At 30.3% G+C, this 68,685-nt stretch overlaps 12 protein-coding genes across 22 annotated transcripts in view; 6 read left to right on the forward strand and 6 right to left on the reverse strand.

Moving 5' to 3' along the window:
• The window catches only part of LOC106763228 (DNA mismatch repair protein MSH5), a 14,096-nt gene extending 8,678 nt beyond the window's left edge, over window positions 1-5,418 (forward strand). The window contains exons 19-34 of the mRNA XM_014647436.2: window positions 1-70; window positions 149-248; window positions 533-629; window positions 705-794; window positions 872-936; window positions 1,047-1,105; window positions 1,641-1,717; window positions 1,817-1,903; window positions 2,350-2,411; window positions 2,511-2,572; window positions 3,946-3,999; window positions 4,087-4,172; window positions 4,608-4,639; window positions 4,867-4,890; window positions 5,050-5,165; window positions 5,256-5,418. The exon at window positions 1-70 is cut by the window's left edge and continues 4 nt beyond it. Coding sequence (XP_014502922.1) covers window positions 1-70; window positions 149-248; window positions 533-629; window positions 705-794; window positions 872-936; window positions 1,047-1,105; window positions 1,641-1,717; window positions 1,817-1,903; window positions 2,350-2,411; window positions 2,511-2,572; window positions 3,946-3,999; window positions 4,087-4,172; window positions 4,608-4,639; window positions 4,867-4,890; window positions 5,050-5,165; window positions 5,256-5,351 — 1,177 coding nt within the window. The 3' untranslated portion in view covers window positions 5,352-5,418. The remainder of the gene's footprint in view (window positions 71-148; window positions 249-532; window positions 630-704; window positions 795-871; window positions 937-1,046; window positions 1,106-1,640; window positions 1,718-1,816; window positions 1,904-2,349; window positions 2,412-2,510; window positions 2,573-3,945; window positions 4,000-4,086; window positions 4,173-4,607; window positions 4,640-4,866; window positions 4,891-5,049; window positions 5,166-5,255) is intronic.
• A 673-nt stretch (window positions 5,419-6,091) lies between these two features.
• LOC106763229 (GDSL esterase/lipase At5g55050) lies at window positions 6,092-9,638 on the reverse strand. The gene is made up of 5 exons (XM_014647437.2): window positions 9,300-9,638; window positions 8,659-8,792; window positions 7,338-7,571; window positions 6,935-7,181; window positions 6,092-6,793 (listed from the first exon to the last, which is right to left on the reverse strand). The coding sequence occupies exons 1-5, from the start codon at window positions 9,550-9,552 to the stop codon at window positions 6,573-6,575; spliced, it is 1,089 nt and encodes a 362-aa protein (XP_014502923.1). The 5' UTR covers window positions 9,553-9,638; the 3' UTR covers window positions 6,092-6,572.
• Window positions 9,639-20,009: 10,371 nt separating this feature from the next.
• Window positions 20,010-25,586, forward strand: LOC106764882. The gene is made up of 9 exons (XM_014649315.2): window positions 20,010-20,659; window positions 21,066-21,111; window positions 21,281-21,365; window positions 21,491-21,536; window positions 21,622-21,720; window positions 22,703-22,771; window positions 22,858-23,191; window positions 23,312-23,457; window positions 23,547-25,586. The coding sequence occupies exons 1-9, from the start codon at window positions 20,249-20,251 to the stop codon at window positions 24,954-24,956; spliced, it is 2,646 nt and encodes an 881-aa protein (XP_014504801.1). The 5' UTR covers window positions 20,010-20,248; the 3' UTR covers window positions 24,957-25,586.
• An 8,275-nt stretch (window positions 25,587-33,861) lies between these two features.
• Window positions 33,862-35,361, forward strand: LOC106763230 (LOB domain-containing protein 24-like). Its single transcript, XM_014647438.2, has 2 exons — window positions 33,862-34,027; window positions 34,999-35,361. Exons 1-2 carry the CDS (start codon window positions 33,872-33,874, stop codon window positions 35,296-35,298), a joined length of 456 nt encoding a protein of 151 aa, XP_014502924.2. The 5' UTR covers window positions 33,862-33,871; the 3' UTR covers window positions 35,299-35,361.
• A 1,766-nt stretch (window positions 35,362-37,127) lies between these two features.
• LOC106764171 (mitochondrial acidic protein MAM33) lies at window positions 37,128-39,089 on the reverse strand. Its single transcript, XM_014648405.2, has 3 exons — window positions 38,873-39,089; window positions 38,466-38,782; window positions 37,128-37,556 (listed from the first exon to the last, which is right to left on the reverse strand). The coding sequence occupies exons 1-3, from the start codon at window positions 39,020-39,022 to the stop codon at window positions 37,376-37,378; spliced, it is 648 nt and encodes a 215-aa protein (XP_014503891.1). The 5' UTR covers window positions 39,023-39,089; the 3' UTR covers window positions 37,128-37,375.
• Window positions 39,090-40,531: 1,442 nt separating this feature from the next.
• LOC106763927 (protein AMN1 homolog) lies at window positions 40,532-44,018 on the reverse strand. The gene is made up of 6 exons (XM_014648104.2): window positions 43,791-44,018; window positions 43,103-43,230; window positions 42,573-42,742; window positions 41,953-42,030; window positions 41,259-41,406; window positions 40,532-41,152 (listed from the first exon to the last, which is right to left on the reverse strand). Exons 1-6 carry the CDS (start codon window positions 43,900-43,902, stop codon window positions 40,730-40,732), a joined length of 1,059 nt encoding a protein of 352 aa, XP_014503590.1. The 5' UTR covers window positions 43,903-44,018; the 3' UTR covers window positions 40,532-40,729.
• A 4,834-nt stretch (window positions 44,019-48,852) lies between these two features.
• Window positions 48,853-49,916, forward strand: LOC106764268 (heterodimeric geranylgeranyl pyrophosphate synthase small subunit, chloroplastic). The gene has a single exon (XM_014648532.2). The coding sequence runs from the start codon at window positions 48,907-48,909 to the stop codon at window positions 49,723-49,725; it is 819 nt and encodes a 272-aa protein (XP_014504018.1). The 5' UTR covers window positions 48,853-48,906; the 3' UTR covers window positions 49,726-49,916.
• Window positions 49,917-54,086: 4,170 nt separating this feature from the next.
• Window positions 54,087-55,531, reverse strand: LOC106764242. 4 transcript variants are annotated; one of them, XM_014648498.2, is made up of 3 exons: window positions 55,419-55,528; window positions 55,221-55,282; window positions 54,087-55,019 (listed from the first exon to the last, which is right to left on the reverse strand). In XM_014648498.2, exon 3 carries the CDS (start codon window positions 55,000-55,002, stop codon window positions 54,403-54,405), a length of 600 nt encoding a protein of 199 aa, XP_014503984.1. In that variant the 5' UTR covers window positions 55,003-55,019; window positions 55,221-55,282; window positions 55,419-55,528; the 3' UTR covers window positions 54,087-54,402. The 4 variants fall into 4 exon arrangements, with proteins under 4 accessions (XP_014503984.1, XP_014503983.1, XP_014503982.1 ...); XM_014648497.2 differs by having other exon boundaries at window positions 54,087-55,034; XM_014648496.2 differs by lacking the exon at window positions 55,221-55,282 and having other exon boundaries at window positions 54,087-55,034; window positions 55,419-55,531.
• Window positions 55,532-60,318: 4,787 nt separating this feature from the next.
• On the forward strand, window positions 60,319-63,912 carry LOC106764043 (syntaxin-61). 3 transcript variants are annotated; one of them, XM_014648242.2, is made up of 7 exons: window positions 60,319-60,462; window positions 60,873-60,983; window positions 61,770-61,883; window positions 62,057-62,247; window positions 62,775-62,865; window positions 63,236-63,301; window positions 63,430-63,912. In XM_014648242.2, the coding sequence occupies exons 1-7, from the start codon at window positions 60,409-60,411 to the stop codon at window positions 63,538-63,540; spliced, it is 738 nt and encodes a 245-aa protein (XP_014503728.1). In that variant the 5' UTR covers window positions 60,319-60,408; the 3' UTR covers window positions 63,541-63,912. The 3 variants fall into 3 exon arrangements, with proteins under 3 accessions (XP_014503728.1, XP_014503729.1, XP_014503730.1); XM_014648243.2 differs by having other exon boundaries at window positions 60,347-60,462; window positions 61,766-61,883; XM_014648244.2 differs by lacking the exons at window positions 60,319-60,462; window positions 60,873-60,983 and adding an exon at window positions 61,596-61,639 and having other exon boundaries at window positions 61,766-61,883.
• Window positions 63,913-65,308: 1,396 nt separating this feature from the next.
• LOC106763830 (protein translation factor SUI1 homolog) lies at window positions 65,309-66,045 on the forward strand. Its single transcript, XM_014647985.2, has 2 exons — window positions 65,309-65,438; window positions 65,524-66,045. Exon 2 carries the CDS (start codon window positions 65,548-65,550, stop codon window positions 65,890-65,892), a length of 345 nt encoding a protein of 114 aa, XP_014503471.1. The 5' UTR covers window positions 65,309-65,438; window positions 65,524-65,547; the 3' UTR covers window positions 65,893-66,045.
• A 164-nt stretch (window positions 66,046-66,209) lies between these two features.
• On the reverse strand, window positions 66,210-67,725 carry LOC106763829 (TMV resistance protein N). Of its 3 annotated transcripts, XM_022781836.1 has the most exons (4): window positions 67,683-67,725; window positions 67,178-67,597; window positions 66,551-67,039; window positions 66,210-66,403 (listed from the first exon to the last, which is right to left on the reverse strand). In XM_022781836.1, the coding sequence occupies exons 2-4, from the start codon at window positions 67,522-67,524 to the stop codon at window positions 66,352-66,354; spliced, it is 888 nt and encodes a 295-aa protein (XP_022637557.1). In that variant the 5' UTR covers window positions 67,525-67,597; window positions 67,683-67,725; the 3' UTR covers window positions 66,210-66,351. The 3 variants fall into 3 exon arrangements, with proteins under 3 accessions (XP_022637557.1, XP_014503470.1, XP_022637556.1); XM_014647984.2 differs by having other exon boundaries at window positions 67,181-67,715; XM_022781835.1 differs by having other exon boundaries at window positions 67,178-67,715.
• LOC106764088 (TMV resistance protein N-like) overlaps window positions 67,695-68,685 on the reverse strand; it is a 3,049-nt gene continuing 2,058 nt past the window's right edge. Inside the window, exon 4 of one of the 4 annotated variants that reach the window (XM_022781834.1) lies at window positions 67,695-67,724. The gene's annotated coding sequence lies outside the window, so the exon portion shown is untranslated. Of the gene's footprint in view, window positions 67,725-68,436 lie in introns of those variants that run through there. The other 3 variants (XM_014648308.2, XM_014648309.2, XM_014648307.2) reach the window with 3 other exon arrangements.

The raw sequence follows: 68,685 nt of genomic DNA on the forward strand, positions 1-68,685 counted from the left end.
TTTAATGTGTATCTTTGAAGAAAAACCTNAAGAAACCTCTCTGGAGACACTTGTAGATTGGGAATACGCAGTATGTTGGTGATTACACTCAGTCAAATGATTTACATAATTAACATCTTATATTTCATGGTNGTCATTTCAAGTACAGTTTTGTGACACAGATGGAGAGACAAAAAGATACTTTTATCGAACGCCAAAGACACGAGAATTGGATAGTCTGCTTGGTGATATCCATCATAAAATTCTAGGTATTTTAAGCATGTATTTGATAGTTCCCTGATTTTTATTTATTTGCTTTGAAGTAATTTGCCGAGCCTTTGCCCAGACTAGTAAGATGCTCTAATCTTGAAATGAAAAAACTCTCAATGTAAGAAATTAAATTTTAATAAAATTATNGAATTCCTTGACACAGCTTATGTGGTAAGATTCTTACCGTAAGATCTGAGACGCAATAGATAATATCGAGTTTACCTTCAAAGTTAAACGCTTGGTCTCTGGTGAAATCTTACATATTTGAGTTCTTTTATTCAAGATATGGAGAGGGCAATCACCAGAGATTTGTTTTCGCGTATATTGCTGTTCCAGACCCTTTTGATAAAGGTGGCAACTTTTGCAGCTGAACTGGACTGGTAAGATAAATTGTCATTGTAATAACTGGTGGTTGCTCGGACATTTTTTTTTTATCATTAATAATTTTGTTTCAGTTTTTTGTCAATGGCATTGGTTGCACGGCAGAACAATTACGTCAGGCCTTCGTTGACTGAAGAAAATTTGCTTGATATAAAAAATGGAAGGTTCAGATAATCTGGTTATAAGAACCTAATGGAAAATCATTTATATGGTTAATGATAAAAACTGGCTTTGTTTGTAGGCATGTTTTGCAGGAAATGACGGTAGACACATTTATTCCTAATGACACTAAGATTCTTCATGATGGTAAACAGCTGTAGACATCCATAANTAATATTAGCTAACTTATATTATTGAAGTAAATTTTGATAAAATTATTTTGTTATTAATACCTCTTCCATTNCTCTTTACGTTAGGAAGAATAAATGTCATCACTGGTCCTAATTTTTCTGGAAAAAGTATCTATATAAAGCAGGTCAGCTATTAGTTCTTTATCTTTCTGGGACATGTATTCCACAGCATATTGATTTTACTGTTCTAAAATAGCAACTATGCCGAAAAAGGTCATTAACAAGTATTCATAGTAAATAGTAAATTATGGCATTACTAACATTATTATATAATGTGATGAATACAATAGCATATACATGACAACACAATTTAATAAAATTAATTTGCGCCATATTATATTATTACTAAAAAATATCATTTTTTAATATCTTAATTTTTGTAGGATTATCTCAAAGTAAAATGAGTGACCATAAATAAAAACAAAATCTTAACAGTTTTATTGTTCCATGTGATGAGCTTGTGCTTATCCACCTTTCCGGATTCAAGGATTTTAATTGAGGGACTATGTTGAAGACAAAAAAAAATATTGGCTTCGAATTTACTGTTCTTCAAGTAGTTGATTCCTTAACATACGGTCTAACGTCTGGCTACTACATGATGTTACTGACCTTGCTCGTAGTTGCTCTGCTATTTATAAACTAATGAGAAGCATTTTGCAGATTGCTATAATTGTTTTTCTCTCCCACATTGGTAGTTTTGTGCCCGCCGATGCAGCAACTGTTGGTCTAACAGATAGGTATAATTTTCTCACGAATCACGTCCCTTATGAAAAAAGAGTTACATTGTTGAATGCTAATCGTTTTTATTTACTATTTTTTTGGGGGAGGTATTTTAGAATATTTTGTGCAACGGGAAGCAGGCTTATGACAGCTGAACAATCAACATTTATGATTGATCTACATCAAGTAGGGATGATGCTCAGGTATTCCAAGAAAAGGGCTAATAAGGTCATCTCCATCACATTTAATATAGAACGGTTAACCCCCTTGTATTTGGATGGACTATGGTGCAGTATGCTCCTATCTTCCATCACTCGTTTGTTTTAGTTAATCATTTGGTTGCTATAGAAGAGTTAACTTTTCATTTTAACCCCCACCTAAAATATTTTAACATCTATACTAACAAATTTTTTATATTTTAGTTCTTATATCTCTATCATGTAGTGGTTTACACTGCCAAAAAACCTAACCAACAGGGACTAAAATATTGAAAAACTGAGGGACTAAAACGTAGAATATTTGGGTACAATGATCGAACATTTCATATCAACAATTAAATAAGCGGAGGGTTCCAAGATAATTTACATTTTAATAAAAGGGCAATGTTTGTGTATATGTATATTTTTTTTAATGCCTAGAAAATCTACAGGCATGCTACTTCGCAATCTCTGTGTTTGGTGGATGAATTTGGTAAAGGTACTCTTACAGAAGGTCTGTTTCTCCAATATTTAGTGTCTAAAAATCATAATGGAATGTGTGTGCATATTGCTGAGGCTACTTTTTAGCTTAAATTTTTAATCTTCCTTTCAGATGGCATTGGTCTACTTGCTGGAACCATAAATCATTTTGTCACGTGTCATGAACCTCCAAAGGTTTAACTTCTTTTCCTGAAATTATATAATGTGTGTATTAATTCAACTTTTCAGGAATTATAATATTATTTTCTGAGCAGCATTCTTGTGATGAACATCTTTATGCTTCCTGTCGTCTCATCTATAATCTTTTAAATGTTTATTTACAAGTCTGTTTCTGTTATTTGGCTCAATTATATTTTTTTTACCTTATCTGTAGTTTTTTTTTTTTAATTATATTACGCAAGTTTTTTTTTCAGTACATTTAATTATATATATTTTTTTATTTTTTGGCATATTTTGCCCATCATTATATACTTATATGCTGATTTGTCAAAACAAATGTTAAAAAATCAAAAAAAGTCGTTGCTTTGTTGCATTTTCTTCCCGCAAAAAGTAGCAATCCTTATGAACCTATTCTACCATCTTACAATCTTTTATAATAATTTTTTATTGAATAATTTAATTTAATATTTTTATTATTAAAAATGGTTGCCAAAAAGCGGAAGTCAAACTTTCTTGTTTTGGCAAAATGAAGTCGTTTTTGTGAAGATAAACTTAAATGAACTAAACTTTAGTAATTAATGAATTAGCCGCTGAAGTATTATAAGGTAGTTAACATATTAGTCGTTGTAGACTTATGGATAGTTAATGGATTAGTCTTTTGTAGTTGTTTATAGCCATTTTTTTTGTCTGTTTTGGATTCAACGGTCATTTGTATTGTTCATTGTATTAAAACAACAACAACAAGAAGTGAATCAAGTTTTTTTACAAAGGAAGTTTGTTGTCTACAAAGTGGTATCAAGAGTATGTTAGCTTGAGTGTCCAAGTGGAAAAAAAAGAGCAAAAGAGAGCTTGAGGGTTTGAATGTTTGAAAAAAAAAACAGAGATGACCAGTCTTACAAACGATATGCCCTTGTCCAAGTTGACAGACAGTCTGATGACTGGAGTCTTAAAATGAAGACTCTTCTTGGCTCCCAAGAAAATTGGGAGGTGGTTGAAGATGGTTTTGAAGAACCAACCAACACCACAAATTGGTCAAATGTCTAGTCGAAAATGTTGAAAGAAGTGTGTGTGAAGGACAGGGCAATTTTGTACATACTGTACCAATTTGTGGACGGGTGCAACTTTGAAAAGATTGTAAGTCGCAAATCTTCAAAAGAAGTATGGGATATATTGGAGAAGACATATAAAGGGGATGACCGAGTGAAGCAAGTCCAACTTCAAACACTTAAGGGAGAGTTGGAGAGCATGAAGATGAAAGAGGCTGAAGGAGTAGCCGAGTACATAACTTGGGTTGAAATTGTAATCCAGAAATATAATCACAATTGGCGAAATGACTATATGCAGTTTCTCAGAGATTGTAACTGTCATTTGTTCTGCAAATTTTGTAGGTTTTCGTGTGCACTCATCTCATGGATTTATTGCATGGACATTCCTTGACCAAGGTTACGATCTTATAGTAGTGCAAGAAGTTTGAAGTGTTTGAACTCCTCGGTTGAATGATCATAAACATTTCCTTTGGACTATTTCAGTCTGAGCAGATTAAGTTTTACACAATGAGTATACTGAGGCCTGACGACAATTCCACATATATTGACGACATTGTATTTTTATACAGGTATATTTTGTTGATTCTGCCATGCAGTATGCTAAGAACTATATTTACCATCGAAGGTTATTTGATGTCAAAAGAAGGATTTGATAGAAACTGTGGAGGTTGTTGTACTTCACTTGATCAGACAATATAACAAACATGTGTGTGTATTTAAAAAAAAGTTACTTTAATAGATGCATTTTTTTTAAGTCTAAGACTAGAGATGGAAAACTGATTGCCAAAAATTATATGTTTAAGCATGCATCTATTTCGGTGAGGTCATCCTGAACATTAAAATCTGCACATGAATGATAGTGTTTGGTTTATGTAATGCTCCAGGCAGAGGAGCTTTCATTGTACTTTGCCCTTGTACTTTGTCTAGACTATTGAGATAGTAGAGTTGTAGTGGGTCTGCTGTCTGAGGAGATTTCATCTTTGTTATTATCATTTTTCTCGCAGGCTTATCCCTGGACAAGCGCATCATAGCTACGGTATGCTTTTGCTTTATTCAGTATTTTATGTCTAGAATATTAGAGATATACTTTCTAACACAACAAAGAAAAATGTCAAACACGTTCTTTAATACATCATTTGGTGAATACCAGCACAGGAAAGGGTCTTTATTAAAAGTGTGTTGAAGAGTGTATTACTCACATATTTTGCAATATCAATTGAAATACCAATGAAAATGATGTGTGCGGTTTCTGGAATCCTGCAGGGCTGCATTGTGCGCTGCTTGCTGGTAATTAACAAAACTGCTGCTTAAACATGATAGTTCCTGATAAAAAAAATACGCAAAGCATATTGTTCATTCTTTCCCTGTGATAAAAAAAAAGTATAAAGCATATTTAATTTTCTGTTCTTGTTTCTTTCATTGAAACATGCTGCACCGTTCACACAGGTGTACCAGAGGAAATTGTAAAAAGAGCTGCTGCTGTGTTGGATGCCGTTTCAAATAATAATCATGTCGAGCGGTTATGCAATGAGAACATCTCTGCCCAAGATCGTCAATGCGAGGTGAAATTTCAATTTGAAGAATCAAATTAGAGCTTTGGATATTGTTTGCTCTCTCAGGTACGTTTATTTATATTTCTGAATGGAATGCAGGATGCCATGGAGAAATTGTTGGAATTCGATATTGAAAAAGGCGACTTAAAACTTTTCTTTGAGGATATATTTTCTCCAGTTCTTATTGCATCGTGACTGAAAGTCTTATCTGCTGGTCGTTTTCGTAGGAATTATAGAGATGCCAGGTATGATGGTATGACATTTATATCAAGATGAATTGCATACATTTTTATCGAGCATCCATTTTGGAGAATTATATCTTCCTATAGCAGAGTCTTTTTCATTGATTATCAACGACAAGCTAAAAAGTTAGTAGCATGTGGAAAGTTTAGAGAGTGAATAGCTTTAATCAATAAATAGGATTTTCATCAGAAGTCTGAGATTAAGACTTACGCTAATTTTATTAGATTACAATATAATAAGTAGGTTTAAAATAATCTATCCTTCAAAAAATTAATTCTCAAAATTTACAAAACCATATATTGCGATCTTTTATAGAAGATTGAAAGTGAATTATTTTTATTAAATATAATCTTTTAAAATTATAAAAACTAAATTAAAATATTATCGTGTTCATTAGGACGAAAGATATTCTCAAACCCAAATAATTAGGTGTTTGAAGTCTATTACAATTTAAAAACTTAGAACCCACTTTGGTAAATAGCATAATTAAGAATTTATTGAATATATTTATCTTGTAAGTAATTGTGTAATTTTTTTTTATAATTAGAGATAAAAGTAAGTAATTGTAGAAAATAATTTATAAGTATATATGATAAGTTATTTTTATTGGTTCCTTTAAATACTTTGAAGTAATCTAACAAACTATTTCACCCACGAATTTATTACTAGAGAATATCAAACATCTCTAGATTGATTGCAATATTAACCTATCATTCCCAAAGCTAAAATCCTAAGTTGGTTGTGGTCCATAACAATATTTAGAAATTCTAATAAGTTCGGACTGTTAATATGTTTATAAATGTTTCTCCTTCCTTTCCTCTTACGGTTGATTTTGTCCATAGCTAGGTTAACATTGAAGCAGTTGGATCTTGCCCACCCTGTCAACGTAAGCTACAACTACTTGCTTGATATGAAAACATTATATGGTTTGTCATATTTCATTAACATCTATTAAAAGTAGTATAAAAACCATCATTCTCATAAGAATGCATTTTGTGGGATTAACCTTCATCCCATGTACCAATTTAGACATGACATCCACTCCAAGTAACATGATGCATATTCTGCTAACCAGAAACAATTTTCCATGAACCCCAACATCACATTCGATGTTTAATATCGAATTATAAAGAAAATTAGAAATGTGATTGAAGAGTTAATGAATGCTAAAGTTCAGGCTGCTACTAGTTGTCTCATATTAATGGGAGATGCGTAACCTGAAGGGCCGTCGAAAAGTCTATTAACAAATATAAGAGAAGCTGCCTCCGTAGGATGGAATTGGTCAAAGAAGATGTGATCTTGTCTATTAGGACAAAGGTTTGACAATGGCAGGCAGGGAGCCCTGGCATTCAGCTCACCCAGTCCACAACAAGCACCTTTTACCTCACTAAATCCTGAAAAGGGATTTTTATTTTTTTTAATTACAATATAATCTGATCAAATAAATAATTAAAAGAGATAAAAAAAAAACTTCACTTTAAATAAACAATAACAGAAAATTTGTTTATTTAAAGTGTGGTAGTAAATGAGAATACCATAAGAAGCTGGAGTCTGAATGAGGTCGTTGATGGCAGCATAAGTGTCAAAGTAAGAGTAGATTATCCCTTTATTCTCTGATTGCCATTCCATCAACATCGATTGAAGGCCTTCATTATATTTTACAGACCAGTAATTCACTTCTACAACGCATTCCGTTTTGTTCTTCAGCCTGAATTCAGGACAGCATCCCAGTGTTCCAACTCCCGCGATCTCAAATTTACGTGCACCATCATCGTATAATCTCTACAAAATATTTTAAAATAAAATAATTACGGAGAAATATAACATTAATGAAACATATTTAATGATATACATCTTAATTTAAAACTTTAAAATAATAATAAATTTAAAACTTTTTTATTTCCCACTTATATTCACAATAGTATGGATGTGTGGTACCTGTAGTTGTAATTTTAGTGAGAGAAGCATAGAATCAACATACTGGTGCGGGGTGGTTTTCTTACGTAGATCTGATGATTCAAAGTATCCAAACAGGTCGTTGCTGCCAATCACCACAACAAAAATTGACTTTGAGAGATGTTTCTGAATAGCCGCTGCTCCTATTTCTCGTGTCATTTCCTCTTGCACAATAGAGTAGTAGTCCACTTGTTTTCTCAGCGGTATTGATTGTCTCTGAATTCATAATAAAATACAATATTATACCTCAACAGGGAATTTCCTCTTTTGTTTTTCTCAAATTATTTTTCTGTAAATAATGATAAATGCATCACCTAATTGGATGGATTGGACTGGAAAAAAGAGAGAGAAGGACAGTGTGAGAAATAAATAATAAGCAACCACCAATTTAATATGAGTTGGTCATATCTAGACTGGGAGTTCTATCATATTCAAAATAATATATATTAAATTCAGACTTCTCAAATAAAGTTCACGTTAAGATAATAAAAACATTTCAGTATATCCAGATAAAAATTATAACATATAGTTAATATATGTAAATATCTATTACCACCAAATAGTAGATAATGGATGTTTCTTATAAAAAAAATAAAAATAAAATTTAATTTATATTTTGTTAGGTCTAATTTAATTAAAATTTAATTTATATTATATTATATTATATTTTATATATATATATATATATATATATTAAAGTTTATAGAATACTTTTTTAAAATATTCACACTGAGTTTTTTAAATAAATATCTAATAAATGATAGGTTAAATTTTTTTATTACGGATCGAGTAATAAGTAAATATTATTCTTGTACTATCCTACTTTATCCCATCTCTATTTCACACCCACTAAAAACTTGATTTTTCAAAACCTTTTTAGTTTTTATGAATTAATTAAGCTAGTATTGGACAATAGTGTTGAGAAAGTTCTCAAAATTTAAATCCAACATTCTTTATTGACTGGTTTGTTCGGTGATTAGGTTAACTCAACCCACAATCGGTCAACATTACGCAAAACTAAGATAAAAGGGATATATATATGATTGTTATATTCTGCTTAATTCTAAAGAAAAGGAACTACGTCACTATCTAGATTTAAATGGTCCACGTCTTTAAAAAAAGATGGACCCAAAACTTCCACTCCTTTCAACGGAGGCCCACTTCAGGTCCATCTTGGGTCAGATTCCCAGAGCCTTATTTGGGTCGTATACCTTGCACATACACGATAAATCAATGAAAGTAAACAAAAACTATAAAGTAAAAAAAAAAAAAAAAAAAAAAAAAACTACTTTTGATGACTTACATATCGTAAGTCAGAACCATCAAATATTCCAGCACCTGCGGAGGCAAAGCTAACACCATCCATGAAAGATGCATTGTTGACCGTTGATGTTAGAGAGAGGTAAGGTGGCGAAGTTGCCAAACCCAATTTCTCAGCTGAAATTTCAACACACAAAACACAATCATTACATTAACTAAAAGATTTATCTATATATCCAATTCTTGTTTTTTTTTGCCATAACCTTATATTTAACTTTTTTATTAATTTGCACATTAACAAACATTAAAAGTTTTATGAAGTTTGTGCACCAAATTATATATCTATCCATGTTGTCTTTTTATGCTTTTCAGTTGTCACTCCACATGTCGGCGTTCTTTTTCCATGGGTCTCAGTTTATCAACCTTATGAGTATCTTACGGGTGAAGAAAATGGCAGAAAACAAATCTACTTTCCAAAAATATTTCTCAACAATATATATTAAATATTGAGATTGAATCAGTTCAAACAAATTATAAAACATATATAACTAAATGAGTTCAAGGTATATACAAAACCTGAGAAGATTGTTGAAATTCCATAACTTTAGAGTGATTTTGAGAAACATAATAAGTGAGGAACATTTGAAATGGTATAATAGTGAAGGTTTGTTTGGATTGAATTACCAAGAAAATCTGCAGCATTCTTGCCGTTGCTAAATCTGCCAGTGGGTTTGTGGGTGGGAAAATCAATGCCATAGTGACGATGATTTGCCTTTGCAATGGAAAGAGTCAAGTAATTGTTGTTGCCGACGTCCACGAGTGAGTCTCCAAACACGTACAGAGCTGGAACCATTTTAGCCTCTGAAGAACCAAACTTTAAGATGAAAAAGCCATAGATAGTAAAGAAGAAACAGCCCACATAACCTTTTTTACCCATCTTGGTTTGCTTTGTGTCTGCTTCAAATTGTTGCTGGTTTAGGGCTTTAGGGTTAGACAACTGTTTGATAAATATATAAAGATGCCCTAAAGCTAGCTGAAAGGTTCTTGTTTACGTGTGAAAACAGAAATCTGATTGAATGGTAGTGAGAGATAGTGGAGCAACAGTATTCTCCAGATACTCCATCCACTGAAATTCATGTTTTTTTTATTGTCAAATGATGTGTCATGTCTTAATGGAACAAACATTGTCAACGTCAAAAGGAAAAATTCTCTCTCTTCTTCCTTCGTTTTAACTCTTTACACTGCTGCATACATTGTAAGTCATATATCAACTTCGTACATTACCTTCAAAGTATCATTTTAACTAGAAAAAAAAATGTAATATCCTGTTTTGTAAGATAGTGAACAAATATTTTTCTACACTGATCTTCTTAGATTATTTTCAATTCTGAGTTTATTCATCTAACTAAGGGAAATGTATATCTGAAAGTCACTACGATGTTTAAGTTAGTTATTGAATCGAATTAGTTATTACATTATAGTATTAATTTAAGAATAAATACGATTAATTACATCGATCCTTACCTTATTTATAAGTTTTGAAATGAACGTTTAATTAGAATTGACCAAATTACAATCCAATAATCTATTAGTATGATTTATTTTGTTAATCATGTTTGATTTGTAAAAATGATTTCATATTGACTTTATCGATCAGTTGGTCCTAATCTTGACAACAGACCGATTATATAAATAAAAAGGTTTAAAATGTTTTTATTGGGTAAGAATTAGAAACCTTGATCGAACGGTTATATAATACAATATTATTGAATTAAGAAGATAGTTAGAAGTTATATATATATAATTTTTTTTTAATTTAATAGATGGATTGTAAAGCAGAGGTAGCCACATGAAAATATGCAATATCCCACGAGTGAAAGCCTCATTGAGCAGAAAAGTAAAAGGGTTGTGTGGACTTGTTTCATATTCAGTGCATAAACATATAAAGCAATTTTAAAACCTTCATGTTGATAAAGTTTTGAAGGTCCACAGTGAGAGTGGTCCCCAAGCTTTTGGCTTTGAGAGCTATGCAGAAAGTATATATTATATAAAGAAGATTTTAAAATTTTGATACGAAAGCTAAGAAAGTCAGCTTGCAATTTTTGAATTCTGATTTGCATTCATTACACCATCCCACTTCTATATGTTCCTCATGATTTTGTTCCTACTCTACAGATTCTAACAATTGTAATCAAGACATTTAAGAATATTTTTATATTTTGAAGAGAGATACCAGAAATATTCGATATTAATATAAAGTAAATAAGTCTATAAAAGGAGATTATGATACTTCTTTTTAACTCAAGATTTTAAAATTGTGAATTTTGTGTCCTTTTATTTGTATATTGTTAAAAATATATAAACTATTATTTAAATTATGTTACAAAATAAAGATGATAATAAAAAAAAAATAGAAAAAAGAGCGCATAAAAAGAAATGAAGACCAACTTTTGTGTGTATTATTACTTAAAAGAAATCACATTTATAAATACAAAATGTAACTCAAAAAAGATAAATAATTAATACAAATATTTAAATCTCATAAAAAGTAATCAAGCATAAAAGTAATTGTACTAGGGGTCACCGACCGGCCATCTGAAACAGATCCGGACGGTCGGTCACTTAAGACAAATCAACTTATGAAAGACACCTAAGCAGAAACGGCCAGCCGTTCCTTCAAGACGGCCGGTCAACTTGTATGAAAGAAACCGGATGGCAAGGCACGAACAGTCTAAAGGGTCAAGGTAAAGCCAAGGTAATTAGGATAATCGCATGATTAAGGTGATTGGACTGTGATTGGGCCTTGATTAACATTACCTTAATACTGGACCCATATCCAGCACTATAAATACATGTCAAGGACACTAGGTAAGTGGATTCATTTATTGCGCATTTACTTCTGAGCTCATACACTCAATCGAACAATCTAACTGACTTAAGCATCGGAGTACCTTTGGTAGGTACCCTCCCGGCGCATCGGACATAGGAGAAGGAAGAAGACTGACTGTTGGTGAGGAGGCTTCGGAATTAGCGGACAGTCTTAGGAGAGGAAATTGTGTAGGTTTAGTAACTCGGCTTCACACCGGAACAGTAATTATAGTAAATCAATCGTATAAGTAATGTAGCTAATTAATGAACAACCATTAATTCATAACACTCTCTCTTGGATGTTTATAAGGACAAATATCATTTTTACTAAGATAGTTATACCATATACATCTTAGTTGTTTTAATCCATAAAAGAAATTATTAAAGTTTTGGAATATTAGATATGTAAATGAAGGTTTTATTATAGAACTAGGCTAATCAAATATCAAAATGTTTTTGTATCCAATAGTAGTGAATATGTCTCTTCAAAAATCAATATCAGGTCTTTGTGAAAAAGCCATCGGTACCCAAGGGATTTTATGTCCTCATGTGTATGAGCTATAGGTTTTGTTTAGTAAGTGAGTTTGCTTTGTATCTATGTAGAAACTTCTTCTGCAATTATACATACACACACACACACACATACACACACACACACACACACACACACACACACATATATATATATATATATATATATATATATATATATATATTTATTTATTTCTCAACACTCCTATTATTAATTGAGGTGATCAATACTTTTATCTGGTTTAATAAAGAAAGCAACAATATCAAGACGAGTCACTTCATATGGTCATAATCAAAATCACCATTTGCATAAGCAAAATGTGTTTTTATGCTATTCTCCTTATTTTTAAGATGTTATGGTGTATGATAAGTACAACTTAAATGACCTTTACTACCCCAATGTTAACTTATATTTTCATCTTATCTGTCATTATTTTCACATTTTTCTTTCCCCTTTTTCACATTATTGTTCAACTTCTGATGATATAATGTCTTTTTAAAAATTTGTTTATGGTCATGTCCGTAATTATATCACTAGTACAACCACAACCAAGACCACGATTATAACTATGAAAATATGTAAGAGATATTGTTGAATTCACTTCTGAGTGAACATAACCAATTGAATGAGTCTAGTGATTTTTTTCATCAAAAGCTCATTATTTTGTCCAATCACAAGAAAATATAAAATAAATTTAGAATATTTGTGAAATCTTTTTTCACAATATTCTTATTGTAAGAAAATTAGTTGCTCAAATACTTTATTTCTTTTTTTAGTGGCATCACCAAGAACCATTGCATTTAAATGTATTTCAATATCTAATATCTAAAATTAGTAATATTTCTTCAAAATATCAATGACGATAAATTCAAATTTTACAAATATAAAATAAAATTATAAATGAAAGAAATACTAGAAAGAATTTGGATTGAGGTATGCAGATAATTATCCTTAAAGAGAAAATGCTCAACTAGTTAAAACATCGTGTATCTTATAAAATAAAGTTAATAATAAAGAGAAGAAGAAAAATGAAAAAAATAACTTAAAAATAAATGAAAACTAATTTTTACGTGTAGTTTTATTTATATATACAAAATGTAACAAAAAAATATACAAATCAAATAATTAATACAAATATTTAAGTCTGGATATAAAAAATAATCAATAGATAATTATTAATTGATATGTATTATAAAAATATAAAATCAAAATAAATTATAATGTAACGTAATTTGTTAATTTATAAACAAATTTTTTAACATTATTTATAACAGAGTAAATAAACATTCTTTCAATTTACAAATACTAACAACATATCAATTTTAAATTAGAAAAAATAACATTTTAAATAAATAAAATATTACATTGATTTTATCGTTTCTAAGAGCTTAGGAAGGAATTCACAATAAATATTTAATATTTATTGCACTCAAAAGAACCACCAAAAGGACACATTCACAGAGACACGTCTTTTAAACATTTTCTTTTATCGCAATAGCAACCCTTTTTTTCAGTAAAAAAATTCTTAATCTTCTGGAAGTTTCTCAAAATTCATGAATTAAAAGTATTTTTTTTTAGAAAAAAAAAAAAACAGAAAGAAAGAACATTGAATTGGTAAGCAACCCATCACAAAATTCCACACGCAACCAACCACCGAAGGCCATGACCGGCCGGCCGCCGCCCACGGTGCCTCTGCTCAACTGACTCTCTTCTCATATTCTTTCAACTTTCCAACACCACAAAGTCACTTTCAACTTTTTCATTTTTTTCTTTAAATATGGTCTAAAGTTGTTACATGCATACCAAACTAAATAGTTCCTAGCATTTATCTTTTCAATTAATATTTCTAAAAATAATAAATTAAAGCTATGCTATAAAAAAAATAACCTAACATTAGATTCTAAAATGGTTCACTTTTTTAATTCTTTACATTTATGTTGGTGTGTGTAAATTTAGCATATTATGGTGTTGCATATTGTAATGCTTTAGCACTAAGTGTCAAAAGATATATATATATATATATATATATATATATATATATAAAGTGCTCTAGTATTGCAATTCTAGCACTGTGTTATGGTATCTAAATACTTCAGCATAATTTTAATACAATATAACAAATAGTCTTCATTTATATTTCATTGCACCATTTTTGCTTTTTTTTGATAAATACTTAACTTTTTAGAATAATTATATCATATATTTTTACATTTATTTAACACAAAATATAAAAGTAAAATAATTATAAAAATATAATTTTTTTACTTTTTTCAAAAAAAAAATATAAAATAAATGTAAAAATTTAGATTTCTAGATAATAACTTTTATACGGAGAATGGTAAACATTTACCAAAATCACTGTAAATACACGTCAATTTCTTGATTTAACATTCTAAATAATGATAATAAAGTACAAACAAATCTATAAAATAAATTATTTGAAGAGACCGTAAGACAAAATTAAATATAATAAATTCCTAATGGTGAAGGTGATTTCTAGCCCCTGTCAAGTCACTTTTCCATTGGATATTAACATCATCAATTCATTATTTTTTTTTAAATTCAATTATCTATTTATTTTAGGTAATTATAACAACGACATAAGTGTTATAAATATCAGTGACACACATTTTATTTCATTATCTTATGTGAAGTTCATTCAAATCTTTCCTTTTACATAATTTAAAATCAATATTAACAGCATAATTTTTAATCATTATTTCTCTTGTTTTTATTTTATGAATTTACTCCTTATAAATATTTTAAAAAATAATTACATTTTTCTATGGGAAGAAAATATCATGGTGAGGAAAGTTCAAAAACTTGATAAGAGCTGAAATAGAACTACTTATACCGAATATTATACTTGAACATAAATAAATTAAAGATTAAATAATCAATATCTTTAACTGTGAAATGCATTGATAATTTAATCTTTGGTAAATTTTTTTATTTAATACTAAAATATACAGATAGATCATAAGAATCATAATTTAATAAAAAAAAACTGTTTTTTCCGCATATCTTGCCCCATAGTTGTTTTGAACATTGCATATCTCTTTTTCGCAAATGGTACAGCGAATGTTGAATGGGTTGTTGCTGATTTTTTTTTTCCTTGAGCTATTAGAAATTTCACTCATCTTCCAAATAAGGTATATTTAGTCTTTAAAAATAGTTTTCTTTTTTTATTAATTTTGAAATTCTCAAAATATTCAGATAGGTTATGTTTATTCTAGAGAATTCATCCAACATATTATAGATAGATTTTTAAAAAAAATAAATATATACGTCATTGATTGGAAGTCTCATGTTTTCGTAACAATCTTAAAGATTTATAAGTTGACGATATAGATGTCACCGACAACTATACATTGAATATGTCAAACACTATTTTCGAAATGAACACAATTTTTGTGGAATTCTTCCTAAATATTTCAAAAGTCTAAAATACCATTAAGAAGTACTTTGCTACAAGAGCTTGGAAATTATATACTAAAACTCTAAAAAAGTATGAGGAAAAACTCCATCACAAAAGTAAAGTTAATTTTAAAAATTCTCATCCTATTACATTTAACTCCACTTTTAAAGGAAGTAGAGTTAGGAACAAAAACTCCCTTAGAGACAAATATAGCCATCATTAATTATTGTGATCGTTTTCAAAATAAATCTTTTGACCAATGTGAATAAACCAGTGGTAGACTCTGATACTACCATATATATATATATATATATATATATATATATATATATATATATATATATATATATATATATATATATATGTATGTGTGTGTGTATGTGTGTGTCTTTACCTCATACACTAATAGGAAATGGAGAAAAAACATGTATATCTTGATGATTTCATAACACTCATGTTCTAGGAAAAAAAAATTCTTCTAAAACTTTCATCTCAAAAACTCCAACCTTAAATGATGTACTACACACGTGTTTTCTATCAAAATAATTTTTCAAGAGAAAACTAAAAATGATAAAAGGACAAAGAGTTAAAAAGACGAAATATCTAATATAAATTATTCTTATCTACCTAGTATTATAAAATTGCTAATGATATTCATATTTTGATAATAATAAATAAAGCAAATTTAGTATATCTAATATAAATTATTCTTGTCTGCCTCCAAACATTACTCAAGCTTTAAACGATAAATGTATATGTTTGGATGTTCAAAATATTGAATACAAATAACGATTAATATCATTAGTGTTGTCAAGTATTGCGAACGTGGGAGACTGATGCATTGAAGGTCAGCATTGTGAAGTTAATGTGTCTTATTTTTAATCATATTTACTATCATTATTTAAAGTATAATATCTATTTTGAACTTATTTCATTACTTGTAATTGTTACAAAAAACAAGATTGAGTTGTCTTGAAAATAATCCTGTGCATTGCACGAGTCACAAAATATAGTTTTACACTTAACGAAGAAATGCCAAAGATAACTCATAGAAAATGGGTTCTAACCAAACATGAAGGGAAAAAAAAGGTCTACCAAAAAAAGAGGTAGGAATGTAAAGAAGAAAAATAGTTGACATTTTGTGCTTTTACCTCTTTAACCCTTTTTTTTTTCTACTACACTACCATTATTATGTTATATCATATGTATCACCATGAATTATAATCATGTATAATTAATTATATTATATTATACAATAAAAAATAAACAATTATAATATAATTATCATAAAAATAGTAATGATAATAATAACACTGAAAAATTATATGAGAGCTTAAAAAATAGTATAAGGGTAATGATGATTTTTAAAAGAGAACACTATACTATAATATTGTAGTAATAAAATATTGAAAACATAAATAGATTTTTAATGAACTAAAGTTCACTTTTATAAAAATCACTATCTTTATACTTTTTTTCTAAATTTAAACTTCCTTTCCAAAATTTTCTGTATTTTCTTTTTTTATTTCTGAAGATTAAAAGTCATATGATTTCTTTAACGAAGATCTCTACACATTTATTTGATCAAATTGATCAAAGTAAGATAACTTTTTGATCCTTTTTAAGGTAGTTTTGCTTATTGAGCTTGCATGTGTATTCTACTACAATGCATGTGGCTCAAATGTATTCAAAGTAAATCTTTGTTGCTATGTGATCACAGTGATATGTTTAAATTTCTAATTAGAGTTTTTTTTTTGTTTAGTTAGGTGATATATAAGAAATAAAGCTAATTCATAATTTTTGCATGTTGATTTCTAGTATCTTGATTAATAGTTGGTACTTTAGGATTAATTGTTCAATGTAATTTCATATGTTGATTTGGTTAAATTAGGAAAAATCATGTGAATAGGTTAAATTGGGGTTTAAAAATGTAAATAAGGTCTCTAACTTGTGTTGTTTTTAGATTGACATTATAAAGTGGCACTCTTAGCTCCAATGAGTCATTTTAATCAAATTAGTCCTATTTTGGCTCGTATGGAAGAGAAAAACACTATATTGGGATTGGGATATTGTTTGTTCTACAAAGTTTCGTGTATGGTTTATGCATATCTACGAACAAGCCATCCATTTACTGAGTATCAAAAAGTCTAATGGAGAGACAAAAGAAGTTTTCTCATTGGATGAGCCAATTTCTTGTTGGACAATTGTCAAATTTCAAGTTTAGAAGATAAGCAAGGAGACCTCTGACTAGTTTTATGTGAGATGTATTGTGTATTGCAGATATATATATATATATATATATATATATATATATATATATTCTAGATATAAAAAGAAAAAAATAGTGTTTATTCAAATATATAATGTAAAGAAGTAGTTTTAGTTTATTTTACCAAAGTTTGATATCCTAAACAAAAAATAACTAAAATTAAAATTATTGTTAAGCGAATGATATTTGCATTATAATATCATAAAATAAAATAAAATAAATTACATTTATTCACATTTAAGTTCATTAAATTGAAATAATACTCGTTAATCAAACATATCATGATAATTAATTATTTGTTTTTATTGTGAACTTGATCAATCCAAACTGTAACACACAATAATTAAATTTTATTTAATTAGTTGTTTGGTTTGTAAAACTAATTCAAGTATATCTTTTAATTTTTTAGTTTTAGATTTTGAAAAATTGATGTAATTAAGTAACTTTCTTCATTATCAAACTAAAAACATGTTATATGTTATTTTTTTGTTTCTTTTAATTTTTTAAATTTTTTATTTCGGTTCTTGTTAAAAGAAAATTATCTGCATGTGAAATTAGTATTGGAGCTCGTGATAACGTAAGTTCAATTTTAGATGTTAGAGTTTTATATTTAGTTTAATTTCTATAGTTTTTATTGAATATTTTTAAAATTATTTTTAAACCAACTCTAGTATAAATTAGTATTTTAGTTTAAAAAAATTAAATTTAATAGACTGATCAAATGAAAATTTGTTAAATAATTATTTTAATCAATCAAGTAACTGAAATAAACATGAATTAAAAAAATTAAAATTGAATTGAATTAATGAAATTATATTACGTGAAAAAAAGAAATAAAAAATAAAAAATAATTAATAACTAAAAGAAAATTGAAAATACTATAAAATGATATGTGATATTTCATAATTAATATATTATTAATAAAAATAACTTAATTATATCATTTCAAAAAATTTAAACTTAATTTTAAGAAACCTTCGAATTATTTCTACTACCAAACTACTAATTAAACTATAAATTTTTTAAAATTAACTATTAATATGATATCACACTTATCACACAAAAAAATTAATCTGTTAATAAATGAACATTTAGTCTGAAGTGGAAGGTGTTCTCATCAAATCACTTTGTCATATTAAATATTTCTCTATAAAAAATTTAACTGAATAATGCATATAAATTATAAATACTAACTCCGATGTGTAACGTTTTGTTAATTTATTAGTACTCATTAATTTTATTTATCATATTAATTAATTAATTTGGACAATTCTTTATAAAACTTTAATTGAATAATACTATATAAATTATAAATACTAACTCCAATGTGTAACGTTTTGTTAACTGAGTGAAAATTATTAGTACTCAATAATCTTATTTATTATATTAATTAATTAATTTGGACCCATTCAAATTTAACTGAACCAGACAAATATTAATTCATTTAGTGTTTAAGCTGAGGTGGATTTACGCATACCATTAAATTCAGTTTGTAACATTTAAGCTAATGTGGAAGAAAAATATAAATGAAAAGCACTTCAAACGCGTTTCACAGGCATCACTCTCAAAAATAAAAAAAAAAATTTTTACTCTCTTGATAAATATAGCTTAAAAAAATATTTTTATAATTTATTTTATATTTTTCATTAATCAACTTTTTTTCTTGTACTAAATATTATAAATATATTTGTTTTCTAATAATGAAATACTAATTTTTTAAAACCAAATAATGAAAATAAATTATTCTAAAATTTTTAAAAAATTAAGAAAATAAACTGTTTATTGTAAAGTTGTTATACGCAGATTTTTATAAAAATTTGTTAATATGAGACATGGAATTTTGAGAAAACCCACTCTTCAATATAGTTTAGGAAAAAAAATGAATTTTTGTAAAGTTGTGGACCTGACAATCTTCTGAGTAAAATAATATTTAATATTTTAATAATAAATGCCTAAAATTGTTCACCAGAGTTAAAGAAATTATTTAATGTTTACTTTTAAAAATAATTTTAATTGAGTTACACATTATACTTTAAACAGTTTTTTAATATTTTAATATATATTTCTATGTTATTACATATTTGTTTTTCTTATAATTTTTCTTACTTAATTAAAAATATAAAAACGAAAATGACATTATTTTAAATTTTAAAAAATATATTAAAATATGAAAAATATAATATTAATATATAGAAAACATATGTACTTAATGTCTTATTGAGATAGAGATAGAAGAAATTAATTAATTAATTAATTATGGTTTTATATTATATATAGCAATGAAATGAGAAGAGATAAAGAAAAGAAAAGAAGCAGTAGTAGGAGTGAGAAATAGAGAGTAGTGAAAGGGAGGCACCCCACCCACCAAGAACCGAAGCTGAGGTTCGGATGGTGACAGCCAGGCTCGGACCTGACTGAGCCTCTCGAAAAAAGCCAAGGGAGGCACCCTCGAAAATAATGGAGTGTTCCAAAGCAAGAGAGGAGAGAGAGGGTGAAACAGGGTTTTAGAGAGAGACGCAGCACCAACAACACCAGCCATAGATTAGATGATGGGTCAGATCGTGCGGAGGAAGAAGAAAGGGCGTCCATCCAAGACAGATCTAGCACGCCGCTCCGGTCAATCTCCGGCAGCCTCCCAGCCAGACCTACGACGGAGCCGCCGTCGCCGGAATGTGCGCTACAACATCGACTACGACGACTACCTTGACGAGGAAGATGAGGACGAGGAAGAGGACGAGAGGAGGCGCGAAAAGAAGAAGCTCAAACTAGTGGTGAAGCTCAACAACAACGAAGAAGAGGACGATGACGAGGACGACGACACGCCGAATCATGTAGGGGCGCGTGAGGTGCACGCGCAGGAGGAAAAGGGGGAAGAGGAGGAGGATGAGGGAGAAGAGGAAGAGGAGGAGGAGGAGGAAGGAAATGAGGAGGCGGAGGAGCTAGAAGAAGAGCGTCAGGTAACACAAGTACTGAGAATTTTGTGATTAGGGAGAAGAGTGTGGTCAGTGTCACCTCAGAAATTTACCAATTGGTGTGCATAATTGAATTATGTTTTTCTGTGTGGTTTTGTGTTTCTCTCTCTAGGGCTTTCTCTTTCTCTCTCTGTGTCGGGATTTTGGGGAGATAACTAACCGGTCAACTGTCAAAACTATCACATACACATGCAGACTCTCTCTGATTGTGTTTTCTTTCATTTTATTATGGCTCTTTCTCTCTCCCTGTCTATGACTAGAGATAAGATAACCTAGGACGCATTGTTGTCTGTCTCTGTCTCCATCGCATCATTTTCTTATATAAATGCAGTATTTGCCTTTTTTTTGTGGTTTTGGGTTGCATTATTAATTGTGTGGTTTCTTGTGACAGGCAAAAGGAAGAAAAGTGGATTCTAAAAGGCTCCACTCAGTTTCAGGTGTGTGTATAGCGATTTATGGTTTCTGTTGTAATGTAATTCTTATTTCATATTTTACAGCTTTTTCCTTGTGTACCTTGTTCGATACTGAAACGGGTTTGCGATGTTTTTGTTACCCTATCGTCCAATGTGAGATAAACTAAGTTTGGTTTTTCTGTTCTGTTTCTAGTATTAGGAACTCCGTCGAAGGTTCCACCTGGGATTCCGTTGCCTGACAAGAGGACCCTGGAGTTGATCCTTGACAAGCTTCAGAAGTAAGGGGATTTCGATGAACATTTTCTTTCCTCTTGCACTCTTTTTGGTTGTGGTGAATGATTACTATAGCATCTTCAACTTATACTGCCGCATGCTGATGTGATGTCTTCTGGTGAATTGTCAGGAAGGACACATATGGTGTGTATGCTGAACCAGTTGATCCAGAAGAGGTGTGCGGGCTTTTCTTGCTTTGAAATTTTAATCTTGCTTTTGAGGGTAATCTAAGTTGAAAGTTCAAATTATGTTTCATTGCAGCTTCCTGATTATCATGATGTGATTGAGCATCCAATGGACTTTGCCACAGTGAGGAAGAAATTGGCAAATGGATCCTATCCTACCTTGGAACAATTTGAGGTGTGTACATGTGTCAACTGTTCATGATGGTTAAAGTTGGGAGAGGTTTCTTTTCTTCTCTGAGATTATGATTTTTTTTTTCTATTTGATTATAAGTGGGCTGATAGCCCGAGGGTGCTTGCAATTGGTGTGAGGGGAAACATTTAAGCGGCTTGTTTGTCAGTATAATAGAGTCTGTCTGGATTTTACTCACTCATGTTTGTCAGTAGCGATTTGTGTGTTTGTGATTGATAGTGGGAAACTTTTGCAGGAGTAAACTAATGATGGGATCGTATGAAATTTAGCACAATTTATTACTAGAGTTTTTATTTCCTGGAAAGGAGTATATTTTCAATGTAATGATAGATTGGGTTATGGTTAAGGCATTGACATAGTGTAGCTTGTCTATTTTGGCATGAATAAATGATAGTTTCTTAATTTAGTGGAAATTTTGCAGTTCAGCACCTCAGTGCCTAGAGCCCGAAAAATGTCTAATGTCACACATGAGTGAGGCTATGGGAGATTAAAATATATGCTGATGCTAATAGGCAGTGGGGGGTAATATATCCTGGTTAGTTTGTCTCTTGTTTATGGCTCTTGGTTCAACCCTATTTTAGATGATAAAAAGGTGTGGAAGAAGAAAATGACTTTTTTCATTGGTGTGGATTTTCTTTATAGACAACCTGTTATCATAATGATGTTTAAGAAATGCAAGAAACGAACTTGTTTGCTCCATCATCTGAACTGAGGAGGATAACACCAACAGTAGGATTGTTGCCTTTTGAGCTGAAGGCTCAAAATTTTCGAAGACAATCTGTTTGTGTGGGGTCAGGTTGTGTGCATCAATCATCCCAAAATTCTGCTAGGCGCACCTTGTGCACTAGGCAACACTTTATTATCATCTTAACCAGTTTTAAACTGTAGGTTGTATGTTGCCTTCCTAGTTGAAGGTAAATAACTTTTACTGTATTACATTAAATTTTGATTCAATTGTTGAATGCAGAGTGATGTATTTTTGATTTGCTCGAATGCAATGCAATACAATGCAGCGGAGACTATATACCACAAACAGGTATAGAATATACTGTTCTCCCTTGAAAAAAGTTTCCATGTAGCTATTTTGTTGTGCATGCTGTATGATCCCTATATTTGTTTCAGGCAAGATCGATACAAGAACTGGCTAGGAAAAAGTTTGAGAAGTTACGGTTTGACTTTGATCGCTCTCAGAGTGAGCTGAAGTCTGAACAAAAAACTAGATCTAATTCCCTGGTTAAGAAGTCAGCAAAGAAGCCGCTGGGTCATACTTCACAGGAACCAATTGGCTCTGATTTTTCGTCAGGTGCAACTCTTGCTACTATTGGAGATGTATTGCCAACATCCCATCCAATGCAAGGTGTCGTTTGTGAAAGGCCTGGAAATATTGATGGTCTTGTGGAAGGCAATGCTTTCATTATTGATGCAAGTCAAGAGAAAGCAGAAGACTACATATCAGGTATCACAGAAAAGATTAAGCCCTTTCGTGCCTTCATTGTTCAATTTTTCTTAATTTCAGTTGGATATTACTGTCATCATATAGTTATTCTCTTCTGAGACTGTTGCTTTATTGTTTCAGGGAGGGGTCTGCTTTCCAAGTTGGGAAGGAAACAATCTATGCAAGATATGGAGCGTCGTGCAACTTATAATATGTCTAATCCACCAGTTACTAGATCGGATTCTGTATTTACGACATTTGAGGGTGAAGTGAAGCAGCTGGTTACTGTATGTATATCTAAAGAAGTGATTCTAATCCTTGAGTAAAGCTTTCTTATTTTGTTTAAAGCATCAATGTTGTATATTTTTGGCACCAGGTTGGACTTCAAGCTGAGCACTCCTATGCCAGGAGTTTGGCTCGTTTTGCTGCAACTCTAGGACCTACAGCTTGGAGAATCGCTTCCCAGAGGATTCAGCAGGCACTACCACCTGGCTGTAAATTTGGTCGTGGTTGGGTTGGAGAGTATGAACCACTTCCCACACCTGTATTAAAGCTTGATAATCTTGCCCAGCAGCAACCTATTTTGGGGACTAAGACGCAGTCTACTGCTGAGTTAATAAAGGCTGACAAAAATTGTAAGAATGTGGAATCCACCGTTGAACATCCTGTTAATGGACCAATCCATGAGGGAAAACAGTCTTCTGTGTGTTCTAGTAGTGGGCTTACATCGGATGGCAAATCATCTTTGTTTGGTTCTGCTGGATCAAGACCCAATTCTCATGACAATCTCTTTTATCCGCAGCCCAATGTCCAAACTAGGAACCTCAACAAGTCTGAGAACAAGGGTTTGAAACAAGTGGAATTGAACTCTTTACCCTCCAGTGATCAGAATAATGCCAGTCTAGTTGCAAAGCTTACAAGTAATACTCCTGCAGCAGTGTCTAAGCCCAGAGAAATGATACCTAGTAACTTGACTATTTTACCGTCTATGCCTTTCAAGCAGCCAGATACCAACGGAGTTGTTGGTGGAGAGTTGCCCAATGGAAAAGTAAGGAATACTAGTTTAAACAGACGGATGCCTGGTGCGTCATCCGAAAGTACGTCAAATCAAACAGGTAGATCAGCTCCTTTTGTTGCCCATGGACAGGAGCAGACTCTTAGTGACCCAGTTCAATTGATGAGGATGTTAGCCGAAAAGACACAAAAACAACAGACTTCTAGTTCATCCAATCATTCTCCTGCTGACACCCCACCAGTGACCCCATCAGTTCCATCGGGACGGAGAGAGGATTTGAGCAATGCTTCAGCAGCAGCTGCCCGTGCATGGATGTCTGTTGGTGCAGCAGGTTTTAAACAAGGACCTGAAATTTCTAGTTCACCCAAAAATCAGATTTCTGCAGAATCATTGTACAACCCAGCGAGAGAGTTCCATCAGCCCTTTTCACGAATTAGGGGAGAGTTTTCTCCTGGTGGAACGCCTTTCCAGTCTGAGAAGAACAATTTTCCATTTCAGGCACTTGTACCGCAATCTCAACCTATTCAACTAGTTGGTGCTTCACAGTTTCCAAACAGACCTATGGTCTTCCCTCAAGTAGCAGCTTCTGACTTGTCAAGATTTCAGATACCACCATGGCGGGGTATCCGACCTCACAGTCAACCAAGACAGAAACAGGAAACACTTCCTCCTGACCTGAACATTGGTTTCCAACCTCCTGGTTCACCTGCAAAACAATCATCTGGTGTGCTGGTTGACTCTCAGCAACCAGACCTTGCTTTGCAACTGTGACATGTTATTGTATTTCTGTTGTGGATGTATCCACAAGATTGACTGATTGTGGAATTTCGGCTCCTGTCGTTGGACGTCAATTTTGATCCCAAAGGCCATGTTGAATGAGGAAAAGGCTACCATTTTACTACTTTAGGAAGAGATGAAACCAATTGGGAAGATTGTTTTCCCTTGGATGCTTATGTTGGGGATCTTAAGGTTTTCTTGAAAAGGATTTGGCACTAGGTAAATCCAATGAGTTTGCTAGTTTCAGAAATTTGAGTGGATTTGCCAGAAGACAAATTCACGACTTTTCATCTTTTCCAGATGAGGATTACCTAGTGAATGTAGCTTATCTATGTTCTATCCAGGAGTTGAAACCATATAAAAACATTAGGAGTCGTTCATGATCAAGCGTTGCTTAGATTTTTCACAATTAGCGGGCGAAAAATCCTGTTGATGATGCCTTGTACATTCTTTACAGATGTTAAGATTCGGTTGATACCATTAGATTATGATTACTTGTTTATCTGAATTGATGGGAAGGCATCACTTCTTAGTTCTTAATGCTGCTATTATTCTGTACATGTCTTGAATGCAAAACCTCAACTTGTTTTCCTTTGTTTTATAGCCAATTCTCCAGCTTCAACATTTTAAGCAGTACCATGCACTGACATGGAAATATGGAGGCTCAATTGGCTTGTTTGATTAAAAAAAGCTGTTTAGATTGATTCATTTATATGAAATATCTAAACGTATACAGATGGATAAATTATGTTTCTTAATTCTCATGAGTACGGATTTATTCTGTTTTAACTTGCTAAAATTGTTGGCTGTAGTTATTGCAAATAAACTCATAAAACATTTTATACCAATATTGAATGCTAATGGGACACAGATTTATTGTAGCACATATTATTTCATGATTATCGATGTAGTATGAATTGAACATTTATGTGATACTTAAATGATAACATGAAGCAATCTTATAAAGTTATAAAGTGGGTGAAAAAGTGGTTGAAAAGAGAGATTGGTAAATAAAGATTTTGAATGAAAATTATTGATGAATTAGGTCAGAAGCTATGGGTGACCTGCACATTACTCATTCCCATCCTTGTCTCACCCCTAAAGTGGAACTTTCGTGTTTTGGAAGTACATGAATAATAGCTTTTTGCGAAAATGGCGCTATATTGAGCGATGATGGTAGGTGAAGCCCATAATTGGATTACAAAATTAGTTTGCCATATGGGGACACTCAACTCAACTTACACTAAATAACCAAACCAATATTCAAAAGCATGTTTCTTCATATTTCCAATTTTTCAAGTCTTTCTAGTTCATCTGTTGTTGTAAGTCTCACATCGACTATAGATAAAACTATTGTTATAAGTCTTATATCAATTATAAATAAGTCTAAATTATAATATATAAGTAAAGTACAAATCTCATCTTAAGATGTTTTTATGGAATTTAATTATATTTAAAAACTATTCTAATATCTATCACAATGTTACCTGAATATAAAATTGTTATTTTATTGCATTGATCACATCTATAACATATGATATATAGAAAAAGTGAAACTTTATGATTCTTCAAACTTGGAAAGCCTTTTACTATTGACTTAATTTGCTTGAATTAAGAAAAAGGAAACACGGAATTTCTAAATTTATGAGAAACTACTTAAATCAAATATTAAATTACTTGCATTAAAAATATATATAGCAAAATTTATTCTTTCCTTTTACCTCTCAGTTGTTTATATTTTATAATGAACTATTTCCTATCCTTTTAACTTAGTTTATTAGATACTATTTATAAGAATTTATGTGAGTGTATTGTCCAAAATGAATAAACTAATAACCAATTATGAAACTTTACGTAGTTCTAAATTGGTAAACTTTAAATTGTGAATTAATTAATAACGTGAAATATTGTGTTTGGATTTATTTGATTTTAGAGGTTTTGATATCACGAGATGTGTGAAGTGTTAGAGAAAGTTATCTTTTGAATTGCCATTTTGATCTTCCCATATTTTCCTTTCACGAACTTCATTTTGAAAAAAGAAATAAAGTAATTGAAGAAATAAGAAAAGAAAAATAAAGTTTTTTTCACTTTAGAAATGTCTACTTCATAAAAAAAAATGTATTTTATTTCATCCTAATCTCTAAACTTAGAAAAAGTTCTTTTAATTTTATTTTGGTTTAAATTCACTTTTAATTCCGTAGTTTTGTGAATATTTAGTTTTAATTTCTATAAAATTTTAACTATAATTTTCATCTTTTAGGTTTTCTTTTTAAATTACAAGTCCACTGTTAAATATCTAACGACAATTTTATTTCAAATCAGTATTAATGTATAGTGGGTCAAAAATATCAGAAGCAAGAATTTCTTATAGTTTTCAATTAAAAATATTTATTCTCATTTATACTGCTTATGTATTTTATCTTAGTAGAATAAGAAGGAAAATGGATATAAAATAATATTTTATTTGAAGATTAACCATCTTTTTTAATATTGAAGATGACGTGGGAAGAACATTTTAACACAAAGATTTAACATTCGTATCCCTTTTAAGGGATTGGAACCTAATAATATTAAAGTTTGAGACGAATACATTATAACTTCGTATTCAAATTTAGGTATTGAAAATATATTTATCTTTTAATTATTAATTAAATATTACTAAAACAATAATATATGTGTGTGTTTTTTATTAATATGAGTGTATTATTTTAATAATATAGACTTTTATTCAGTGAATTTTCAAAATGAAATTCCAATTCTTATTAAAGTATATTAACAATATCTATAAAATTGGATTATTTTTATCTTTGTTTTTCTTTCCTTTCTAGTCATTTTTTATTGTGAAATTTTAATAAATATGTAAAACCTTATTTTTTGTGAAATTTTATAGAAAAATTATAAATAAAAATTTAATAAAACAATAAAATCCAACGTATTAAAATAAAAAAATGGTCATGTATGATAAAAAATCAAATGGGTGTGTTCCACGAATAACTTAAAAAGTATAACATTTTAAATTTTCATTTATGGTATTTTCTTTTTCACATTCATTATATTTCATAATGAATAGATCTAATATGACAAATTTCATATCTTGAATAGGTAAACTAATAGTTAAAAATCTTACCTTAAAAAATGATATTTATTTTAAAAAGGAACATATTGAATTCTACCAAAATGAATATTTTTCAAAAATTAAAAACCCAAGCCAAAACTATAAACAAAATAAGAGGATTTTTTTTTGAGTTATCCTTAAACTTTTCTATCCTGCCTAAATTTCATGTCTAAAATTTCGTGAGTCAATCAACATTAGTTGTTCTGAAAATTGACAAAACCATTTTTTATTTTTAATTTTCAATTTCAATTTGCTTATTTGCTTTTTTAATGTTTCTTAAATTGTGAATCTTTGTCAAAACTAGTCATTTAAAAATCTATAGCTTCGTATTTACAATTAAAATTTTATTTATATAAAATATGTTTAAAATTTTAAGATAACAGACAAATCTCAAAATCACAGCCTGTATATTAAAGAACATGAATTCACGAGGTATGATATGACTAATTAAAAATTAAGATGTGATGAAGTATTCATTGTAAAATAACCACAAAATTTATAGCTTTTCTTCACTTTATTGAACTTCTTTTGTGGTCACGTACTTTTCATTCTTGTGATGGTTAATTAAGCAATATTACTTATTGTTTGTTTTTATTAAATCAAAACTAATATTAAAGTAAAAAATTATCTTTATGAATACATTTATATATAATTTAGATAAAGGAATTTAATTAAACACCATGCATGTCCAATTGCTGAAACTTATTCAATGGGAGTTCATGATAAACTAGGTTTGAATAATTAACTCATGCATGCATACATGCATGTTGGGGTCGATGGTTAATTCAATCACATCATGTCATGTCATATCTTCGGAATATTCAATCCAGACAAAAGGGATAATTGATGGTTCCTCTCACATTATGTCCTACATGCACCCACCATATTCAAATCATTGCTATTTTTGCTGTTTTTTCGTGGTTTAATTAATTGATCTTATATTAGAAAGCATTGATAAGGCAAGATTAAAGCAAACTTTTTTTAAGTATATTAAAGGGTTTAAACCAAATAGCGTTTAAATCCTTGAATTGTATAGGATTAAAAGTGCTAAAAGTTTTAAATTCTGCTTGTTCTTTTCGTACATATAACACAATTGCTCTGTTAATATACAATAGAACAATGATATTTTAACAACACTTTTTGACAACTTTTTTNACAACGGGACACGTGTCACCATTTCATTCGTCTGTTTGAATTTATTTTAAGAAAATATTTGAAACGGACCAATCATAAGCTGCCACGTACGNGTTGTCAAAAATTTGTCAAAAAAAGGGTTGTTAAAGAGACTTTTTCCTATACAATATAACTTCTGACTTACTAGCATAAAGGTTACACGTCTAGAAAAATGTCAAAAATCTGAATAATGAATATATTTTTAAAAAGTTTAGATAAAGAAAATTACACGAAGAGAAGAGGACAATAGTTATTATTAAATATGCTTACTCGGTCTCTCTCTTTAAGTTGTGTTTCTTAGACTTGTTCTTTGAAAAGTAAAATTCTTTACAAATTCTCAAAATTTTATTATATTGATTTTAAATCCTCTCTCAAAGAGTTATAAATTTTGTTCTTGTAATTTTGTAAAACACTTTGTTATTTTCTTATTCAGAGGTAAAATAAAATATTTATAAGGTTAACTTAGTAGAGTTAGACTGTTTAGTTTACTAAAAGTAGTTATAATCGTTCTAAACAATTGAGTTGGTTGTAAACCAAAAGTGATTAAACTCTTTATAATCTTTTAAATTAGTGAATCCCTCACTTAAACCTTTAAAAAATAATTAGATTTAATTCAGTTTGGAGTAAATTAGTATAAAAATTAGTGTCTCTTATTATTTTTGTTTTTTAAAGATTTTTTCTAAAAGTTATTTTATAAACTTAAATGTTTAATTTATGCAAAAAAATTAAACTTTGTTCAAAATTTAAAACTCTATTTAAACTCCCATTTATAGAGTTTTCCTGTATTACAAACATGATTTAATTGACGCAAACCAATCTAAATATAAATTGGGTTAGATGAAGCTTACTTAAAAAAATATGTAAAAAGTGTAATCTAATTCGATTGAAAATATCCATATTGATGCACAATGTAGTATGAGTTTAAATAATAGTAAAAATTTAAATTAAAATATTTTAACAATTTTTTTTAATAATTTTTTGACAATAAAACATGTGTCACTATTTTATTGGTCTGTTCGAATTTATTTAAAAAAAAATATTTGAAACAGAACAATTACAAACATGCTTTGTCAAAAAGTTATAATAAAAAAGTTGTTAAAGAAATTTTTTTCTAAAAATTTATCTATCTCAATACATCAAACTTTTTCCTAAATATGAATGGTTGGAGTTGAATTAATAAATAATATTTAACTTTCTCTTTTAGATAATTCCACACATTAATTCGGTTCATTAAACTATCCTCTTTTACATTTTTTGCCAGCATACTTTTTTATATAATTAATTAATAATTTCAAAACATTTTTTCTTTATTAAAATCCCTTAATCATCAATATAATTGCATGTTCTCTCGATTATTAGGTCGTGAAACTCTTCGATTAATCAGCTATACTATCCTTTGAATTCATATAATATATTGCAAATGGTTGATAAAAACTCTATCAAAAACTCTCATTTTGACAGGAGCACGAACTTTAAGCTACAAACTGTAAAAATGTCCATTATATATACATCTTCAGCAGATACTTCCCATGGATCACAAGAACGTATAGCATATTTAAGATCATAATATACTGAACATAAAAAAATTACGTAGTTGTTTCCAGTCATAATGCATTGGAGACAAAGTTGTAATGTATTTATTAAGAATCTAAGATTGATGAGTATATATATATATAGGGTAGGATTTATACATCAGAATATGGATAAATGGAAAAGCTATATATATATCAGACCGTTGTCTGTTGTACCCTTCAAGAATAACTCTAAAGACAATAAAACAAAACCAAAACATGGAATCACAAACAAAAACGTAACCTGTCGTGTGATTATGTGATGTAGAAGCGTGAACTAGGAAGATCTTTTGAATCTCCGGCCAAACCGACTACGAAGGTTTTGCTTTCGCGTGTTGCTGTGGTGTCGATGACCGAGGTTTTCCTTTGGGTTTTTGAGAACACAAACATTGCCATCGCATATGTATCTTTCAGATTCTGTTGAGCACTCGGAGAAGCATCCAAAGAGGTTTGAGAGATACAAAGCCATTGAGCAGATCTTCAGATCTTCTCAAGACAATGCATGCAATGTGCAATGCGAGTTCGAAACTCTCGATCCAATGCGAAACCACGCTGTCGTATGCTCATATTTACAGTCACTGATTCTGTGATGTGTGGTCAATCTTGGTTGGCTCAGAAATAGCCTTAGAAAATGTGTGTTCCTTATTTCTTTATGAATTTCAGCTACGCGTTGCCTTCACACACAAACTTCGTATTGGTCAAATGCTTTTGTTTCTACCAAAGCGTGTTGGATTTTACTTGCTTATTTTTCCACCACCTTCTCCCTATATTACAGGAATAGGGATCTCTCTGTCACCTCCTCCTGTGTTAACAAATACTGCTAAAACTCAAAGAAATTAGAAAAATGATATTTTAACACTAATTTTTTGACACCATTTTGACACTTATACGCATGTTAAAATGTGGTTGGACGATTTCAAATTAAAAAAAAAAAACTTTAATTTTTCTTTTCCAAATATGTCCTTGTCTTAGCTTTTTTAATTTGAAATCTTCCAACCACATTTTGACACATATGCAGTGTCAAAATAGTGTCAAAAAATTAGTGTTAAAATATCATTTTTCAAGAAATTAACGTTAACATTGTTCACAAGGAATTTTAAAAGAAAAATGATATTTTAACACCAACTTTTGATACTATTTTGACACTACACACGTGTTAAAATGTGATTGGACGATTCCAAATTTAAAAAGATTGAGATAAGGGCATATTTGAAACAAAAAAACTAAAGTTTTTTTTCTAATTTGAAATTATCCAACCACATTTTGACACGTATGCAGTGTCAAAATCGTATCCAAAAATTGATGTTAAAACATCATTTTCCATTTTAAAAGTATCCATCACCTAAAAAAATAATAAAATCGTTAAAAGTGGTGGTTAATTCATATGGAAAGAAGATAGAATATGTTTTAACAAGAAATTAGTACAAGAAATGTATGTGGGTTATATAAATTATTTTGGTTAATAATGGTCAAATGTGGTACAGAATATAGTTAATGTTTGTAATAAAAAACGACGTTGTTGTATGAACTAGTCATCTCCAACGAAGTCAAAAAGCACGTGTACTGCAAACAGCAAAATCAACTCAACTAACTCCTCACACCTATGTATGCTGCGTCCACATCGTCATAATTCAACATGTCTAATAATTAACGATATTACAATAAGGCCCAGGCCCATCAAGTATTTTTGGGTCACCGATTTGGGCCGGGAGTGCCGCGGAAAGGAGGTCGTGGATGGAAAGCTCTTCCTCCACCCCATGATTTTCCATTGATCGAATTTTTTATTTATTGTTTTCAAAATTATTTTTTTAATTCATGTGATTATTTTAATCTCTACTATTTTGATTACAAGACACAATTCACATTGCTATAATAACATTGTATTGATGTACATTATACATATTTTGTGTGTTCTTTTACATAATTAGAGGGTAATGACTGATAATCAATGTTAAGAACTTATAGAAACATTTTAAGAAAAAGTTCAAATAAAAAATTTTTAAAAACCCAAAGTTTTAGGATGGAAAACTTAATTAATATAGTTATAATTTTATATATAATTTTGTGGGTGATTTTTTTTTTTTACTTTTCATGGAAATATTGAAAATCAGCCATTGAGATTTTCTATATATTACAATACATACCGTATGTAAGATAGATGTTCATCTTCTCGTACAAAAGAGAAGAAATATTGTCCCATATAAAGCATTAAAGTAGACGTTTGTTTGTTCAAGATTATTTCTCCTTTGAAGTTTAGGTACATTTATATTAAATAAATGCATTAGAAGAATATTATTAATTACCTTTGGCAAGTGTAGTTAAATGCCATAATTTTAAACTTTGTCCCAAGATAGAAAAATCATTGTGGACATGAGTCTAATATATTATTCATAATTTAGTCTTGGATATTACCAATAACTTTTGTTAAAAATACCATTCCTTAAATATGAAATTTTATCATGAATCATTAAGGTTCTTAATAACTGATAAATTTACTAATTTTTATATTTGTAATTTTTGGATTCTTAATAATTTTCTTTTATTTTTTATCTAAATACATTTGATTGTAACTATTGTTAGATATCTCTAAAAATACAAATATTCTATAGATTTGTATATCTACTAAATTAAATTTTAGTCTTAGTCACTATATCACGGATCTATTAAAAAATAATATTAAAATTATTTATTTATTTGACATTTTTTTTGTCATATTTTCTTCATATCCAAGCTAAAATGGAATTCGATTTGTTACAATTTTAGCAAGTTTTGCATATGCATGTGTTACAAATTCCATGGGTCTTCTAATATTAATGTGATTAACATGATTGTGTTGATTTACAATGATTTGTTTTTTAACAATTTTAATTTAAAAAGTTTCCTTTTGTAGTAAAGGTAGCCGTTAAAGATGTTCTCCTCAGTATAGGATAAAAGTAATTCTCTGCAAATAAAACATAAAATCTTATGTAAGATAGAAGAAATCTTATCTATGGTCTGAGACAGATAGAAGAAATCTTTGTTGGATTTGTTTTCCTTTTGGAAGATTTGATATGATGATATCTGGAAGATGTGCAGCTTGCAAGAATCAAAGAAGAAGATGTCCTTCAGATTGCATTTTCTCTCCATACTTTCCTGCCAATGATCCTCAAAGATTTGCTTCTGTTCACAAAATCTATGGTGGCAGTAATGTTGGGAAAATGCTTCAGGTATATATATTTCATACTATGTTTGTATATAAACAATTACATCAAATTCCAAACATTAACTTAGTCAGATTTAGGACTTCAGTTCAGTTGGCTTGACTAATGTTGAAGTTCTACGTCAATAAAATAAAAATGAGTTTAAAGGTTAATTAAACTTAGAGTCAACTTTTTAAATGTAAAGTTTTGTTTTTTATATAATGTATTTTTTTTAACTTTTAAATATCAAATATGATGAAATTTGATAACTTAGAAGGGTTATAAGTAGTCAGATTTAATTTTTTAAACTAATTTTATAAAGTTAAATTTTAAAAAGTAACGTATTGCTTTTGATACATGTATTTTTTTTTTCTTAAATTCTTTTGATATCATACATGATGAAATTTGGTAATTTAAAAGTGTTATAAGTTTATTATATATCATTATATAAATTAAAATTAAGTTAAATTTAAAGTCTTCTGTTAAAAAGTAATATATTATTTTGAAAATCATATATTGTGTTTTTCTAAAATTCACGTTAGAATTTGATAATTTAAAAGTGTTATATTTCGTATAAATCTCATTTTACACGATTTTTTTAAAAAATTAATTAGAGTTAAATCTTACTTTTTAAAAGTGGTATATTGTTTTTGACTTGTATTGTTTTTTCAAATATGATGGAGTTTGGTAATTTAGAAATGTTATAAGTGTATAAATATGATTTTGTAATATTGAATTAAAAATACTCTATTTTTAAAAAAAATATGAATATTTATTATTTTTCCTAAAACTTCTAAATATAAATATGACAGAATTTAGTAATTTGAAGTTTTATAATTCGAATATTCTAAAATTTTCATATATCAAATATGATGGAATTTGGTAATTTAGAAGTGTTATAAAGAGATGTTAACTCTAATAATATTAATATTTGATATGAATGTGAGTTTGTAGTGAATTAAATTATGTTATAACCTTTGTGTTTTGTGATGTTGCAGCAAATTCCACCATACTTACGTGAACAAACTGCAAATTGTTTATACTTTGAAGCACAATGTAGGATTCAAGACCCAGTTTATGGATGTGTTGGGATTATCTCAAAACTGTATGAGCAAATCCGCAATACAGAAATTGAACTTGCTCAAATTCAAACTCAGATTACATGTCGCAAGCTTCAACTCCTGCACCCAAATAATGCAGAAACAAACTTCAACTTGTTGCCAACAGTTCAAGCTCAATCCAGTTTTCAAATACCAGCAGAAAGCACCAACCCTCCACAGTTTCCTTGGTTTAATTAAAAGGATAATGATATTTTACGACATTTTTTATAACATTTTAACATCATCTACGTATTATTCTGTGATTGATCCAAAATTACTTCACAGTCAATAATAATAATAATCATAAATACTAATATGAATCAATCACAGAATAACACGTAAATGATGTTAAAATGCTGTTAAAAAAATGTTATCAAAGTATCATTATCCTTAATTAAAACTCATGTTTTTCAATTCATACAAATAATTGTATTATTTTTCCTTTCATTTCGTTCTTCAAAGAATGTCCTAAGGGCAGTGATTTGTTATTGTACTCAACTTTTCAGAATAATTCTTATATAAGTACTAAACCTTTTCATTTTAAAATTAATTATTTAATTTTGTTGAGAAGGAAAAGATAGCTAGCGTTACTACAAAAAATCATGTTATATGTTACGTAAAATAATGTGTCACGTTAAAATTTACGACACCTAAAAATTTAAAAGGATGAAAAATAAAAAGAATTTAAAGAAATAAAAAGTAAGAGAAATACTAAACAGTGAAAACTGAATAGCATATAATAAAATTATATTAATTATAATATTCTATCGTTTAAATCGCATTAGTTGAATATATAACTATAATTTGTTTATAATCTATTCTAAAATAAATAATACTATTACAATAAAGAAATTAGATTATTAATACATAGTTATTCAAAAGTTTTACTTTTAAAATAATATAGAACATTTACCCAAGTTAAAACGACCTCGAGGATAAATCAAGTTTATTTTTAAAACACATCCATTTAATCTTTAAGACATGACCCATCAAAACTCAAAAGAATCAAATATGATTGGGTGCAATTCATAATCCCCTTATATCAATTGTCTTAATGGAAGACCCACCAAGCTTTCAAATCATATCATTCAAAATGTTACGATTTTAAATTAAAAATGTCATACTTTTATTAAGTTATGATGATTATAAGTAAACCTAATAATTAATATCGAAGTCAGCGTTTACAAATTCAATAATTACTGAAAAATAAATTTTACTGATTATATCAATTTTCATCAAATAGACCACAAAATCATAATCAACTTAATAAGTACACGATTACACGATGTCTTAGTCGTTACATAAGAGACTTCAATTTGATGCATTGCAGGGAAAGAATAAACAAGAGGAATTGTAAACCTCTCTAAAGAAAATAAAAACACATTATAAAAAGTTATTAAAAGAATTTGGAATTGAACATAAGTGGTGTTCAAATTAACAAGATGAAGCAGTGAGCACATAGAAATGGGTGGTTAGGTCCACAATCTCAATTTCATGAAGCCAAAATGCAGCAAAAAGTGTTTTTACTTATCAGCATGCAGGAAAAAATGTAAAGATGGTAAGGTGTTTTTGATTGAGAAATTGACTTTTATTGATGATATACACTACAACACTCAGACATCATCCATTATCAACATTTAAAATACCATGATTGTGGCTATCGAATGAATTTCATATGGACAGAGCTGGGAGGTTAGAACCACAGAATTTTGATTTGGTGAAGCAAGAATATGAAAAAGTGCATAGTCACAGAAAAGTTTTTATGATGAAGAAGAATATAATCTGATTTAGTGGAGTAAAAATGCAGAAAACGTGCAAAGACATGGACAAGTGAAGTTAATGAAGAATATAATCTGCTTTCATAGAGTACAAGAATTTGAGTTGATGAAACGGTTTTGAGTTTCATCATGTGTTTTAATCTCCACCTTAGACTAATCTTAATATACAACATGAGAGGATCCCGATCCATTTTATAACTAGTTGGTTTCANATATAGAATGTTTTAAAATGTAGTATCAACTATTGCATTTTGATACTTAAAAAACTCATCTTAAATTTTATAGTAAATTTGTCATAATCATATCACAATATAAAAAGTTAAATTGGTAAAGTTTACCGGTCGCTGTAAACTTATGTACTTGATCCTCCAAAACAAATAGCCTAATAGTCAAATATGAAACTCTAGGTACTTTTAAATTGAGAAGTTTTGAAGTTTTGAGTTCATTACTTGAGATCACTGTATCGGTNCGTTTGCAAAATAAATGACCTCAGAGGATTAAACACCTGTAGCTGGTTTCTTTCCACTAATGAACAAGCCCATCGTTTTGAACCACANCATCAGATTTCGATGTTCCTTCACATATAGCCACGCTTGAAGAAATTTAAAGAGAGACTCGTTCACTCCTCGTTCCTCAATGTAAGTGTGAAGCGCATCTCTCATCTTATCATCTAGATCCCTGTCAATTTACAGAAATACAGTCAAAACTCAAAAAATCCATAGCATTTCCAGTTTCCACGCTTGAAAACATGAGAATTGCGAAAAGAAAATTAGCAGGTACTCTTGAACAACACAGTGTTCATATGTTCCAACAATGTAAGAACTTTCTGTTCNCCAAAATTCAAAATACAANCANGCAGTTTCTTCTCCTCAACCCAGCCTATCTTTTTCTCGCTGGGAAGAAAAATCAAAATGAATCACATAACACCGACATTGACATGGACCTTAATTAAAACCTCACATCGAGCTTCAAAACGAATGAAGGAACTCACATGGTAGAAATATTTTCAACAGTAGTTAAGACTCTAAAAAACAAGCCAATACGGCACAATTCTGTTACGTGCCAGGCTTCCAGCAATAGAGGAAGGGTGCTGCTGAGTGGGGAGTCTATTCTCCTTCAACTCCTTTCCTCAAATACAATATTCCTTACACATTCAAAAAACAAAATTAAGAACTTCAACCTATTTATTTAACTTAACTCCAAAAGTTTATTCATAGGAGGACTCCTCAAGTATATATACTACTTTAGTCATGTCATTCATCAATACAAGTTCTCCAAAACATCATTCAACCAGAACACCAGATATAGTGAGAAATTTACAAGACTGGATATGTGCTAGGTAATTTGATATAACAAATTGACCTAATAAGCCCCATTAAAAGTCTAATTCCACCCTCAAATTTGAATGTTTGACATGACTCAATCTCAAAAGCTAACTCTCTCCTTAAATCATACCATCATATAAAACTAGCAATTGTGGGTTTTACTTCTATACATACTCTAGAGGTTGCAATGACAATAACTTCCAATCTCCAAACCTACAAAAACGTAAAACCCAAACAAAAAAATGGAGAGAGGAGTACTGACGCGAAAACAGGGCCAGAGTATTGCGAAGGGATGAGGACGTAGCCAGAGTCTTCGAGCTTAGGCCTCATGGAAACAGAGTGAATCCCCAGAGCATCCTCGTACAAACCGCAGAGAAAAATCAAAGATTCCTTCTGCGAGGGTTTGAAGACGTCGACATGGATGAAGAGCTGGTCCGTGGCAGAATCCTCGTCCTCGGGCGCCGACAGCCGCATCACGTAGACGGTCACCTCTTCCTCGCCGTAGTTGCGCTTCAGAACCGGACCATGTGAGTCCAGAGCCCCCTTCACGATGGTGAACGGGGACGGAGGACTCACTTTCTACAAGGCACGTGCCACTGTCACGTGAGCCAAGGTCTAAAGCTAGAGTAAAACCCTAACAGACAAAGAGAGTGAGAGAAGCGCGCTTACGGGGGGCATGTTCATTTTGGCGACTTCTTGATAGTGATCCTTCAGAGAGCGGAGAAGCATCGAGTTCACGGCGGGGGAGATACCGCCACCTTCCGACGAGAACGGCCGCCGGAGAGCACCCACGGCGCCCACTACCGCTCGCTTCCACATTTCTCTGTTTACCTTTACTTTGCTTCTATTCCGTGTGATTGTGTTGTGGCAACTCGACCCAACTCAGTATTCACTTCAAAACTAATCACAATATTATATTGTTATTTAACATTTCCTTGTTACATACATTTACAGTTTAATTTTTGTAATCTTAGAAATAATGTACTAATTGTTCGGAACTAAATACTATATTCAATATTTTAATGATAAATAAATAAAAACTAAAAATGATATGTACCATTGATCTTGTAAAATTATAAATTATAAATACAAAGAAATGTCTTTTAAAATGAACAATTTTGTTTGCGAAAATGAGATTTGATATTCACAATCAAGATACTCTTTGATATTATAAACATAAATAGAAAAATCGACAATCTTTGAAATCTAACATGAGCAGTATGTCAAAATTGAAAAATTAATTAATTTGTAAAGAAAAAAGTTCATATAATATAATTACACAATATTAATTTTCAAAAACAATATAGTTCTCCCTCTTATGCATACAAAAAAGTAAGCGTATAATTGAAAGAGAAAAATGTTATCTTAAAAGTTTAAAAATAAAAAACAAAAATAAACAATCTTTTATTAAAAAAAAAGCCAACTCTACTTGTTATTGCCTACTGCAAAAGTATCTTGTGAACAAATATTCTTTAAGAATGCATTTAATAAAAACGTCCAATTTTTTATCATAAAAATGTCTTTAGGATCTTTGAACAAATGTAACGATTGGTCATCTTAGATAGAAGTAACCAAGCGGTTAGGAACGGACAGTCCAGAAAGAGTTAAGGTAGAGCCAGTTTAATTAAGCTAATTACGTGATTAAGGTTATTGGATTGAGATTGGACCCTGATTAGGGTTACCCTAATACTGAACCCATAACCAACACTATAAATAGAAGTTAAAGGTACCAGGTAAGTAGGAACTCTGATAACCGATCAGATCTTTAAACTGACTTAAACATTGGAGTGTCTTTAACAGATACCCTTCCGAGGGATATTGAACAACACGGACGGACAATTAGAAAACAATAGAAGGAGCGAACGGTCATAAAAAGAAAAATTGTGGAAAGTTTGTATAGCTTGACCTCACACCGAAATACTTACCATTTAATATTATACGAGTAGTTGACAATATTTACACAATTAAGTTAATAGCTATGCATTTTTTATCAATATTATTTAACAACATTGATTGGACAAAAATAGTTTTCTGGTAAATTTCTTAAACATTAACCAATTTATGAATACCCTTCTCAGAAATTGAACTCCGTGTTTAACATGATTTTTTAAGTCCCGATAGTGGTACCAGTTGAAACTTCTATCATTCTAACATCTTACTAAATTTAACACTTTTGAATCAAGAGCTTCTTCCAAAGCAATGAAATTTGAAAACTAGTTTTACATTTCCACAATAAGCATGCAATCATACTTCTATAAAATGTGGAAGTGCAACTTGTCAATTTTTCACTTGATGAGAACCTCAAACAAATCATACTTCTGTAAAATGTGGAAGTGCAACTTGTCAATTTTTCACTTGATGAGAACCTCAAACAAGGCACAAAAATGAAAGCTCCGATCATTCAGAATTGTAATAGGAGATATCATAAGATTCAAAATCTGTCTGACCAAAGCTTCTTACTATACACACACAAGTTATTATTAGTACATCTTGGGGCAGCTGAAAAATGCATGTGATGTAAGAATTCTATAAGCTTCGACCGTGAAGAGACTTGCTTGCTTGTGAGGCTAAGACCATTGCCTTGGCTCTCGTGCTCATCAGCATCAATTCCCGCACCGCACGACGCTGATGTTGCCGAGCATTTTTAGCTCTCTTTGGAGCTAATCGGTTGTCCCTTTCCTCAAATGCAAGTCTGAATTTTTCAGCTACTGATAATTCAGTGGAGCCTGAAGAAGATTGAGTGATGGGTTTCAAAGCAAACCTATGATGCACTGTCCATGTTCTGGGATCAATATCCTTGACAACTTCGTTGTCCAATATGATATTTTGCAATGCTTCCCTCGGAACCTCAGTTCCCATGAACCCAAAGGGTGATGATGACTTGGGATTTACAACAACACGTGGGCACTCACTAGAAAAGTCCTCCAAAGAAATTTTATCAATGTTTGGCTGCATATAAAATAAAACAATTCACTCCTTAAAGAAATCTCAGGCAAGAAATATACTAGCAACTTTGATACATTATAATAATCCAGGCAAAATTTGAAGGTCATACCCATACTAGCCACCTGAGTGAGTGTGCACCACTAGCAATTTCTTTCGTATCCAGCTCCTCCCAAGAATCCTCCTCCACATAATCATCAAATCTTGGTTTAAATATACCCAAGCACCTCCGTGCAGTGTTGTCACTCCTTGGACACCCTCTGCATTATTAATCATGATTCATTGCCTCTTACGTGTTTTGTAATGATGCAATCATATGCTCATCACATTCTTGTATTCAGTTTGATTATAGCTTATGATTACATGAAAACCATTATGTAATAAGTACCATGATGAGGGAAAGAAAAAACACCCTAAACGATTTTAAAGGTACGTGTTTTTTTTTTTTACCTTGTTAAATTAATTTACTTTCTAGAATAAAAGAATGAATACAACTTGAATAACTTTCCCTATACCTACAAATCCCAAGGTTCAAATAACATTTCCTTCATGACATTAGACCAATCTTTAAAGCATTATTTTGTCGTTATAAAATATTAAGTTAAGATGCTTTGCTCATCTTTATAAGCGAACTCAGTCTACAGATTCTAACTACAAAAGTCAATCAAAGAATGACTTAAATGACTCATCCACCGAAACAAATTTTTCAGAATGACTTAAACGAGAAACGAAATACTTAAAACAACATTGAAGAAATTTCCTTAACAAAGAAATAAAACTTAAAATGGACAGCAGTAGATATGTACCCGCATCTCAGTGTCTCCAACGAATGGCAGTGCTTCACAAGCTCAGATATACCACTAGCAGTAATTTTGGTGCATCGGCTGCAAATAGTCTCAATATATCAAGTGGTTCTGAAAGAGAGAGAAGTATAATATAAAAAAACACTACGAAAACTCAAATAGTTTTGTTAGCATGATAGATATCAACAATGAGATATTTTAATTTCAAGGCAAGTTGTTGATGGACCAAAATAAAGGCAAGTGAAATTAATGATCATCACACCCAGTAGAGTAAAACCATGAAATACAATTAAAATTACAACGAAAGAGGAAGGTCTAAGCAGAAAAGTCAATCAGTAGTGATCACCAGCTTCTAATCAACTCATGATATAGATCAAACAGCAAAATACTTTCTCAAAAAGGTGCCTGTCAGCTGGTCCATTGCAGGGGACATATAACATGCTCTTGGAGCATCAAATAAGTTTAAGAGTTAAGACTAGAAGCTACAGCATATTGCATGAAAGTCTCATACATGAAACAGCTAAATGTTACGAAAATTCATGTTTTTTTCGAGCTCGTGTGTTTTAAGACATCAAGGCAAAAGAAATTGTTTTATTGTTTTTGAAATGGTTATAATTCTATACCTTATATCCAGAGCTTTAATGAATCTACATACTTCAGCTGCTTTTATCAAGCCAGAATCAGAGACATCTGAGCCAGAGACATCAAGGATTTCCCAGGAAGTATCAGCCAATGCAATCAGGACATCATCATTCAGCAATTTTCTTCTTCTAGCAATAGCTGCTATCACTATCTGTCATTAAGTGTAACTAAATCATTTATTTGTATGTGTGTATAGTGCCCACGATCCATGATGAAAGATTTTTTTTTATGTTCTTTTTATGTGGAATACACAACATAATCAAAGGTTTTTATCATGGGATAAACAAAAAGTGTTTAGGACAGTGAGAAGAACAAAAGTTTCAACTAAAGAAGAATACTCCTGTTCAAGAAAGGATAATCTCTCTACCAAATAAACGGGCAATCCTGAAGAAACCTTTGTTTGCAACACATTTGTATTGAGCACACCATAACTTTACACATGTATGAGCATTACAATGAAAATGACATATTTAAAGATTTGAAGAAAAAGAATCATTTTCCAGTAACCTACCTTTATATCAGCTGGCAAGTTGACAGCAATCTCACTCAAATCTACAATAATATCCTCCAGATGCCTTCCAATAACTCCCACGCAAAGGCTGACTAAACTCGAAGGCTTTGTCTTCTTAGATAGAAATCCTGCACAAAAAATTACTCAAAAACTTTGCCAATTCCTTTTCTGTGGCATATGCTTATGCAAAAAAAGAATTGATGCATGCCACCAAGGTTTAAACTAAATCCTCATTTAAAAAAACCTAAACCTCTCCCAACTAACACCCACCTAGTGTCTCTTTCAATGAAAACATATTTTAATCATTCTAGTCAGATGTAAACCTTAAACTGAGCTTCCATACTTCGGCATAATCAGGTCATAACAAACGCAGAGTCAAAGATCAAAACCTAATTAATCAATATGCAGTACCCACAAAATCTGGTAATACCGTCAAAAACAGATATCAATCGCAATAAAGCCCAAATGAGTAATGGCTTGAACTTTCCACTTAAAATTAACACAGAAACAAAGAACCACGGTCTTTGAAATTCAACTGATCCCCAAAACAGAGTAAGTTCGATGATCATGGGGCTCTGAAAGGTGAAAGCTTTAACAAAACCTAAACATAAACATAATAACCCATCTCTAAAAGCGAACAGCAGAAGCTACGTTTCATAGAAAAACATATTGAAGTTTCGAAATTTACCGGGAAATTGAGGGTGGGCAATGGAAGACTTGGATTTGACGTTGGATGGGGGATTCAAATCAAGGTTTTCCAAAGAGGTCGCTAATGCTTTGGCACCTTTACCTTTATCCATCCAAAATCAAAATGAAAAAAACTATGCAACGCAAACGTGCGCAACACCCTCGATTCCTAAGAACCAAATCCGATGATGTTATCAACTCCTAATCACTTTCTCTCTACATTGTGTTCTGAAATAAACGTAGCCGACTTAACTTAGGATCCTCTTTTGAAAAAAATATTATTATCCATATTAATTCAATTTAAGAAATTTGATATATTGATTTTAATATATTGTTATCTATTATTTTAATAATTAGTAGTACATATGATAAATATCATTCCATGTAATTAATAAGTATTAAAGTTATGTTATAATAAAAAATTAGAGAAATAAGTTTCTGTCTCCGCTTTTCCAAATTCAATTTTAGTTTTTTATATGTGGTTTATGTTTGTTTTTCTAGTTTGAAAATACTTTCTATATTTGAACTTAAAGTGTATTTTATTTTACTGATTATAACCGACCTTAAATGTTCACTATAGTTATTTAACAACTAATAAGTTTTTTCTTTTAAAATTAAAGATGAAAATAAGTAACAAAATTGAAGAAAAAATTTTAATGAGATAAAAAATATCCTCTACTTTATTTTAAACACATATTTTTAGATTTATAATAAAATATAATATAGGTTTATATTTATCATTATTATTTGAGAAAAAAATGTTAAACTCTTATTTACCAATGGAAACAACAAATAAAAAAATTAAACGAGATACGTAACTAATATAAATAAATATATATGCTTGAAATTTTGTGTAAATTAAAATATATGTTGTCCTTGTGGGAAATACAACTTGATTGAAATATTAAATTGGTTGTATAATATACTTACATAAATAATCACTAAAATTATTAGTCAATTTCTATCACCGTGAATTATATTAAGTAATTTGTGTTTTTAATGTCATTACAATGTTTGAAGTACTAATGTAATGAATAAAATTAACTAAGAACCAAAGGTACAAATCAAATTTTATTATTTAATTATTTGTGAATCCATTTAAAACATCTTTCATCAAATATTTTCCTAACATAATTTTATACTAATGTGTAGCAATCTCATTAAAAAAAGTCTAAAAATATTTCTTCGTAATTGACTCATCACTTACGAAATTCTTACACAGTCAGCTATATAAATAAGAAAAAGTTAATATATTATAATTTATTTTTAACAAATTAATATATTTAAATAGTTTTAATAAAATTAATTTACAGAGACCAGTCTCTGAGTCTCTATTTAGTATTTCATACTAAAAAAATCTAAACTTTTAGTAGATAAATATAAATCTTTGAAAGGATGGTAAATTACAAATATAAAAAATATATGAATAACTTACTTATTCATAATGAAGAAAAGATAATACATTCAATCTTGCAAATGTAATGTATGATCATTTAAAAAAAACCTTAAAGATAAAGAATGTTACTCATAATTAAATTATGATTAGATTAATATTAATTAAAAATTTATCTCAAGATATAAATAAATCTTAATATATAAATAAATGTTTTAGGTAAAAAATTAAGTGGTTTTAATTTACTAAATTATTAGTTCTTAATTGTTAATATTAAATCGACTTTAACATCGAATTATATTTTATAGATTATCTTTAAAAGGTGTAGACAATCAATTCCACCGTGTACTTAAACATTCGAACAACGTCAAAACCTTAAACAACTAACTGCAACTTAATCAATTGATTAAGACTCGTTCCCGAACACATACAATAACAACCATGAACTTAACTTATTAAGGAAAGATACTCACTAAAAAAAATCTAAGAACAGGTCCCACTTTTACAGGATGTTTGTAATTATCTGAGCAATTATTTATCCACTTCTTCAATTATTTCTTATGAGTTGCAGTATCAATTGCTTTTCATGTTTTCATCAATTTTTCCATCAACATCTACTTTAACACATGTATGTTACTATAAGTTTAGATTTGACCGATAAGAGACAACGACGAAATGGAGGAAGAAGAAGATGAAGTGGGGAACATGTCAAAAAGCATCTTAAGGACTTTTGGTTCAAAGATTTTCGATCTCAGGAGTACTTGGTCTCAACAACCGTTGAACAAAGTTAAAACGCAATTAAGATGATCATAACGACTATTGTTAAACTATTAAGATTTGTATTATTGATTATTAAGAAGAAAATTAATTGGTCAAATTCTTATAAATTCTATAAATATGAGTTAATGTTGAGGTAAACTCACTTTTCACTTACTATTGAATTATAAGAGACCTACAGAAAATAATTCTGACTTAAGCTTCATAATGTAAAGACATTCGACTAAAAACATTCGACGGTGACAAAAACTCTTCGAATAAATATCTCGTCCCATTTCGACATGAACAAGTAAGAATAAATGTATTCATGTGTATGATTTTGAAAACCAAAAATAAATTCTTGAAATATATATACTAAATTCATGACATACATATATACAAGAGTGGAAGTGTTTTTATGATTAAATTATCAGCAATACAATCACAAATTATCTAGAGGTAAGGGTATGATTGAGAATAACTGCGAAGTTTTCTCTCATTTAATTTATATGTTTAAAATTTATTGAAATTGTTATAGTATTTTATTCAAACATTTTTGTAAAGTTTCAAATTTCAAAAACAAATTGAAAATCATATTCAATTTCTCTGCGAAATCTCCCTCTCAGCCTTGTGTCCTACCCACGACTCTCTTATGTTCCTTTCACTTTCTTCTCGTTTTATATATTACAATTTCATTTTATTATTCTTCATCTGTAAAATTAATTTTACTTGGAAATAAGGTCGCAAGAAAACAATTACATTTAATCATACAAAAAAATTCTATCTTTGACGATTTTTTTAATAGATTTTTCACTTATTTTTTATTTCAGTTAGTCTTTATATTTTAAAAATTAGATATTTTTATTAGTTCCATACTAACTGTTAAAGAGGATCTTACATATCACTTTATGAATTTTTTTTTGAATATTATAAATATTTTTTAATTTTCTTTTAAGGATTACACATCATGATATTTTGTAACGTGACAATGACAAAATAAAAATTTAGATACTTCAAGACTAATACAAGAATAGTTGACCTTAATCCTATCAATGCCACATCAAACTATCATTCTCATACACAATGTGTAATATTTTTAAAATTAAAAAAAAATAAACACAAAGTAACACATAACATTTTCTTGAACAGTGTTAATACAAAATTAAAGATAATAATTTAATTATTCAAATTTTTGAAAAATAAAAATTTAATTAAAACAAAATTAAGGACAATAACTTAATTATTCAAATTTTTGAAAAATAAAAATTCAATTAAAACAAAAAATAAATAAAAGACCTGTTTAAAAAAATCATCAGAAATACGAAATTTTTATATGATTAGACCAAATAGTTAATAATTGGCACATATATCTAGGAACTAGATTTATTACGATAAATATTATTTGTCTAACATTCGTTAATACTAAATTAACCGAGTTGAGATATTTATTTTTGTAGTAATCAATATTAAATTACATTTAAAAATGATATTTTTAAAAATCTTTTTAAGGATGATATGTAAGTTTAAACTCATATATTAGATTAGAATAATGATATTTAGATAATATTTTTTTTGACAACATTTGAATATTGATTATGTGTCAATAAAAAATTACTCCACAATCAATAATAATAATCATAAACATTATTGTGGAGTAATTTTTGATTAATCACATGTTAACACATAATCAATATTCAAATGTTGTCAAAATGATATCTAAATTTAGAATAATCTAATAGTCGTGTGATTGCTACCTTCCAGTGAACCTACCGCGCATTTGTCGTAACTCTAATAAAACAAGTTATGTGTCCACTCTATCCACCGTGGAAAAGCGTGCCTGTTTTTGTTTATGTGTTCAACATTTTAATAAATATATTTTATTTTTACTTTTTTTTGGTGTTAAACATTTTAATGAATATATTATTGGTGGCTTGACTTCTAAATTTACTAATATTAGATGAAATTGCGTGGATATAATTATATAGTTATTTTTTTATCGAAAGATTACAGAGGTACTTTTAATTAAGGTTACGTGTGATGATGGGAGTTTCAAAGGGTCCAGAGTTTTTTTTTTCTATTATCTATTAAAAATATATTAATATTGATATACTAAAATTATTTTTAATATAATTAAAAACAGGAAAAACAGTATTGATTGATGTATTTTCATACGAATTCGTATTTCGTTCTTGTTGGATTGTCTGCCATTTAAAGGCACTAATTTTGAATTAGTAAGAGTTGAATATGTGACAATAATTACATTTGAAACTCGCGAAACACGTTAAAAATACGTTAAATATCTAGGACTTAGAATGACACTTAAACCCTCGATAATTGGTGTGTATGATTCGCTACGGACAAAATCTGGGCCCTTCAATCCAATGTTGTTCCCTTTTACGATAACGCACTCAACCAACTTCACGTGTATGGCTGTGACTATAATTTCTAATTTCGATTTAGGATGTGACGCCTGTTCTTAATTTTATCCAATTTTCACTTTAATTTCTTATCTTATTATATGTCATCAAACACAACATTAATGGTTAATACTCCAAAATATTTTATCAATTTTTTTTTACTAAAACTTTTGAACTAAAATATATATTTTTTTAAAGAAATTTTTTTTTTCAACAACTTTTTTTTAATAATTTTTTAATAATAGATACGTGATAATTTGTGATTCGTCCATTTCAAATATTTTTTTAGAATAAATTCAAACATGCCAATAAAATAGTCACAAGTATAATGTTGTCTGTAATTATTAAAATATCATTAGTTTTTTCAATTAGTCTTGTAATTATTAAAATATCATTAGTTTTTTTAATTAGTCTTATGAATGAAATTGAGGAATGCAATGGAAGCGAGTGCGTAACAGTTGAATAGTCGATTTCATCCATAAATACGCACTCTCATATCCACTTGTACATGTCACACAGCCACACACATAACTATTCTTCTTCGTTTTACCATGTCTGGAACCATCTTCCTCAACGCCAACGCCACCTTCAGGGTTCGCTTCCGAGCCCAGGCCCGTTCCACCTTACCCGTAAAGCCCACGCCCCTCACACTACCCACTCCCTACCCTCACTGGGCTTCCTTGCAGGCCGACATCGAAGCCCACCTAAAACAAGCCATTCCCATCAAAGAGCCGCTCGAGGTTTTCGAGCCCATGCACCGCCTCGTCTTCGACTCCCCCCGGACCACCGTCCCCGCTTTATGCCTTGCAGCCTGCGAGCTCGTGGGCGGGCAGCGCCGCCAGGCCATGGACGCTGCGGCGGCCCTGTTACTAAACCTGGCTAATGCGCACGTGCACGAGGAGCTTGGTTTGAGGGAGGGGTCCAACATAGCGCTGCTGACCGGGGATGGGATTGTTCCGCTTGGGTTTGAGTTGTTGGCGAGCGGCGACGGGCCGGGCCGTGGAAGCCCGGAACGGGTGATGCGTGTGATAATCGAGATATCACGTGCGGTGGGTTCGGAAGGGCTGATAGATTCGCAGCACATGAAGAAAACGTTGGAGGGGGGAAACATGAAGCGCGTGGTGGAGAAAGGGGAGGGTGGGTTGCATGCATGCGGCGCCGCCTGTGGTGCGGTGGTCGGAGGTGGGAGTGAGGAGGAGATTGAGAGGCTGAGAAGGTTTGGGTTTCATGTGGGCATGATGAGGGGAATGGCGCAGAGGGGTTTCCACAACCATGATGTTGAAGAACACAGAAATCTCGCACTCAATGAGTTGCAGTTTTTCAAGGACACAGATCTTCGAATGATCTCCACTTTTCTTAATTTCTACTAGCTATGGAACATCATCTGATAACACCAACAATGTTCGTGTTCTCATCATCACTTTTTTAGTTTAGTTTATATCTATATTTACTTCAATACCAAGCTTCTGTCTGAAACAAACTTTAAATAGAATTAAATTAGTAGAATATTTTAGCCCTTTAAAATACTAGTTCATTCATTAGTTTTGAGAAAAGGAATGATACAAAATAGGTATAGTCTATTTACAATCACAGGACTTAATTTGTTTTATTTTTAGTATAATATGAAAAAATAAATCCAGTTTTAGCTAGTTGTCTTAGTTAATTAAGTAAGTATTTGACTTTTTTACGAGCTTATTAGTAAACTCTTTTATTATGCCATTAACTTTCTATTAATACGTACTCAGTCAATAATATTATAGTTTTGGAAAAAGTTGCTTTAATCACTTTTTTTATAATGCTTGGATGGTAACTTATGATTAATTCGTTTTAAATATTTTATTTTTTAAATAAATTTAAAAAGATAAATAAAATGATGATACAGTTATAAAAAAGTGTTGTTAAAATATTAAAATACTATGAATTTAGACTACAATGAATTCGGATAATTATAAAATTAATTATATGTTAATATTAATATCCTCTTTTTATAAAATTAATTACAAAGACAAATTTTCGTGTGATTAATATATTGTAATTATTAATTGTATGTTTATATGATGTTTTTTTTTTATATGATTGAGCTGTGTGAATAAGAATTGTGAATGAAATTGGAGTTAGGGTTATAAATTCGTTTCCTTCAATCGCAAATAATATTGTTTGAATCATTGAATTGAAATTGGAAATTTGTGCTGATTGTTGGATTGAACTTGTAAACAAGAATATACTAGTTGAACCAAGTGAGGTTAGTAAACAAAAATATACTTGTAGACAAAATTAAAATAAAAAAGTTCATTGACTTGTTAAAAGGATTATGATTTTTTTTTTATTATAAACTTATTTCAATAAGTATAATAATATTTTTATTTTATTTTTAAGATTTAGTTGCTTGGAGGAATAACGGAAACATTCGTAAGCAAGTTTGGAATATCAAGGAAAACCTCTTCCGTGAAAAAGTTATTTCAAACAAGAGTAATAATATTATGACACACTTTTACACTTATTTGACACGGAATATAAGGATAAAATAGTCTAAAAAATATAAAATTTTATAATTTTTCAAAAAAAGAAGAGAATAAAAAATAAGTAAAAATAGTATCAAATAAATATAAAAAATTTAGGTGTGTCAAAAAATATTTTTCTTCAAACAATTCAAAATAAGCTGAAAGTGATTTAACGGGGGATAAATTTCAATAAATGTTAAGTAATTCACTCTTTATTTTAAAAGTAAATTAAATGAGATAAGAATGTAAGTTTAGTATATATTTAATTTCAAGATAAATGTGATGATGGCATATAGCTCTCCTAGCAAACGGGCTAGAAAAAAAGCCCACTTATCAAACTGCAATAAACGAAGTTCAATTCTTTACCGATGGATTTTTATATTAATTTTGGTGTTGTTTTTATATTAAACTTTTAAAATATACAGATGAATTTTTATGTTTTAAAATATATTAAAAAAATTAATTTGAAGGTTTAGTAAAAATACAACAAAAAACACAACGTGCATTTCATTTAAATTTAGATTTTCTGTTGAATTTTTGGTAATATCCTTGTACATCATTCTTGTTTCAGATCCCCTCTCTCAACTTGCATAACTTTCAATATTTGGAGAGATCTGCTTAGCATAATTTTTTGTTTTTGAAAAATTTTAGACATTTCATTTTTTCTTAATTTTAAAATTTTATTTTAAGGATGGATAGACAATATATCGTATGCTTATTCATTTGTCTAATGCTGTTAAAATAGAGATATATACATATTATCAGTATCTTTGGACTAGAAGTTTGGCTCCACATTAGTAGACCAAGGACAATTTACAAGCTAATCTTGAAGGCTTATGGAGAAAAAGGGAACTCCTTTGTCTTTGAAAGTGATTCCATCTTATGCAAAGCCAATTTTCCTAAGCCCTTTTACACCTTTCTAAATTTCTTTGTGGTTGAGGAATAAGGGTAGTAGGAAAAAAATGATTCCACCAGCATAGTTGGAAAGTCTTGTCCTTTAGTGAAAAATGGTAGGGATACGATTCAGGATTTTGTATAGATACACACTACTCATCTAGCAAAGTAGGCTTGGTGCCCTTTTTAGAGAACCAAATCCATTATTGATGTAGGTCCAAGAAGGTTTTGCATACTATTCTTCAAGGTAAGGTATTATTACCCATACATGGATGAATATTAAAGGGTTAAATATGTTTATGATTGCTTAAATATTAATTTCATAAGTTTTTCTCATATCAACGTCTTAAAAAGTTAATGTCAATCGTTATTTGTGACGTAAAAAACAATTGATATTATTAGATTTGTTAGAAGTTTCGTGTCGATTAAAAATAAGGTCAGTTTAAAGTATACAAATAAGTATAAATCTATATGATAGTTTTGTAAGATTGAATTAAGCTTAAAGTTTACTCTTTAATAAGATTCAGATAACTGTATCTATAGTTTGGATCCAAAAAATAGTTGATAAGTTAATGTTACTTAAAAACATGTCATGTGAAGTGAGAAGGTGAATGTGATCCTCTTCATAGGGCACCCGAGAGGGAATGTGGAGGGTTATTTGGAAAGAAAATGTCCTATATAAGATTAGACATTTTCTGTGGAAGGTCTGCCATCATGCTATTTTTGTCATAGGAAACATTTTCATTAAGAAGCTGGTTTTCCCATGTGGAGCAAGAGACAAATGCCAGGTTACCATAGTCTATTACTCTAACTCTGCACCTAACATTTTGGTTGGGAAAATGGGACACAATCAAATGCAATGCTCCCTTACCATCTATAAGGATTAACCAAGCAATCTCTGTAATACTAAATTTTTTGGTATATTTGGAAAGCAACAAAACAATACTGTTAATCCAACCATTGATCATTGACAGTTTTAAAAGCTCTTTTAATTTTAATACCAGAACTGATTTCTCAAGAGGTTGCATAACAGAAGAATGCTTTACAATGTTCTATATTTTTGTTTCTATCACTCAATGAATTTCATATATTGTGTCTTACAACAAGAAGATAAGTTGAAAACACTCACTTGCCAGTATTTGACAGTCTGCTGTTCCTAAATTAAATATGGAATGTGTCATGCACGAAGCTAACACTTGATACCTTGACTGTGCTATAACAGCATCACCAAGAGTTACCTAGATGATACTATAACGCCACTATGATATTGCACAGTAGATAATTTAATTCTCTCTTCGTGTGTTTCTAACTTAAAACATAAAGGGTCTTAATCAGTTTTGCATTTAGTAATTCTTTTTAGCATGGAATCAAGGTGATGAAAGTCGAAATTCGAAACAGGCAACAGAGGTAAGAAAATGATTGGGGAGAATATAAAAGTGGTTTAAAATTGAAACAAGCTACAAAATGCATACTCTATAGTAGCTTGTATTAAATTAATGTTATGGTGATCAAAGGTGAAAACTGATAGGGACTACTACATACTGGGTGTTTCTGTTTTCTCTTCTTTTCCCATATTGTCACACGTCATTACATACTATACATTGATCTACTCTATAATTATTAGATGACTCGAAGTTGGTGAATGTCTCTGTCAATTTCCAATGACACACTGATTTAATAATTTAGATCCCTTCTTTCAGAGTTCTGGTAATAAAAGTCACGTTATTTTACAGATTTGTAAATGCTTGTCACTTCTTAACTGAACAAACAAACAAGTACTTGAGTTCATACCACATTTATTTCAAATTCTAAACTCATTCAGCTTTAGACCAATGAATAGTTTATATAAATTCGAAACTATTTAGTGAAACTATATCAGTAATATTAGTTTATCAGTGCAAAGTTTAACAGTGCTGATATATGTTACATCTTCTTGGAAGCTATATCAGTAATATTAGTTTTTCAATATTTCAATGGACTTTGATTTGCCTTAATGCAATAGCATTCAGATGGGGGAAATAGTATTGAAAAAAAAAACCATTCACTCATCAATGATTAAGAGAGCAATAATTTTATACACTTTCTGGTTTCTCACAACTCCTCCTTTTTCTTTGTTTCTATCTTTTTCACTCATCACATCAAATTTCTTATTTTATCTTCCATCTCTTCTTATCTCTCTCCTCATCCAATGGAGGATACACCTCACAGAATCTTTATTCATTATAGAGTAATAGAGGAGGAGGGAAGTAGGCCTAGGCTGGGAGAGGTGGACTTGTGCACAGGGAAGACAAAGATAAAGAAAACAAAAAAAGAGTCACAGAAAATCACAATCAATGAAGAATAGAAAAACACTTTTATCCTTCAAAATGATGAATGGCATTAAAATTATGATTCACAATCACCTTTGTGTTTTTATGGATGCTCAAAAACACAAAGATCCCATCAATTTGGTACAACAGGAAATTCAAATCAGTTATGTTTGCCACAGCATATTTGATTCACAGTTTTCATGGCTAAAAAATGCTCTTATACCCCAAGCAGCATGAACCAATATCTCCATTGCTAAGTAACCACCAACTACAAACTCAAACTCACTATACATCCAAAATCTGAAAGAACTAATACTAGTACATTGCCACTGAAGAAGACCCTTTATAGTGATTCAAGGAAACCAGTTTTTGAGAGAACAGCATTCCTCACTTTGCTAAGATCCCTACCTTTGAGGGTTCTCCCAGCACCTTCTAGAACAGAAAATGAGGATATCTGACTCCTTGCAAGCCTTCTGGCAATAAACTCATGTGGAGGAAGCTTTGAATCAGGCTCATCATTTTCCTCTCCATCCTCGTCACTATCCCCACCATAGTTAACAGCACCATCATCTTCACCATCATAATCAGCATCAAACCTTGAAGTACTATTCTTGGGGGGGTTACTCGTATAAATTTTTGACCAGTCAGGAATTTTGACAGGTGCTGATTGCTGAAGAACCTTGGCTTCATTGGAGGAATTACCACTGCTACTGTTACTGTTACTGCTATTGCTAGATCTTGGCACCATTCTGGCTGCACTAGGCCTACCAGGAACAGGAATAGCAGAGGACTGATCCTTCTCTTTGAACTTGCGAACCCCAGAAGAACCATAATCACTTCTGTTCTTGATAACATCCCAAATTTCTTCTTCATCGAAATCTCCATCTCTCAACGAATTCCATATCCCACTGTGCTTCCTGCCTGGACTATATTTATCTCCCATTATCAATCAACCACTTCCTGCATAACAAAAATCTGAAGAAACTTATTTCAAATGATTGAACAAGAATTTTCATTTCAGTAATTTAAGCATAAAACAGAAGAGAAAAATTGGAAGCTGTAGGGAGAAATCAAGAAGCAAAAGTGTAGGAATAAAAAAATCACAGGAGGTGATTATACAGTGAGATATGTGATATTTTACTGAGGAAAAATTAGAACAACCTTATTCTGTTGTCCAGAAATCAGGAAATAATTCAACTTTATGAAGATTCTAAATGGGGTTCCTGGAATATGCCAAGTAAAAAAAAAAAAAAAAAAGTTGAGTTGATAAAAGTGGAGTGAAGTTGAATTGTGATAGCATGAGAAGTTGAATTTGACATATATGTGATGGTGAATGAAAATCCAAAAGGTTTGGGTTACCTGAATATGAATTTGCAGAGTTAAAGTGTAATGAAAGCAGCACACAGAGAAAGTGAAGAACACTGCAGCACCAAAATCTGAAGAGGAAAGAATAAGACAGTGTTGTCCACAAAATGATGGCTGTCCAGTATTTAACTCTACAACCTCACCATTAACTCTTTTATTTATTTTTATTTTAAATTCTATTAATGTAAAATATATATATTAAAATTAATGATTAATTTCTACTTTTATATTTTTTTGTCTATTAAAAAGGAGTGAAAACCTGAAGCTTTATTGAATATTTAAGTAAATTTATTCTAGCTGAGCACGTATTTTTTTAATCTCTAACTGTGTGATTATTTTTAACCTTTTATTTTATTTTTTTGCCGAATCTTTCTCTAGATTTTCCTGATAAGTAATATATGGGGGAATCTCTAAAATGTAGAATTTCGTAATAATTCATGATTAATTGTTATATAGAAACAAATTAAATTCATAAGCATATTATATTAATTAATATTAAATGTAATTCATTATTATAATAAGATTAAATTTTGTATAAATTAATTATTATGTTTTTTCCAAAAATAATGAAGTTTCTAATTAATAATAGAGTAAAACAATGAAATTTCATACTGATAAATAGAGAAAATAACAGAAATACTTTGATTTTTTTTAATCACAAATTTTATTGTTCAAAATTCCGTCTTTGAGATAAAAACTTACTTTTTATGATATTTGCAATTAGAGTTTAATACTTATGTAAAAGCTTGTTCATGTGTGTAAAAACTAATTCATGTTAATAATAAAGTTATTATCATTTTTTACAAGATAAAATAGAGAAAAAATTAAGATTATAAAATGAGTTTATTATTGAAATAAAAAGTGTCAATGGAAGTTTGAAATATGCAAGAAGTATTTAAAAAACTCAAGAAGGTGTTTTATATATATATATATATATATATATATATATATATATATAAGTATTGTAACTAATGTCTTGTAGTGTTGAAGTTCCATATTAAATAAAGATCTTTATGCTAATTAAATGAAATAATAAATAAAGTAAATTCACTCCACATCAATATTTAATGTTGTGTATTAATTAACATTAATGAATAATGATTAAGACGGTACTAACGCACATTACATTTATTAATTATAACATATTTCCCAGATATATGAACTTGCATATATCAACAAATATATTTAAAAAATTAATATTATAATTAGTAATTATTATAAAGTCCACACCCAATAATATTATTCTTCGTTATTGTATTGAACAAATCAAATCAAAATTTTATCATTAACTACATCCCTATAAGAAAGTTGATAATTTATTTTATTGATTTTTGCATGAAAAATATTACCTGCAAAACATTTATTTATATTCTTTTATTTTTCTTAAGTGTGCTTTCAAAATTTAACAAGGTCCTAAATTTTCATTGTATGAAAATTGTTTGAATGCACAAAATCCAAATCAATCAATATATTCACTTAATGAACACTAATTTAGTAAAATTTGAAAAACAAACTATACTACTTTGCTAAAAGAATCAATATTTTAATAATTTTTATTACATTAACAAGTACGATTTTTTTTCTTCTCCATTATACCTGTGCGTGACATTTCATTATAAGCCATCAATAATGAATCATTAAGAATTATAGATATTTAATCGAAAATTAACTCAATTTTAGGTAACTGACGTGCGGGATAAATATGATTAGATAACGATCTAACAAACCAATTCAACCATAAAAATGTAATAAAAAATAAATTTCAATAAAATAAGATCTGTGATTTTAATATCATATTAAAAAAAACTAAATCTAATTTAATATAGTAAAAATAATTTATAAAATAAAATTTAAACTTATTTATATACTATAAATTCATTTTTTATATAATAGGTGTGTAACTTTCAACAAATAAATTATTATTTTTCAAATTAAAACTGAAAAAACGTTTTAAAATAACTAAATAAGCAACACAACAAGATGCTTAGAAATTGGAAATGAGTAGATCCATTTCCTTTGATTGGTTGGCTAATAGATAAAGACTGGCTATCATTATAAGGAAACAGACAAAAATGTCCAAGTTTTCAACCCAAGAACAATACAAATGTTAGGAATTTGTGAAAGAAGTATGATACACACACGACACAAGTTACACACAAACATTTTTGTTTTTTCTTCAACTTAATATCAACATAAAGATACATGATTAAAAAGTACAAGAAATATAATAAAAATAAGATTAATTTAAAAAATATAAATGAAGATAATTGTTTTGGGTGAGGATCTCCATAAAACACTCATTCACAAATTTTTCAGTTTAAGTTGTCTTAAACACACTTAATCAAATTTCTTACATATTCTCAATGTCCAAACTTTAACTTGTTAAAAATACTCTAACTTTTAAATCAATAATTTATCATATCAGATCACAGTAAAATCTTAAACTCATAATAAATACAATCACTTATTTATCTTTGACATGATATTTATAGATTTTAAAATGAATTTATAATTAACAAAATCGTAATCTAGATCCAATACATAATAAGTAGGAATTATCAATAAATTTGATTAAAAATTATACTTAAGATTACATAAAACTATGAATCAGATTTAATCGTTTCCCATGTCTGACTATCCACAAAAATACAGACTGTCCAGATATACGGTACACTAATTATTTTTTTCTTTAGAACGAAATTTTTAATAGGATAATGATACTTTGACAACATTTTCTTAACAATATTTTAACATTATTTACGTGTCGTTTTGTGATTTACAAAATTACTCCACAGTCAATAGTAATAATCATAAATACTAATATAGACCAATCACAAAATAATACATAAATAATATTAAAGTATACTGTAAAATATTGTCAAAGTATCGTTATCTTTTATAACACGGTGAAAAGGGATGAAAGGAAGGCAACATAGCACTACTAACTCATTACTTAACCTAATAAACGAGTATATAGAAGTAGGTAGAAAAGTAAAAAAGAAAAAATGCTATTTTAGGAGAAAGAAAAGTGGCACACGGATAATGTATGTTCTGTGGATCACAACACAACACATATGGTCTGTCAAAGATTTTATGTTAATTTTCTGGAAAAGAAAAGCTGCGTAGGTAGGAAATGGTTGGAGGTGTTGAAGAAGGAGATGAAGGTGGCCCACATGCAGCAATTGGTAATCCACATTCAACGTACGTAGATATCCATCAGCAACACAGAGCAGAAGAATCAACATTCATTAATAGTGGGAATCATATGTAAAGAATCTGCAAAGATTTCCACCGTTGGAGCAGAATCTTCTTGCTAAAAGCTAAGCCATGCACAGCATATTCATACGGCGGCCCAAAAGTGACAGCACTGTGTCAAAACAATAAAGTTGATTAACAAAAGAGAGTTATCTTATGTAACAGACAATGTTGTTTCATATCATAGGATTACGTGAAGTTTTGTACATACTATATGTAATAATACGGATATATTGATAGAGTCGATAGCATTAGGCATGACAGCTCATGTCCAACACCCTCTCTATTATCCTCAAAAGGTTATAGGAAAGTTATATTGTTAGGTTTAGAATAATTGCTAACTGGAAAATATGATTGAGGTGTCAGCTTGTTAATGGTTATCGTCACATGAAATATTTATGTCATGAAAGACAATTTTGTCTCAATTCTATATCATTTTCAAGTTTCTCATAAAGTGCATAAATATATCACCTAACAAGATATAACAAACATATTTATTTATCCTGCGGCCAAACAATTAATTATAGCCTGATTTATTCATTCTTATTCAGTTCTAAAATTATCATAAATATGATAATATGAGTAATCAATTAATAAAATGTATAAATATGATCTTTATTATTATAATAATAATAATTATTATTGTTATATATATATATATATATATATATATATATTTAATAATATACTCTTCATAAGTACAAATAAATATTGACTATGAGATAACATAACTATAAATAAATTCTGGATGTAATTAGCAGATTTTGGTTGAGAAAATTTTGAATTTTTTCTTGTAGGGGTTACTAAAATTATTCAATAAATTTAATATGTATACAAAATCATTGAAGAGTGTAACTTGATAAAAAACTACGAATCTTTTACTTATTTTTATCATTATTTGTTTTTATACTAAATTCACACACAATTAACATGATGTATAATTTCAATTCAATAATTAGATTGATTAAATTCATTTTTCATGCAAATTTTAGAGTATAATATTTAATATAAGTTAAGAAACAATATTTTTTATAATAAATTAAAATTATAAATTTGAGATACACAAATATATACAAATAGTAAAAATTTGTAAAATGAGTTAAGAATTATAGTACAGAGGCGAAAGTTCACAATTTTGGGCCTTTGATGTTCGGTCCAGTGATAACTACAAAGCGGGCCAAGTACTACTTACACCAATATTTTTCTTACTAATTATCCCTTTTGTTTTTATTCTGAAAAGAAAAAAACCACAAGTTAATTAAATTCGTTTAAATAACTCATCAAGTCCAATTAAAGTTTTGAAAAACCCAATTAGTTAAATTTATTTAATATATATATATATATATATATATATATATATATATATATGAAAATGATATTTTAACACTAATTTTTGACACCATTTTAATATTGTACACGTATCAAAATGTGATGGATAATTTCAAATTAAAAAAAATTGAAACAATGACATATTTAAAAAAGAAAAATCAAAGTTTTTTTTTTTTTTTAATTTGAAATGGTCGAAGTGAAAATGATATAATTTTCCATATATATATATATATATATATATATATATATATATGTATATATATATATATATATATATATTATATAGATTTTGTAGCATATAAATAATTTTGGGAACAACTTATGAAGTTGAAGCAGAGTGTGGCACTGTTCCCCAATTTTCGTGTGTTTAGTGTGAAGCAGCGGGAAACAGCAGTAGACTATGCCTTCAGCTCAAGATCCATTCTATGTTGTGAAGGAGGAGATTCAAGAATCTGTAAGCATTTTATTTTTCCCCATATTAAGTTGGTTTTATTGTAAGTTCAATTTTGAAAATGAACTGAACTTGTTATTTTTGTAAAAAATCATGCGTTCTACTTGAAATTTCTGCATCATTTCTCTGTTACTCGTACAACTGGATCCAGTATTTTACGAGATTCCTCTTCGTCAATCTTAGCTGAAACTATTAACTGGGATATTTTTGCTTCTAATATCATAAGTAATCGATCTGAGTATGCTATTTTTGTCTGCAAATTTTGGAATTTTGAAGAAACCCCTGTTGCGATCTGTAACTGTTGTATGTGTAGTTGAAGCAGAGAATAGAAGTTGGGATTTTGTTAATGGCTTCATGAGTTTTTTTGGATGTTATGTAATTTATTGACTGATTAATTTTCATTTTCTGGTAAGATTGATAAACTGCAATCTACTTTTCGCCAATGGGAAAAAGCTGCTGATGATGGCGAGCGATCCAATCTTTCAAAGGAAGTTCTTACTAGCTGTGAAAGCATTGATTGGCAGGTATACCAATTGTGTATGTTGAACCGGTGACAAGTTAGTTGGCCTGTAAATATTTGTTTTAAATGAGTTTTATTCATTCTTCCAGTTTGGTGCTACCATCGATTGTAGGAATTTGGGTTTGGGTGTTATTAAGTAGACATTCGAGGAATGTTTGGATTATAGTACAATCTAGGTCGGCGGGAAGAGGTATATTTCTTTTCTTGATTGCGGATATTTTTTAGTGTAGAAAGGAAAATGAGGGATTTGTACTTAACCGTCCGAAATGCTTCTGTCGAATGCTGCAATTTATGCCATTCACATGATATTCTTCTATCATAAAATCAAAAGGAACAGTTAACTCTGTCATCATTGCAATGATGCAAAATATATGTAAAGATATTTATTAAATTATATTGTTAATATAAAAGCTCATTAGTTAATTATAAAATGTATTCTATCCATGTATTTTTATTTAATCACTCCATTTTCCCCCCGTTAGGCATCCAAGCAAGAAGAGCAAAATCACCATTAACCCTCTCCTCCTTTTGCCCTAATTTGACTTTGCTCTCCCCTTTTGGCAATATAGGAAAGAGTAAGGAGGGGAGCGAAAATGAAGTGATGTGAAAATGTTTTGATTTTCAATCTTTGATGGTTGTTAAAGTCGTAGTAGAAAACAGGTAGAAAGTTGCTTGTAGCTCTAGAAGCACACTCTTAGTCTAGCCTCTCTTTTTCACACATCTTAGACTATTGTTTATTTTGCAATAAAACATATTCAAACTGCTGAAATACGATTTTTTTGATAGAAAGGTAGATGAATTGGACAAAGCAATTTCTGTGGCCTCTAGAGATCCTTCTTTGTATGGCATTGATGAAGTGGAGCTTGAGAACAGGAGGAGGTGGACCAGTGATGCTCGTAGCAAGGTATCTGTAACTACTGAACTTAATTAAGAGTTAGGAGAATACTGTTGCTTTTTTTCTCAACATAATGTACAATTGTTCGTGTGGTATTTTTCTATTAGTAGCTCACATTAGGTTTCCTTCTCTCTCTCTTTTTATCTGTATGGTGCTCTTGAATGATTGGAGTTCATTATTAGGTGAGCACAGCAAAGAAAGCAGTGGAAGCAGGAACACGCTCAAATATAGCAAACAATGCTAATCTAAATGGGATGCGCAGGGAATTAATGAGGCTTACTAATTCTCATCAATCTGCGTCTGACCCATATGCTACCCAGGATAACGACGATTTTATAGAATCAGAATCGGACAGGCAGATGCTTCTTATAAAGTACTTCTTTTCTCCCTCTCCCTCTCTCTCTCTTTCTCTCTTTTTCATATGGCATTTAATTAAATATTTGTCGTTTGTCCTCCTTTTAATTGGCTGCTAGATTAAACTCTTTGCCAGCCTCTTTAGTGCATACAAGATGCTAAATTGTATTTTTGACTGACCAATGTTGCCCGCACCTTGGCCCTCTCCTGTTTGAGACATAGGCGGGCTCCTCCGTAGTGGAAACATGAGCCTATGCTTCTTCTGTTTCTCTTGTAATTATAAATTTCTGTTCTGTGAATTCATTGTTGCTAATTATTTGAGTTTTATTTGAATCTATTATTACTTCAAACAAGAAATCAAAACTAAAAGGATGGATTCCTTTTTTCTTTCCTCTGGAAGAAAAAGAAAATGGGGGAATGAAAAGACTGTGTCGGGTAGCCTTAACACAGCTAAAGGCTGGTATTAATGTTCAAGAGTCTGGGAAAAAATCATCCTCTGGTTTCTACTTTAGTTTTTACACATATATTATCTATTGGTGTTGATAGGAGACAGGATGAGGAATTGGACGAACTCAGTATAAGTGTACAAAGAATCGGAGATGTTGGACTTACTATACATGACGAGCTCGTTGCACAGGTATATTTGGCATTTGAGAAGATTTTTTGTCTGTGATGGATGGTATCATTTTGCTTGTTGGGAATACCTGGTTTCCACCATGTGACTTGAAGATCACTGGTTTAAATCCCAGAAGCAGCCTCTCTCCCCTTGCAGGGTCAAGGCTGCATATTTCTATCATACCAGAACACCAATAGGGGGGAGTCCGTCATGCACTGGGATTCCCTTTTATTCTTACTATTTTTGTTTCAAAAGTTGGAAGCTGCACAACACTGTTGCACTTAAGTTATGTGTTTCGTTTGAGTATTTTATAAGAGTTGTCTTCCAATGCCTTTTTTTGTTTCTGTGGAAAGTTTCTCTTTCTAACTTTGTCAAAGCCTTGATGTTTCAGGAGAAGATTGTTGATGAACTGGGTAATGAGATGGACAGTACATCTAATCGTCTAGATTTTGTCCAAGTGAGTTTCTGCTTCTAGTTTCCATTGTCTCATTAAAATGTTTACGATCTACCTCGCTTATTGCTGTCATTAATTAGCAATAACAAAAGGGGGAAATACTGAATGTCTCTCATTGTTTATGATATCAGAAAAAAGTAGCAATGGTCATGAAGAAGGCTAGTGCAAAGGGCCAGATCATGATGATCCTGGGTTTGCTGGTTCTGTTCATTTTCCTCTTTATCTTGGTATTCTTCACCTAGTCATTGAGACAAAAGTTGTCGATACTCGTGTTTGTACATTAAAAAGGATCTAAAGCTTCTGTCAAGATACCAGATTATTGGGACATCCATTATGTTTAAAATCAGGTGGAAGTCTCTTTGGTTTGTTGAAGGCAGTGAAATTTTTTATTACGATGAAAAGGGAAGCAATGTGCTTGAAAATATTACAAGATTTGATTTCTAGCAGTATAGACTGCTAATGTGATTTAAATGAGTTGTATTCGTTTTTAAGATTGCGATGTTTGATGTCCTTTTTTTTTTCTTTTACAAGAACAGCGTTGTGTTTGAATTCATACATGTACCAAGATAGATAGATTATGACAGATTTTTATACAAAAATTGACCCATTATTTACTTGCTCACAGAGAAAAGAATGACGAGTTGCTGTTTTTATTACGTTGCAAACTGAAATGATGATAACAAAAAGGCTGTTGTGTTATCTAAACCTGCATTCATTCACAAGTAAATAACATGTTTGTGAAAACTAATTTTTCTTTTTCTTCAAGTTCAGCTATTTTATGAAGAAAAAAAAAGGTTGTTTATAAATCACATTGAATCTTTGGAACATTAATTGTAATTTAGTAAAAAATTTTTTTGAGAAGTAAATAACATTCACGAATATGAAAATTTATGGTTTATGATTATTTTATGATATTTTTTGACAGCTTCTTTATACGTCCTTTAAGAAGGTTGTTTTGTATTTGCCATACTTTGTCTTTGTCTGTTCAGTCTTGATTTACTATAGGAGAGCGGTTGGGTAGAAAATGAAACCTTTGAATAAATGAAAGAGTGAAAATAAGAAAAATAAATGTATTTTTAAATTTATGCATAAAGAAATAGGTAATAAGAAAATAAATAGTTTTGTAGAAAGCAAACAAAAATACTGAAACTAACAACAACAAAAATATCAGAGATTAAAATTGAAGAAATATATGTGATTATATTTCAAGAAAAATGTCTATTTATAAACCTATAGCCAACATGATCTTTTTTTTAAAAAACTGATCTGATACGTTAATTTTGTAAAACTTAAGTGACTGTAATCTGTCCTTAAAAGTATATTAAGTTTCAATCACTTAGAATTTATAATTTATTGTTTCTATTTTACACCATTACATGATATTATTATTTTTACGTAAAAAAATACCCCAAATTTAAATAATATGCTTTGTAAAGAAAGGTTTAAATGTACCTACCAAATGCACTCATGATTAAAAAAAAAATATCCTTTCCAATATTTGGATCAATTGGAGTAGAATTTTTTTTCTAAAAGGCTTAGAAATATTTCACCATAATGCAAATTAAGATCTTATCTACAAGAAAAATATTATTTAACATATCTAAATCTTTTACATTCATTTAATATTATTTTTTATTATTTTTTAATCTTTTTTTTTAAAATATAAAAATTTACATTTTAATAATTATTTTATTTGTATTATGTGTCAAATAAATGTAAAAATATTTGATGATTATAACACTCAAGCAAGCCGAGCATAAGAACAAAAGATGAACAGAATCTCCAAAGCATGCAATTTGACTGCAAATTCTTCTTTCCATCGTTCTCTACCACACAAAGTATGTTACGATTCTGTGCCTTCAATTACCACCACTCATCAACCTCATCCAGAATAAGATACTCCATCCACCAAAAAGCACTTTTGGCCATGAAAGTCAAAACTTAACATCTACATGCACAAACATTTACAGAATACTGCATACAACAAAAGCTATTCTGCATGATGGACGAAAAAAGTTGGTCCTAAAATAGTTTCATTGCACAATCACACGCACCACTATCTATATATATATAACAAACCACTACCTATTCTCCTCAATTCGCTTTTGCTTTCTTTGCAAGTCTTCCTTTTTTCTCACAGGTTATAGTCTCTCCTTCAACAATGATAGTTGCTAACTGAAGAAGCATGGCCTGAAATATTGTGTAGCTTATGGTTTGTTTTGTAGGTTTTTTGTTGCAGGTGAATATATATGGTTGAAGTGGGTATTTTTCAGATCACAAGTAACAGTTTCGACCCATTTGCTGAGGCTAAAGATAGAGATGCCCCCGGGGCGAAGGAGTATGTGCATATTCGTATACAGCAGAGGAATGGGAAGAAGAGTTTGACGACAGTGCAAGGTCTGAGGAAAGAGTTCAGCTATGAGAAGATTCTGAAAGACCTGAAGAAAGAGTTCTGCTGCAATGGCAATGTTGTGCATGACAAGGAGCTTGGCAAGATTATCCAACTCCAAGGTGATCAGCGCAAAAACGTTTCTCACTTCCTCATTCAGGCTGCACTTGTTAGGAAGGACCAGATCAAGATTCATGGATTTTGACCTGCTACCTTTCTTGCACTCATGAACTACTACACCTATTACACTGTTTCTGAAATAAGTGAGATGTTTGGAGTATTTGGTCATTCATCTTCTTTATGTATGATGAAATATCCCAGGATGGATGATCATAATGGCATAAATTTATTTACTCTATGTTGATTGGATTGCATAATCAATCTCAAAAACTCTCCACCCAACCCTTTTTATGAACACTGTTAATTAGAAGAGTAAAAAGAATGAAAGTGATGAGAATCTGTAATACATTAAAAGAGTAATAGAAATAGTGTTGATTGTAAGTATTACTACTGCTATGAATCTGTGAGCTAAAAACTGCTGAAAGAACCATCTGTTGAATTACTTCATCAGTTCTGGGTTCCACGGCAATGGAAAATTCCTCAAATCTTCCTTCAACTTGAAGAAACCACAGCAATTTCTTAGTTCACTAAAGTTGAGGACATTTTAAATTTTACTGGCCATTTCCACGATTTTTTCAATAAATTCGTATTCGTACCTACAAAAGTAGAAGGCCATTTAGCTCATTCATCTACAATTTTCATTTTCATTCTAACACTCATCAAACTATGTCTGCACAAAGTAAGGGACTGCAAAAATCAAAGCCTTAACCAGCACAAAGAATACTATTTACTATTTACTGTACCCTGTTTTCATGCACCATCCTTTCAAGTTGGCGACATGAAACAAAGCTGACCTCCATTTCTTGACCTTCTCAGAGTTTTCACCCATCACATTTTCATGTTCAATCATGGCTTCACCATAACTTCTTCTCTGATGCCTTAAATCCGATGGTAACACTTTGTAAAAGATGGGGCAAACCAGCTGGTTTTTCATCTCCATGCACTCAAGGACCCTCAAAAGCTCATCAAGACAGGAAGGGGAACGTGCATAGTTTTCAGAAAAGACAATGATTGAAAGCCTTGATTTTTCAATAACCCCAACAGTAGATTGTGAACTCTGTTCCCCATCACTGATGAAAGTATTGTATCCACTTCGGCTCAAAGCATTGCAGAGAAAACCAGTGAAGGAGCGTGTATCTTTTCCACTAAAACTCACAAAAATTCTGTAGCGGGGTACCAACTTGGTCACATGTTGCACAATCCTTTCAATGAATTCATATTCGTATTCGCACCTACAAAAACAAAAAGTCCACAAAGAGACGTTGTTGCATTTATTTTTCTGTCAAAGTTTAAACTAGCATTGAATATCCACTGTTCCTTTGTGTTTGATTTAAACATATTTGAAAAAGTATCTGCAAACAAATGTATACCACCTTCCTCTTGCAAAACACCATCCTGACAAGTTGGTCACTTGAATCAAAGCTGACCTCCATTTCTCTACTCTCTCAGAGTCCTTTCCGAACCTAGCTTCATGGGCAACCATGGCCTCGCCAAAACTACCTTTCAGGTGCCTTACATAGAACGGATCAACTTCGTAAAAGATTGGAAAAACGGCTTGGTTCTTTGTGTTCATGCAGTCTACGATTTTAGCTAGTTCATCAAGGCACCAACTGGAAAATGCAAAGTGTTCGGAGAGAACAACGATCGAAATCCTGGATGCTTCCAAAACGATAGTATATGCAATTTGGTCGGCACCCTTCAACTCGTCATCATCCATGAAAGTTCTGAATCTAGCCTGCTGCAAAGCAGCATAGAGGTTACCTGTGAAGGTGTGGCGCGTGTCCCTCCCTCTAAAGCACAGAAAAACGTCATAACGCGCCATAGCATCGATAATGAAATGAATCAAGAACTCAAACTGAGTGTTATTGCGATTACTTAGATGTTCATTGCAGGTTGCTGCATTCCTTCTCTCTGATGCTGAAATGAAATACATGAATATTAATTGATTGCGACCACCAAGTGGGCAATATTATAACCACCCTGTGGAGATCACTCCGTTAAAGGCTAATATTATAACCACCAAGTGGCCATTAAACATGGAATCTGCAACATGGATTTAAAGGTTGTCAATGGAGTTAATTGTCATTAATATCATCCCATCAAGTTGACGACTTTCGGCTTATTTGGATAATATTGCGTGAAGAGACTGACAAAGGCACGTGAAGAAGAGGTCAAATATTCTCAAAGTAAACAAAAAGAAAATTTTTAGGAATCCAATTTGAGTTGTATATTAATTAGAAAAGAGAAAATTGAGTATGAAAAAGTTATCACAAACATTGGGTTTTCAGATTTTGGGTTGATGAGTAGCAATACTTTCCATCTATGAATTTGAAGAAAGATAAAAAATCTGTTATTCTTGATCAAAGGTTGTGGATGATGAAGGGGAGAAAAAGGCGCAGCATAGGCAGAGGGGATATTAAATCTGCATGATAGCAGAAACTTGGTGATTGTTCATGTTGCAAAAAGGAAAAGAGAAAAGCATACGAAGAGGAAAAGAGGAAAGACTCAATATAGTCTTATGATATCTATTTTGCAAGAGGTGCATAGTACCATATATATATATATATATATATATATATATATATATATATATATATATATATATATATGCACAATACTAAAAGGCTCTAACAACAGTATATCGTAGTATCGTGTTAGGATGAATAGCAACACTCTCAGCTTCACGACACTTGGTGCCCTTTAGCAGTTTCACATGACAGCTCCATTGATGAAACATGGTATTGTTGATAGTGAAATTTTATGTAATCTCACGTTTTTAGGAAGAAGACAATACTTTCTTTTCTTTGTATAGAGCTGTCACATCTGTTAATGAAGAACTAAGGACGGATAAAAAACCATATGAAAATTAAAATTGAAT

Source organism: Vigna radiata, chromosome 6 (assembly GCF_000741045.1).
Source record: "Vigna radiata var. radiata cultivar VC1973A chromosome 6, Vradiata_ver6, whole genome shotgun sequence".
In the NCBI taxonomy this organism is placed as follows: domain Eukaryota; kingdom Viridiplantae; phylum Streptophyta; class Magnoliopsida; order Fabales; family Fabaceae; genus Vigna; species Vigna radiata.

Excerpts from the sequence above, each read along its gene's own strand:
- LOC106763229 (XM_014647437.2), bottom strand. The coding sequence starts at position 9,552 with ATGGGTAAAAAAGGTTATGTGGGCTGTTTCTTCTTTACTATCTATGGC. Across the intron at positions 8,793-9,299 it reads GAATGCTGCAGATTTTCTTG|CTGAGAAATTGGGTTTGGCA; the intron begins GTAATTCAATCC and ends TTGAAATTTCAG. Across the intron at positions 7,182-7,337 it reads CACTAAAATTACAACTACAG|AGATTATACGATGATGGTGC; the intron begins GTACCACACATC and ends AATATTTTGTAG.
- LOC106764882 (XM_014649315.2), top strand. The coding sequence starts at position 20,249 with ATGATGGGTCAGATCGTGCGGAGGAAGAAGAAAGGGCGTCCATCCAAG. Across the intron at positions 21,721-22,702 it reads CTACCTTGGAACAATTTGAG|AGTGATGTATTTTTGATTTG; the intron begins GTGTGTACATGT and ends TGTTGAATGCAG. Across the intron at positions 23,458-23,546 it reads AAGTGAAGCAGCTGGTTACT|GTTGGACTTCAAGCTGAGCA; the intron begins GTATGTATATCT and ends TTTTGGCACCAG.
- LOC106763230 (XM_014647438.2), top strand. The coding sequence starts at position 33,872 with ATGATGATATCTGGAAGATGTGCAGCTTGCAAGAATCAAAGAAGAAGA. Across the intron at positions 34,028-34,998 it reads ATGTTGGGAAAATGCTTCAG|CAAATTCCACCATACTTACG; the intron begins GTATATATATTT and ends GTGATGTTGCAG.
- LOC106763927 (XM_014648104.2), bottom strand. The coding sequence starts at position 43,902 with ATGGATAAAGGTAAAGGTGCCAAAGCATTAGCGACCTCTTTGGAAAAC. Across the intron at positions 42,743-43,102 it reads ACTTGCCAGCTGATATAAAG|ATAGTGATAGCAGCTATTGC; the intron begins GTAGGTTACTGG and ends ACTTAATGACAG. Across the intron at positions 41,407-41,952 it reads TTGGAGACACTGAGATGCGG|AGGGTGTCCAAGGAGTGACA; the intron begins GTACATATCTAC and ends TTAATAATGCAG.
- LOC106764268 (XM_014648532.2), top strand. The coding sequence starts at position 48,907 with ATGTCTGGAACCATCTTCCTCAACGCCAACGCCACCTTCAGGGTTCGC.
- LOC106764242 (XM_014648496.2), bottom strand. The coding sequence starts at position 55,002 with ATGGGAGATAAATATAGTCCAGGCAGGAAGCACAGTGGGATATGGAAT.
- LOC106764043 (XM_014648242.2), top strand. The coding sequence starts at position 60,409 with ATGCCTTCAGCTCAAGATCCATTCTATGTTGTGAAGGAGGAGATTCAA. Across the intron at positions 60,463-60,872 it reads AGGAGGAGATTCAAGAATCT|ATTGATAAACTGCAATCTAC; the intron begins GTAAGCATTTTA and ends TTTTCTGGTAAG. Across the intron at positions 62,866-63,235 it reads ATGACGAGCTCGTTGCACAG|GAGAAGATTGTTGATGAACT; the intron begins GTATATTTGGCA and ends TTGATGTTTCAG.
- LOC106763830 (XM_014647985.2), top strand. The coding sequence starts at position 65,548 with ATGGTTGAAGTGGGTATTTTTCAGATCACAAGTAACAGTTTCGACCCA.
- LOC106763829 (XM_022781835.1), bottom strand. The coding sequence starts at position 67,629 with ATGGCGCGTTATGACGTTTTTCTGTGCTTTAGAGGGAGGGACACGCGC. Across the intron at positions 67,040-67,177 it reads TGTTTTGCAAGAGGAAGGTG|GTGCGAATACGAATATGAAT; the intron begins GTATACATTTGT and ends TTGTTTTTGTAG. Across the intron at positions 66,404-66,550 it reads GGATGGTGCATGAAAACAGG|GTACGAATACGAATTTATTG; the intron begins GTACAGTAAATA and ends CTACTTTTGTAG.